The sequence below is a fragment of the Phragmites australis genome, chromosome 17, assembly GCF_958298935.1.
Source record: "Phragmites australis chromosome 17, lpPhrAust1.1, whole genome shotgun sequence".
NCBI classification, from domain to species: domain Eukaryota; kingdom Viridiplantae; phylum Streptophyta; class Magnoliopsida; order Poales; family Poaceae; genus Phragmites; species Phragmites australis.
In genome coordinates, this window is record NC_084937.1 from 10084246 (window position 1) to 10156334 (window position 72089).

The 72089-nt window shown below is 42.7% G+C and overlaps 1 protein-coding gene and 1 long non-coding RNA gene across 8 annotated transcripts; both read right to left on the bottom strand.

The window, feature by feature from the left end:
• Positions 1 to 22951: 22951 nt before the first annotated feature.
• LOC133897671 (BTB/POZ domain-containing protein At5g47800-like) lies at positions 22952 to 30526 on the bottom strand. 5 transcript variants are annotated; one of them, XM_062338467.1, is made up of 7 exons: positions 30121 to 30526; positions 29103 to 29192; positions 27431 to 27513; positions 27232 to 27301; positions 24915 to 25316; positions 23680 to 24444; positions 22952 to 23580 (listed from the first exon to the last, which is right to left on the bottom strand). In XM_062338467.1, exons 3-7 carry the CDS (start codon positions 27487 to 27489, stop codon positions 23173 to 23175), a joined length of 1704 nt encoding a protein of 567 aa, XP_062194451.1. In that variant the 5' UTR covers positions 27490 to 27513; positions 29103 to 29192; positions 30121 to 30526; the 3' UTR covers positions 22952 to 23172. The 5 variants fall into 5 exon arrangements, with proteins under 5 accessions (XP_062194451.1, XP_062194450.1, XP_062194453.1 ...); XM_062338466.1 differs by lacking the exons at positions 29103 to 29192; positions 30121 to 30526 and adding exons at positions 28234 to 28482; positions 28595 to 28680; XM_062338469.1 differs by lacking the exon at positions 29103 to 29192.
• Positions 30527 to 46252: 15726 nt separating this feature from the next.
• On the bottom strand, positions 46253 to 50567 carry LOC133896752 (uncharacterized). 3 transcript variants are annotated; one of them, XR_009905826.1, is made up of 8 exons: positions 49888 to 50567; positions 49554 to 49741; positions 49193 to 49242; positions 48786 to 49116; positions 47841 to 48692; positions 47417 to 47519; positions 46662 to 46845; positions 46253 to 46481 (listed from the first exon to the last, which is right to left on the bottom strand). It is a non-coding gene; the product is annotated as an uncharacterized LOC133896752 (long non-coding RNA). The 3 variants fall into 3 exon arrangements; XR_009905825.1 differs by lacking the exons at positions 46253 to 46481; positions 46662 to 46845 and having other exon boundaries at positions 46877 to 47519; positions 47841 to 47931; XR_009905824.1 differs by lacking the exons at positions 46253 to 46481; positions 46662 to 46845 and having other exon boundaries at positions 46877 to 47519.
• Positions 50568 to 72089: the final 21522 nt, after the last annotated feature.

Genomic DNA, 72089 nt, shown 5'->3' on the forward strand with positions numbered 1-72089 from the left:
CGGGGGCTTGCACTCTCGAATATTCAGTCGAGGATGGTGTGTTGATGCATATGCTCTACTCTCTATCTTGATTGCCACTTCAAATAGAGAGTCAGGGGCTACATCGCATACCTTCAATGCTGGAGCTTTACTCTTTGTTTGACTACATTATCGACCAATGGTACAGCTATGATTTCATGTATCACAGATATACCATTGACCAATCTGGAGAATAACAATAGCACGCTCTGATCGGTTTTGCATCTATTCGTGCTAAACTCTATTTCATAGACAAGGAAACAGTAGTGGTAGCATATTAGACAGGCAAAATATCAGCAGCACCTCTAGTATAATTATCAAACAAGAGGAAGCCTATTACATATTTAAGGGAAAAGCTTAGGAGATATCCACCTACAAGAACACCTCTTAAAATTCCCTTCAAGGGATTTGACCATCCTGGAAACAGTGTCGGGGTGCGAAATCTCGAGCACCAAGTATTCATCTTGGTCGTAAGTTGAACTTGTCCGACAGAAGCCCAGAGTTCGACCAGGGTTGGTAATTCCTGGTGCTGGAGGGACAATATCAGAACTCAAGACCAACAGAATTGTTTTATCCTTCATCCAAGGGATAACTTTCCAGTCGAGAGGCTCCCAAATGTCATCATTAAAAGCATGAATGGAAACTAGCGTCTGAGCGTTGTGTTTAGCAGGATCATCAATTTGGTCAACCCAAGATTTCAAGAAAAATACATGAGTCTTGTCCAAGATAAGTCGAGTGCCCCCCAGACCAGGCTGCCAAAGTTCGAACTCTAGCATCGACTGTTCCAATGCCGCAATGACCCCAGATGGATCCCCTGAAGCAATCCCATCTAGGAAATTAGTAATGCGCAACCAGAATTTGCTACTGGAGACTTGGAACCAATGCAGTGGACCATCAAAAAGAAACACATGCACACCCTTTGTCATCTGAAGATGAAAACATGGCATCCTTGGGACGACAATGACGAATAGTCTCCCATCCTTTCGCACCACACATCCCTCCAGGCTTACCCAAAACGCATCATAAGAGAGTGGTGGAAGGTTAGAGAACCATCTTGTCACTGGGTTGATTACTCTGCCCTTGACCTGGCGCCCTCGCTCGATGACAATCAAGAGCCCGCTTGAGGCCCCGGCTATCTCCCAACTGTCACTGACTAAACCTCGGAAACAAAGATCAAAAATTGCTTCACTCCCTAGATGATGCACCTTGACCAAGCCATCATTGTGCACAAATGGTCCTTTCAAGATCCATGGTGCAAACTATGCCACCCTGTGCACTTCACGCCAAGAAGTGCAGATACAGTGGAAGACAGCAAAATCCTCCGGGTGCAGTAGCTTGTTGGAGATGGTATCTAATACTCCTAATGGCACAACAGCCAAATCAGGATTCTCGGCCATGAGACTCAGGGAGGGCGATCAAAATCCTTGAACAAAAGTAGATGATGCCAAACTTTGGAGACAAGATCGAAGGGCAGGGTTGCAATGGATGTCACGAGAGTAGGACGATAGAGTTCTCTACTCAGATAAATAGGCGCTGCCTCAAGGTATGACACGGAAGTCATTTCTGCTTCGTAAAGGGAAAATTTACCATCTCTTTGACAATCACGATTGTTTTTACCATGCTTCGACTAGCGTGAAAAGCGGTATAATGATGATGTGCGAATCTTTGCACGCCCTTCTACCAGCATTAAATGCGCCTACACCCGTCGTTTCAAATTTTGAAAGGTTTTTTAACCCTACTCAGAGTCAGGTGTTGATCAGTTGAGTTCTTTGGTCTTTTCCTTCAAGTCTCGAGTGCGATTAGCTGCAGGGCACTTGACCCGATTGAGCTTCCACTCGATACTCGAGGAAGGACCCTCCTATGCTCAATTCTTTCGACTATGAGACTGATCCACTTTACTCAACCAAGCTTAAACATAGCGGTACTCGAGTGGGCACTTATGAAGACCTTTCCTCCTAAGTAGAGTTAGGGGGCTACTATTGAATATCTAACTATGGGGTATATGCACATAAGGAATATCTAACATTCTCCACTCCAATCGGATGTCCGAACCTGTATACATAGATTGTCTCGTCTCGTGATTAATCCCTGCACTCGAAGGTACCCAGTCAATTTACGGAGAGATTGTCAGGAATTAATCTTCGACAGTAAGTCATGTTGGAACTTATTCCAATGGATTTCGCTCCGGTGCTAATTTTTGTGAAAATGGAACCAAAAATAGGTCTAGAATGGGTCGATATCACTAAATTTATGACCAGAGCGAAACGTGCCCAAAACGCATCAGATGATCCTCCCAGGCGTTGTAGGTCATGTAGGAGATTGTTCTAGCTGATTTCCCTCCGGTATTAAGTTGGTCCGAAATGGGCTTGGAAACGGGTCCAGAACGGGTGTTTTTCACAAAAGTTATGACCTGAGTGAAACACAACTAGAACACACCAGATGGTCCTCCTATGTGTCGTAGCTCAGGTTGGAGTTTGTACAGTTGATTTTACTCCAATGCTAATTTACCTGAAAACGGACCTGAAAACAGATCATGAACGGGTGGATTTCCTTAAATTTATGACCAGTATGAAATGCACCAAATACACATCGGATGGTCCTTCGAGAAGTCGTAGGTCATGTTAGAGCTTGTTCCATTTTATTTCGCTTTGGTGTTAAGTTGGTCCAAAACAAGCCTAGAAACGAATGGATTCCACTACTATTTTGATCGAAGCGAAATGCGTTCAGAACAGACCAGATTGTCCTCCCTGGTGTCGTAGGTCATGTTGGAACTTGTTTTGCCTGATTTCACTCTGGTGTTAAGTTGGATCAAAATGGACATGAAAATGGATCTTGAACGGGTGGATTTCACTAGATTTATGACCAGAGCGAAACACGCCTAGAATGCACTGGATGGTCCTCCCATGTGTTGTAGGTCATGTTGGAGTTTGTTCCAGTTCATTTCGCTTCGGTGTTAATTTGGTCAAAAACATGCTTGGAAACTGGTCCAAAATGCGTGTATTTCACAAAAGCTATGACCAGATTGTAACGCACATAGAACACTTCGGATGGTCCTTCCAGGTGTCGTAGCTCATGTTGGAGCTTGTTCCAGTTGAGTTCACTCTGGTGCTTAACTTTCATGAAAACAGAACCAAAAACTAGTCTAGATTGGCTCGATTTCACTAAATTTATGACCAGAGCGCAATGCCCCCAGAACGCACCGGATGGTCATCGCAGGTGTCGAAGGTCATGTTGGACCTTATTTTGGTTGATTTTCCTTTAGTGTCAAGGTCGTCCGAAATGGGTCTAGAAGGGTGGATTTCACTAAAGACATGACAGTAGCGAAACACTCCTAGAACACACCAGATGGTCTTCCCAAGTGTCGTAGGTCTTGTTGGAACTTGATCTAGTTGATTTCGCTCCGGTGCTAATTTTCGTGAAAATTGACCCAAAAATAGGACCAAAATGGGTGTATTTCACTAAAGTTAAGTCCATAGCAAAATGACCAAGATCACACCAGATGATCCTCCAAGGTGTCGTAGGTCATGTTGGAGCTTGTTCTAGTTTATTTCACTCTAGTGCCAATTTTCATGAAACCGGACCCAAAAACTGGTCCTGAATGGGTGGATTTCACTAAATTTATGATCAGAGTGAAACACGCCTAGAATGCACTAGATGGTCCTCCCAGGTGCCTTACGTCATATTGGAGCTTGTTTCGGTTGATTTCTCTCCGGTGTTAAGTTGGTCCAAAACAGGGCTTACGTCATGTGGATTCCAGTAATGTTATGACCTTACGTCATGTTGGATTCCAGTACTGGGACACCTGGGATGACCATCCGGTGCGTTCGGGGTGCGTTTTGACCACCCGTTCTAGACCTATTTCCAGGTCCGTTTTGGACAAATTAACACTAGGGCGAAATTAACCTGAACAAGCTTCAAAATGACCTACGACAAATAGGACGACCATGCACTTCATTCTGGGTGCGTTTTGCTGTGGTAATAAATTTAGTGAAATCCACCTGTTCTAAAACTATTTCTAGGCCTATTTTTGGACCAAATTAACACCTTAGCGAAATCAACAGGAACAAGCTCCTACATGACTTACAACACCTGGGAGGACCATCTGGCGCATTCTGGGCAAATTTTGCTCTGGTCATAACTTTCATGAGATCCTGCTCCATTTTCACAAAAGTTGCACCAGAGCAAAATCTACTAGAATAAACTCCAACATGACCTAAAACACATGGGAGGACCATTCGGTGTGTTCTAGGTGCGTTTCGCTCAAGGCATAACATTCGTGAAATCCACCCGTTTCCAAGCCTATTTTGGACCAAATTAACATAGGAGTGAAATCAACCAGAACAAGCTGCAACATGACCTATGACACCTAGTAGGACCATCTGGTGTGTTTTGGGTGCGTTTCGCTCCGAACATAATTTTCATGAAATCCACCTATCCTGGACCTGTTTGCAGGCCCATTTAGGACCAAATTAACACCAAAGCAAAACCAATCAGAAGAAGCTCCAACCTGACCTATGAAAAATGAGAGGACCATCCTGTGTGTTCTGGGCTCGTTTCGCTTTGATCATAAATTTGGTGAAATCCATGCATTCTAGAACCGTTTTCGGGCCCATTTTCACAAAATTTAGCACCGGAATGAAATCAACTAGAACAAGCTCCAACATGAGCTACGACACCTGGAAGGACCATCTGGTGTATTCTGGGTGCATTTCGCTCTGGTCATAACTTTAATGAAATCCTCACGTTCTGGACCTATTTCCAAGCATATTTTGGACCAACTTAACACCACAGTGAAATCAACTAGAATAGGCTCTAACATGATCGACGATACCTAGGAGGACCATCCGTGCGTTCTAGGCGTGTTTCTCTTTGGTCATAAATTTAGTGAAATCCACGTGTTCTGGACCCGTATCCAAGCACCTTTTTGACATCTTAACTCTGGAGCGAAATCAACAAAAACAAGCTTCAACATGACCAATGATACCTAGCAAGACCATCCGTGGGGTCTTGACTTGTTTTGCTCCGGTCATAACCTTCATGAAATTCACCCATTCTGGACCTTTTTTGAGGCCCATTTGATGCAACTTAACACCGGAGCAAAATCAACCGGAACAAGCTCTAAAATGACCTACGACACCTGGTAGGACTATCCGGTGCGTTCTTGTCATAACTTCTATGAAATACACCTGTTCTAGACCCGTTTCAAGGCCCGTGTTAGACCAAATTAACAATGGAGCAAAATCAACTGGCACAAGGTCCAAGATGACCTTATGACACTTGGGAGGACCATCTGGTGTGTTCTAGGTGCGTTTTGCTCTGGTCATAACTTAAGTGAAATCCAACCATTCTAGACTCAGTTGCAAGCACATTTTATACCGTCTGAACACTTGAATGAAATCAATTGAAACAAGCTCCAATAAGACCTACGATACATGGGAAACTATCTGATGCGGTCTTGGTTCATTTCGCTTTGGCCATAACTTCCGTGAAATCCATCCGTTCTGGAGCTATTTACAGGCCCGTTTTGATCCAACTTAACACCAGAGAAAAATTAACTAGCAAGATCCAAAATAACCTACGACACTTGGGAGGAAAATTCAGTTTGTTCTAGGTGCATTTCCCTCTGGTCAAAACTTTCGTGAAATCCACCTGTTGTAGACCCGTTTCCAAGCCCATTTTGGAGGACCACCTTTACACTAGAGTGGAATCAATTGGATGAAACTCCAACATGATCTGAGGGTGTGTTTGGGCACATTTCACTCTTGTCATAAACTTCATGAAATTTACATGTTCTAGACTAGTTTTCTAGTCCGTTTCCTCAAAAATTTGCATTGGTGCAAAATTAACTGGAACAAGCTCCACATGAGTTATAACACATGGGACCACCATTCTGTGTGTTCTGGGTGCATTTCGCTCATGTCATAACTTTCGTGAAATCCAACCGTTCTGGACCCATTTCTAGGCCCATTTTGATCCAACTTAACACTAGACTGAAATTAACTAGAACAAGCTCTAAGATGACCTACAACACCTAGTAGGACTGTTCGGTGCATTCTAGGTGTGTTTCACTCCGGTCATAACTTTTGTGAAATCCACCTGTTCTGGACATGATTCTAGGCCTGTTTTGGACCAAATTAACACCACTACAATATCATCCTGAACAAGCTCCACTATGACCTCTGATACTTGGGAGGACCATTGGGTGTGGTCTAGGCGCATTTCGCTCTGGTCACAAATTAGTGGAATTCAGCCATTCCATACCCATTTTTGGGTCCGTTTTTACGAAAATTAGCACTAGAGCGAAAAAAACCCGGAACAAGTCCCAACATGACCTTCGACACACGGGAGGACCATACGGTTTGTTCTCAGCATGATTCACTTTGGTCATAAATTAGTGAAATCCACCCATTGTAGACCCGTTTAAGTCCATTTTCATGAAAAATAGCACTGGTGCGAAATCAGCCAGAACAAGCTCCAAAGCTACGACACCTAAGACGACAATCCGGTGTGTTCTTGGTGTATTTTGCTTCGGTCATAACATTAGTGGACCAACTCAACACTAAAGTGAAATCAACTAGAACTAGCTACAACATGACCTACGGCACCTGGGAGGACAATCTGTTGTGTTCTAGGTGCATTTCGCTCTGATCATAAATTTAGTGAAATCGACCCATTATGGACCCATTTTCGGTTGTGTTTTCACAAAAATTAACACTGGAGTGAAATCAATCGAAACAAGTTGCAACATGAGCTATGACACCTGGGAAGACCATCCGGAGTGTTCTGTGTGCATTTCGCTCCAGTCATAACTTTAACTAAATCCACCCGTTCTAGACCCGATTCCAAGCACATTTTGAAACAACTTAACATCGGATCGAAATCAATCAAAACATTAGCAACATGAGCTATGACACCTGGGAAGACTATCCGGAGTGTTCTGTGTGCATTTCGCTCCGGTCATAACTTTAACTAAATCCACCCGTTCTAGACCTGATTCCAAGCACATTTCGAAACAACTTAACATCGGATCGAAATCAACCAAAACAAGCTCGGACATGACCTATGACACCTGGGAGGATCATCCGATGTGTTCTGTGCGTGTTTCACTTTGGTCATAAATTTAGTAAAATCCACTCATTCTGAACCCATTTCCAGGTCTGTTTGTACAAAAATTAGCACGCGAAATCAACTAAAAGAAGCTCCAACATGACCTATAGCACCTAGAAGGAAAATCCAGTGTGTTTTGGATGCATTTCACTTCAGTCATAACTTTAGGGAAATGCACCCATTTCTAGGCCCAATTAGGAACAACTTAGCACCAGAGCGAAATCAACCGAAACAAGCTCCAACATGTCCTACGACACTGGGAGGACTTTCTGGTTTATTTTGGGTGCGTTTTGCTCCGTCATAACTTTTGTGAAAAACACCCGTTCTGGACCCGTCTCCAAGCTTGTTTTTGACCAAATTAACACCGAAGAAAAATGAACAACAAAAGACTCTAACACGACCAACGGCACATGGGCAGACCATCCAGTGTGTTCAAGGCGTGTTTCGCTCTGGTCATAAATTTAGTAAAATGCACCCATTCTAGATCCATTTTTAGGTCCGTTTTGATCCAACTTAACAGCTGTACGAAATCAGCCAGAACAAGTCCAAGATGACCTACAACACCTGGGAGGACAATCCGGTGTCTTCTGAATGTGTTTCACTTTGGTCATAACATCACTGGAATCCACATGACGTAAGGCACCATTTATGTTGATTCTAGTAATGTTATAAAGCAGGCCTTACATCAAAACAAGCCTTACGTCATGTTGGAGCTTGTTTTGAGTTTTTATAGCAACTCTACTAGTATCATTTTCATTTGAGAAGTACAAATATTTTTGTGTACATTTGGGTCAACTTCATGTATTCGAAAATGGCATCTATTTGGGAATTGAGGGAGTATTATGTTTATTTATTGTACTTCTGTTGTACTTATAATTGATGTATAATGCGGAAATATTTCATATGTATGAGAATATCTTTCAAAGCATCATGACATGAACATCATAGGTGGTTAGCTGGTGGCTACCCACCTCCCTAACAGAGAGCTTTGGTTCAAACCCTGCCTTCAAGGGTCTGACTATTTTGCAATTATTTTTGTGGCTCAAGTGTATTTCCAAAGTTGACCGGTTCAGTTTCATCGGCCTAGTTTGAGTATACTGAGAAGGGTAATTGTGATAACTAGATCCAACTAACTATTAAACTGAATCCTAATCCAACTAACTATTAAACTGAATCCAATTCTATCTCCTAGATAGTTCTATCTAAAACAAATCAAATCCTAATTTACCAAACTTATCTCCTAATTAAAAAGCTAATATATCTCCTAACTTGATCTCATGCTCTACTGCGCCTATATTCCATAACATTTCCCTCCTTACCATGAAACAGCTTGTCCTCGAGCTATGGTGGTGGCCATGGCTGCAACTCATGGAAGCCTCATGCTGATGAAAGTCTGATGTTCTTGGAAGGTTCCTTGTGAAGGATGGAGGCAATATCATCCTTGTTTCTCAGCATATGCACCATTGTAGCAGCTAAAGACAACTGGTTGAGAGTGAGACATTTGTCACCGGTAATGCAATTGACACCAAAGCAGAAGTAGCAGGTGGTTGTTTGATGACCAGTGATGCCATAGATGGAACCAGTGTTGCCTCCTGCTTTGCCTCTACCTCCTTCATTGGAACTAAATCACTAGGTGCAGATGGCGATGCAACAAGTGATAATGCTCAAGGATCTGGTAGTACCATGCATGTGACGGTAGGAGTTGGTAGGCTCTGGGTGTGTGGCCACGAGAGCAGATGGTAGCACTTCAGCCGACACTAGTAGCAGCAAAGTGACTTGTGCTAATGTGACTGTTGGGGTAGATGGTGGCAGCTTGTCCACTGCATTGGTGCTGAAAATTTTTGCCCATTTATGTTGACGATCCTCAATTGCTTTAACCTTCGTCAAAAGTTTCTCCATTATCTTACCGAGAAACTCTAAGGTGTAGGCGTTGTCACCCATGATGAGGGGTGCAGACTGACTACTGATTTTAGGATCTCCCGGCTAAAAACAGAGTAGCAACAGTAGAACAAGGGAAAACTGCAGAAGTTGTGGAGCCGCGGCGGCGTGGAATAGGGGCGTGGAGGAGTAGAATTTGGCAGCAGTGGCGGTGCATAGACAAGGCGTGGTGCAACAAGAGCAGCGGCGGCTGCTAAAGGTGGAAACCAAATAGCAGCTGCAGTGGCGGTGGCGTGGGGGGGGGGGTGGTAGCGGCAGTGGCACGGCGTGGAGGAGGGTGTGCGGTGGCAGGATCGGTGTCTCTAGATACCAAATATTGAGAAGGGTAAATAGGATAACTAGATCGCCCCGCCTAAAGGGCTCTGATCTTTACTTTTCTTTTTTCTTGCTTGCCTTAATACACAGCTATTGTCAACTATATATAACCAGCCAGCTAAAGAGTCTCAATCCTAATCCAACTAACTATTAAATCGAATATAATTCTATCTCCTAACTGATTCTATTCTAAACAAATCAAATCCTAAATTACCAAACTTATCTCTTAATTAAAAAGGTAACATATCTCTTTGGGGTGTCAAGTTGCATAATATGCGTTTTCCATGTGTCACTAAGCTAATTTTCTCCTTTCTTATTTATCCACTGTTAGACAAATTGAAACACATCATATTTCAACTTTGAACTCATTACATCATGTGTCTCAAATTTTGAAGGCTGACCCACATTGCTCATCTTCTTGTTGCTGTCTTCTCGATCACATTGATTGTTACAACTTAAAAGCAATAGCTCTAATTACACATCAACAGAGTGAATGATAACTCTTACTTGACGTCTCCTGTTATGTGTTGTTGATTTTAGCTTCTCTAGACCCCTTCTAAAGCACCGCTATCATGGATATCAAGATGATACCTTCAGGCGGCCTGGTAAGGGTACTTTAGTGAATGACCGTGCATCGAGAGGCCGTAGGGCACAGGGAGCAAACACTAGCCACTGCCATCACGTCACAGTTATCAGGGCACCCAAGCCAGATGAGGTGCCTTTGCACCGCCAGGTCACCCAGGTGAGACCAGAAGAATCCTAAGAAAGGGGAACAGGAGAGGGGGGCCCTGGGTGCCCTGACAACCATGACGTTTAGTCGTTTATCATGCTTGATTCTTTCTTATGCATTGCAAGCGATTATAGCTTACTGATAATATTCTTGGAGTACAAGCTTTTCAGTAATTTTCTTGGCCCAAGGACTATTGATCCCAGAGCTCAATAGAGCCTTTGTGTCCGTTGGCGCCGCACCGCATTGATTGCTACTGGATGGATGATGTCTATCAGTGTAGGACAATAGTATGATTTAACCTGAAGTTGTAATAAAAATCTTGCCTATAAAAGTTTTGCTATATATAGAATCATTTTGTTAGCTGTTTAATCTGCAGTAATAGGTTTTGTACAACTTCTACATTTCACATGCTTTGGGTTGTGCAGTACACCTCATATACAGAAACCATTAAAACAAACTACTCGGTCTTGATGGCTTCTGGGTTCACGCCCTTGATTTTTGCCAACCTTTAGGTTGTGCATATTTTGTAGTATTAGGAAAATAAGGGTGTTTATGTTTTATATTGCTATGTAATCTGCCCATGTTTTGCACTGGAATCCGAGTGTTTAACAATACCAAATTAAAGATTATCTAATTATTCTCATTTTGTTAACATGTCACAGCATACTTATATGGAACTGCTGGTTACTGTCGAAAGTACATAAGAGATGGACCATGATTTTTTTAATTTAAAACTATAACCTGTTCAAAATTCACGGATACAAAATATGTAAACAGTGTTGGTTCCAAAACCTCATCAGTGTCGGTTTTAGATCTACACTGATTACTTGGCACTGATAGTAACTTTCAGTGCTAATTCCATACTCGGCACTGATAGTCACAGATCGGCACTGAAAATCATTATCAGTACTGGTTTGTGGATCGAACCGGCACTGATAGTATACATATCAGTGCCGGCAATAGTATACGGTATATTTATAGACACGCACATATAAATTTAATTTACGAGACATCGAGTTTTATCGCAGCATATATACACAAGCACATATAAATTTTATTTCTAAAACATCAAGTCTCGTCACAGTATATATACACCGCATACATGTGAGGTTTTATTAAAAAATAAAAAAGAGTTTAAGGTTTCTTACTAATCGAAGGTTCTGAACTTTCCTTTTTCTTGTTGGATAAAGGTAATGAGAGAGAGGAGTCAAATTCATGGAACTCGCCAGTTGGATTGATGACTTGGTCATTGATGAACCCAACAAATTGTTCTTGAAGTGCGATGATTTCAATCGATCTCTAGATAACGCGAGGAGCTGCAATTTCAATAATTGAAGAAATCAATCCTTATGAACACGTGTCGGACCTGAAAATTAGTCATCAAGATGTATGTCACATACCTCAGCATCGACCACGTGTAATGATGCGTCTCCGTTGAATCCGTGCATGAATTCCATTACATAAAAACTACATAAATTATTAGCCGGGCTCTGCTTCCTTCAAGGAAAGTCATGTCGAATAATCCATTCTTCGGTGAATGGCCCGTGTCTGATACTCTTCTGGATGTATCGTAGGTACACTCTTCATGTGTGTGATTATTACCATAAGTAGATTTAGATTCAATCTAATCAAATATTACAAGAGCAATAACGAAATGGTTGGGTTTTACCTTTTGTAGCAAGTCAATGATGGGTTGGTAGGTTTCTTTTGGATTATTCTGTGAGTCGAAAACAACGATCTTACTTATGTCTGACTGGATGACAAGAAGGATCCAGTGATAACTGCACATAGGTCACCATAGTTTAGTTGGTCCTAATTTATAACTATTTATTGCGAAAAAAGAGTAGAACATTCATGGAGGGAAACACATACTCAAAGTGGTAGGGCAAAAGTATGTATTTCTTCAATTGTAGGTCCAGAATACACTTCAATGTATAGTCCTCGGTTCCTTTTGGATCGGATTGCATCATTGTCGGGTTTACATGATGTGGGTCGATGAATCCCACATTGTCGATGCCCTCCATCCTGCATATTTGTAACTCCATTCTGCATAAGGAATAAGTTAAGACATTCAATCCAATAATACATAAATGTATAATGTGAATTATACATATACAACACTTATAGAGTCCAACAACTCAAGATAGACACGTCAAGGGCATCTTGTTGGTACAATCAATACATTTTCTCAAATAATATATAAATAGAGTTGTCCCCGTGGAGGAAATCTTCTTGTATGTGGCCTCGAACATTTCTCTACCATCCCATGACTCCTTTATGTACCACGCATGGAATTTTTGAAATTGAAAGGTCAATTTGTCCCACATGTTTGGCACGACCAAGAGTTCGCTCAACTTAAATTACCATCTTTTGGCTGCTTTTAGTGCCAGGGACTCATCTAGAAATTGCTCTTTTGCTATTTTAGCATCTTCAAGAAATCTTTTTAAATTCTGTTCTTGTTGTATCTATTCGATAGAAAACTCTTTCAAGTATTTCTTGCTTTTGATGCGCGCGTAGTCTGATTTACTCTTATGCTCAACAAGTTTGGCCATCTTCGAGAAAAACTTCTATGTTTCTAACGAATTGGTTTTTTCTTCTTAGGCTTTGACTTTTGAAAGAATTTCTTGACATTGGCATCTACTATCGCTCTGGTTTCCTCTTGTGTTTGTTCATAAGGCAACTTCTCAGGTGCTGCAACCTTATTAGGTGCCATTTGCTTCCAGGATGAAGCCGACTTCTAAGATGAACTCAAATTCTTAGACTGTGCAGCTGTTGTCAACTTCGGATGGGGAGGAGTTGCCTCTCTTGGTGGCACTAGTGCTGACTTCTGAGGGGAGGAGTTCGCTCCCTTGGTGGCAACTTCGAAGTGGGAGGAGTTGCCCCTATTCTGGGTGATGGTGGCGGTGGCGGCGACCGTGGAGGAGTTGGCTCTCTCCTTTGTGTCGGTGGCGGTGGTGGCAACCGTGGAGGAGTCAGAGAAATTATGTGTGGTGGGTCTAACTCCGCATCAGATGACTCGTTGGTCTCATCTTCAAATACTATGTAGCGCTTGGGCCATAGAACGAAGCCACCCATGTTTGATTCGAGCCTCTTAGAACCTGTCTCTCCGGGGTAATCTATGTCAACTTACGGTACGGCCTTCGCACGGAGTCCACGTGGACCTTAGCGTATCCCCGCGGTATCAGAAGATTGTTGAAGAGAGCTCCTTCCACGCATTGGTCGACCTGCCCTATAGCCACCGTGGTGGTAATGTTCAAGGTGAGCATGACAAGCTTGCACACTTTGCATTCTGTGATGTCGTCCACAGGGTAACAGGTTGATTCTTCTTCTGCAAACCCTGTGAACGCACAGCTGCTCTGACGACCACTAGGGCTCATAACATTTTCTTCGCCTTGCTGTTGCCTGTTTACTTGCTGAAGTGCTTCTTTGATTTTGGTGTCTATCATCTGATGCTCCTGTACAAGTTCTTATCGTACTACAGCCAGCAGTTCTTCTAGTTCTTCTCTCCTTCTCTTTCGACTCTTGTAACTTTCAGCGATTTTTGGGAATCCCTCTATCCAAGGCACCACACCCTTGCCTCTGGTGCGTCCTAGGTGCTCATGGTTCCCATAGCCAAGGTTAACTGGTCTTTCTCCCTTTTTTGGCTTGAAAGAGCCTTGCAAAGACTAGGCGTGGGCATCTGCAATTCTTTACGTCACTTCATGTTCTCTGTCACTTTTGAAGTTTAGGCTGTCATCTGCCGACAAATTCACCCCTCTCGCGTACAAGTAGTGCTTCGCTCGTTCAATCCACTCAGTCGTCTGAGGTGTGGCACTACTACGGGTTACTTGTTCTTCCATCTCTGCACACTCATCGTATTTTCTCACATACCCACGTGAGCCAGTTCTGTGGTTGTAACACCCAAAATTCAAATTTTTGCAATAATTTAAAACTTTCTTAGATTTAACTCAGGTGTTGCAACTTAGCTCAATAGGAAATTAATTTCTAAAATTAACATGGCCTAGGATAATTGTTTGATTGCATTCATGCCGTTGTAGATGCAATAAGGTTTTATTGGGTTGAAAAAGTTTGCAAAATTTCGCTAGGTTTCGCCGCTTTAAAACCCCATTGGAAAATTTGATGAAATTCATTTGGAAAAAGAAATTCTAAAAGGAAAAATGCCCTCGGGCCGATTCTTTCTCCCTCGGCCCATTTTTTTTTCCTCCCCTTCTCCTCCTCTCGTGGGCTGTCTTCCCTTCCCCCGCGCCGGCCCATCGGCCGAGCCGGCCTACAGCCGCCCCCACAGCCGGCCTCTTCCGCCGACCCCCTCTGTCGGGTGGACCCCGCGCTGAGCCGCCCGCGCCGAGCCGCTCCGCCCGAGCCGCGGCTCTGCTTCTCCCACCTCCGGCCGTCGGCCGTTTTTCCCAAAATCCACCACCGACCGATGCAAATTTGAGCCCCCGTGCACTACCTCGCCAATTAATCACCGCTGCCGGGTTCCACGCCCCCTATTCCCTCTTCCCCGACGGTTTCCCCTCTCCATAGCTCGATTGAATGCAAGGGAACCGACGCCATTCACAGCCATGGCCGCCGGCCATTTTCTTCAAATTCCGGCCGATCCCCTCCCCCTCTCCCGTATTTAAGCCGACCATCGTCTTCCTGGTGACTTTCCGTGCTTTTGCAACCGTTTCCCCCTCTTCTTCTGCTCGGATTCGAACCCGGCGCCGTCTCCTCCATTGCCACCGGTGAGAAGCTCGCCGCCGCCTTGCTTCACCGTGCTGAACCTTTTTTTTTACTTTAGCCTTCGCTTCTTTGGTGTCGCAGGACACCGGGCGACGCTTCCCGACGCTCCTCGGTGTCTCTCCCGTCGCCGAACGCCTTCGCACCGAGCTCCAAGGCCGCCGCCCGATCTTCCCTGTCGCCAGCCATCACCCGGACTATCTCCGCCTCTGTGAAGCCTCGGTATGCACTCCTCGTGAGCTTCTCCTCCGTTTGAAAGTCTTTCCGTCGCATTTCGTGGCCGTTTGCGTGATTCCGGTGCGGTTCCGGCCATTCCGCCGCCATCGGCCGGCCGCCGCCGTGTCTGCGCCACCGGTCCGAGCTCCCTCTGTTTCCCACCTTCGGATCCGTGATGGATGGCCCAGATTAGATGCTCCAATACCCCTTCGCCTAGCCAATTCCGTTGCGACACGTGGGCTATGTAATCCCAGTTGGCAAAGAACCGCCACCTCATCCCCCCTGTAAGCCGGCCACCTCAGCCATTTTGCCCGCGTAGCGATGCCACATCATCACCCATATACCCAGTCAGATTTATATTTGTTTTAATTCGGGAAAAGTGGTATTTTTGCACTTAAGCCCCTAGACTTCTCTGTAACCTCATAAAAGCTATGTACTTTTATAGAAACCCCTGGATTTGTTTTATAAATAGGATTTTCAGTATAAAATCAATTCGGTAATTCTCTGAAATTCAAGTAATTTGCAGAATAGCCCCTGGAACTTCAAAAGCTCATAACTTTTTGCTCGTAGCTCCGATTTAGGCGATCTTTGCGCTCATATTCTCGTAGCGACGTGTAGAATCTGTTTATAGGGTTTTTCTCTAGTTTTAGGAATGTTTGGTGTACTGTTCTCATGTTAGATTGTGTGCTCGTGTAGACGATTCAGTCCAGGAGTTTGGCAATTTTCAAGAAGAAGATTTTGAAGGACCTGTGCAACACTTCGACGAAGGCAAGTGTCTTGACCATGTTGCAAACCCAGCTTTTACATCAAGTAGTCTTTCTCAAAATATGCATGATGCTTCACAAAAATGGGTAGTATAGCAAATACTAGTGTTGGATATAGATGCTTTATCCATACAAGATCATCATGTTTTTGCTTAGCCATGCTTTAGATGAACATGTAGCGTGTAGGATGATGAATCTTGAGTTATGAACTAAAAATTGATATAGGAAGAATATCATGGAAAATTAATGTTGTTAAGGGAGTTAACAACGGAGATAATTGGGGTTCTGGGCAAGAAAGGGGTACTTTTCCCGACATGGTTGGTTGTTTGGTTGTTGGGTAGTATACCCTTATGGGGTTATTGGAGGTCTTGCCCAGACCATTTTAAGGACCGGTTCGTGGAGCGAACACCCATGGCAAACAAGGCAACCACGAGACCAATATGGTACGGTTTGGCCTAGTAATTAGATGTTCTCCCAGGGTTGTATGAGCCAATCGGATGTGTAGATAAGGAAGGGTTACTTCCCGATTCTACCCGGCACAAGAGGGGGCCTCTGGGGTGGAGGGTTACTCCACTTATGTACGGCGGTGAAACCTCAGTGGGCAAGTGCATTCTGGGAGACTCTCTGGAAAAGCCTCGTAGTGATCTCTTAGCGCACACCCCGGAAGTGTGTAAGGTACCATCAGGTGTCGGCAACAGAGAAGATCACGACTCGTGGGTAAAGTGCACAAACTCTGCAGAGTGTCAAACTGAATATTCAGCCGTGCTCACGGTTATGACCAGCCTGGACCCTCGCATGATTAGTCGGGGTGGGTGTTTTTCTTGGTCTGGGAATTGGGTTGAATTCCTGGAGGTTAAAGAAAACCTTTGGTACATCTTTTCTCGGTTAAAATAAAAATTTGTTTCCGTAGTTCAGGGCTAAAAACCAGCTTTTATGCAAATGAAACCCTAGATTAGGAAAACCTTGTCTCAAGCCACCATAGTAGATTCATTTGTTTTCCCCCACTTGTTGAGTATTGGAAATGCTCATGCTTGCTGTTTCAGAAGGTGACGCATTTGAAGATTTTCCTGAGGATGACTTCCGCGAGGATGATGCCGAGTTCTAGGCTTGTGGAACCTCTCGGTCGGCTGCCTGTTGGTTTGGAGCTGTGCCGCTCCCTTTTTCCGCTGTGGTGTTCTTTTCTTTAGACCCGTGGGTGGTCTTTTTGTAATATTCTAGCGTTGTAATAAGAAACACTGTGTCTGTTACACTAATGAAGTCGCTATATGTATGAATAACTGATCTTGGCATACATATAGTTTACATCTGGTTTTGAACACATCCATTGTACCCTTTTATAGTCTGCCCTGATAGGTTACCAAGAGCGGGCCAATCTAAGATTGTTATGAACAGCATTGCGCGCAAGGTGAAATTCTCACATATGTACTCATCCTATACAGGTACGATATCTTTCCACAATACAAGAAGGTCTTCAACCAATGGTTTAAGGTACACATCGATATTGTTGCCTGGTTGATTCGGCCCACTAAACAGCAAAGGAATCATAATGTACTTATGCTTCATGCATATCTAAGGTGGAAGGTTGTAGATACAGAGAGTCACGGGCAAGTGCTATGAGTACTTCTCGCGTTGCCGAAAGGATTCATCCCATCCGTATTCAACCCGAACCTTATATTCCTCACTTAATCTCTGAATTCCTTGTATTTTGAATCGAATCTCCTCCATTGCATGCCATCAGCAGGGTATCTAAGTATTCCATCTCTTTTGCGCTGTTCGATGTGCCATCACATCAACTCGGCATTCGCTCTGTTAGCAAAAAATTGCTTCAAACGGGAGATTATAGAGAAATACCAAACCACCTTAACGGGAGGTCTTTTCTTCTTTCTCTTCACCCCCACACCATCGCTCTCGATGTCAGCAATGTTGTGCTTGTACCGTGGTGCATTGCAAACGCGACATGCTTCCAAGTCTACATCCTCGCCGCGAAATGACATGCAGTCGTTTCCACAAGTGTGTATGTTCTCTACTTCCAATCCCAACTGGTAGACAGCCTGTTTCGCATGGTACGTATTTTTGGCAACACGTCCCCCCTTGGAAGCAATTTCCTCAAAAATTCTAACAATTCATTAAAGCCATTATCGGCCCAACCATTGCTAGCCTTCATTTGCATCAGTGTCAGCACCACATGCAACTTGTTGTGCTCATCTTTACAGTTCAAGTAAACTGGTGTTTTAGAGTCCTCTATCATGTGCTGGAACTTTTGATGTTGTCTTTCACTGGTGAAGTCCTCCTCCCCATCGTGCAACATTTGCTCTAAGCCATCTTCATTGTTGCCAACAAAAGTGTCCCATTCATCGTTCTCGACAAACGTATCTTCAAATGCCAACATATCAAATTCTTCGTTAGTTGTCATATTGTTACTTATGTCTTCTTTGACTGTTGGTTCCCCTTCACTTCCAACATCGTCAAGTTCACCGTGCTCAGTCCAATAGGTATAGCCAGCCTTGAAACTCCTGTGAATCAAGTGTGCACGGATCTGCTCTATATTTGAAAACTGCTTCTCGTTCTTGTAGTTGATACACGGACAATATATATAATGATCGACACACTTCCTTTTTGACTTCTTGTACAATGTTGCAGCCCTTAGAAAATCCTCAACGCCAACAAAGAACTCTGGCCCTCGATCCTTATATATCTATGATCGGTCTAAATCCGGAAGTAATCTGAAAAAGAAATTTCAAATGGTCTATGGTGTGAAGTCTATTAAGTACATATCAGGGCCAGGCCCATATTGGCCGAAACTTAAAAATAGTCACTATACTTCAACCATAGTTATGTAGCCCATTTCCACTATTTTTTATATTTTTTCTAAAAAAGTAATTTAGCTGAAAATAGTTTGCCAATTTTTTTAGAAAAGAAACGAAAATTTCCCGAAAATTCTAGCTAGCAAAAGATGTGGCCAGATCATTACATTTTAGTTAAATAATTTTGGCAGAATTGTAGACAAAAAAGCAAATCATTATAATTAAACACATTCAACTTATAATCATTAAACATTTAAAAATCTAGAACAAATTCATTGAATTACCTCGTATTTTGATTGGTCCCTATTTGAAGGCCTATCTTCTTCCGGTACTTGGGCCGGGTCGGGGGACCTGCCTTCCAAAGGCTGCCGCGTCCTATTGTAACCCGTGGGTGGACGTGCCATCCCTACAACATAGTATTCTATAAATTATGTTAAATTGACTATGTTAATTAATGAACAGAGAAAATCCACTGTATTATTATTTAAATTCAAGACTTTGAAAATATACGCAAATCACATACTAAAAAATTAGAGCTAGATTTTAGGGGCATTTGCAAATACATCCATGATTTTTTATTCTTTGCAAAGATACAACTCGAATGACATTTCTAGTGGTTTTTTTGTAATTTTTTAATGGCAATAACGGTTCTAGTAGTGACAAATTTGCAATTGTCCATAGATTTTAATATACGCACCCACATCTATTTACATGTGACTATTAATCTACTCCTTAAATCATCTACAATGACAAAATATCGATCTTTCTCTAATTTATATCATAATGAAGCTTTTGCTAATTCCAAAATTCAACACCAAAGAACAACCATCTAAATTCAAATCTAGAGCAATATAGCAACTAAATTCAACTAAGAATTAAATGTAGATCATCTCTATACATCTAACAATGACAAAGTTGCAAACTTTTTCTAAATTAGATCTCAATTGCATCTCTAAATTCAAAACCGTAGAACAAGCACCAAGCATCAACCCCAGAGCAATCTACCAAGTAAATCTATCTAAAAAAGAAATATAGAACATCATATTAACCTTAGAGCACTTGACTCCTCTAAATCTTAATTCCTTCAACCATAAAGATGGTAAAAATGGCAAACGACACTGTTCTGGTGGGCTTGTGGCGACTCTGGTCGTGCTTGGGGGAGAAGGTGGGCTTTATACTGTAGGGTCACATCAGTGTTGGTTGGTATATGGAATAAGCACCGATAGATACTATCAGTGCCGGTTCGTGGTTGGAACCAGCACTGATGTATCAGTACCAATTCCAGCCACGAACTGGCACTGATAGTGTCTATCAGTGCCGGTTCTTAACTCCTCAGTGGCTGTTCACATACGAAAATTTAAAAACCGGCACTGATACGTCAACAATACCGATTACTGTTGAACCAACACTGATGGATCGGCATATATGTGGTGTATTGTAGTAGTGATTGATTCTTTATTCGGCTGCCATTCTACATGTCTTCATCAAGAGACGGTCAGTACATATTGAATATATCTTTTTTTCTTATTAGTAATACCTTTTATGTCTCCCTTTTTTTTCTTCATAAAGACACAATGACTTCAGATTTGTCTGGTACTGTTGAAAGAGCTGTTAGTCCTAAAATTACTACCTGTACGTATTTGGGATGGATATGTTCCATTTGATTGGAGCACCTTGCTTCTGTAGTATTAACTTTTATTGGGGATCATTGATCATTGTTGATTAATAATGTTATTGGCACAGTATTTTTCTGATCTATCAAATTTGAAAATATCGTTGAAAAAGATGACCAGTTTGATTTCAGAACTGCCCCGTCTTAATTCTATTCCAAATGAGTAGCTATTATCTTCTTTCTAGTAGAATTTATATAGACCGTTTTATGGTTATCGCTTGTGTAAAACCATTGTAGAATTTAACCTACAGGTTGTTTTATTTGCTGTATCGTTTACATTATGAAATCTCCACTGAGCATACAATCCTACATCATTTTTCTTCTCCTAATCTCGCAACAATGATCTCCAGCTGGCAATCACGGGAGGGTACTGTTCAATCTACATTTCTTCACCAGTTCCTCACTTTCTCACTCTCATTTCAGCCACTGAAGGTACCAACCCTTCTAGAAGTAGAGTATATGCAAGCCTGCATGTTTTTGCATTCTTTTTCTTGCAGGCTCTTATATTCAGGTACTATCTGATTTACTTTTGAAAAAGATTGTGCAGATCATTAAGAACAATCCAAATATAATTGTAGCAATTGCTACAATACCACTTGTCAGCTTGGTTCATCCAGCAATCGGCCTTGGTCTGCTACTTCTCTCACATGGTTTCCATGCTCATTCAACCATATGCAGGTGCATATTAACTTTTTTTAATTGCTGAAATATATTTATCACACACACATTTTACTTACTAATTTCACTATGTAAGAAACAGTATTTTATGAGCTGTATGTTCTTAATTTGTGTTTTATCTTCAACAAGATTTGCTTTATGGACGAATGTGCGAACATATGTTCCATGCTTGTTTCAGTAGTAGCAAGGATATTGATCCTGAATGCATGAACATATGCTCCTACCATGCATATGTGATTTCATTGCAGATTGTAATTGCAAATTGTCAATTACTAAAGTGGATACTCTGGTCTTGTAACAGTTTTTTAGCAGCTTCTTTTCGAAGCATTACTCAGAAAAAGGACTGGTATAAATCCAAGATCGGTGATAATCCTGTTCTGCCATCCAGAAGTAAACCAGATGGGCTCCAACAACTTCTGCCAATGGAAGATAGCCCTACAGCTGCTAAAAGCTTTACCGACCGTCAACTAGAATTGTTTGACTGTCGGCATGGGATCATGATCTTGCATCCTCTAACTACACTCATGTTTGCACCTTCACTTGTTGCCTGGCTACAGGTTTGTCATTCTTTTGTACCTAATATCATTAGGGAAATTTCCTTGAAGTTGCCAGTTTTCTGTACTTGTTTTCTTATCGCTAATGGCTGATAAATTTTCTCAGCATGTTACTGATTTTGACAGCTGCACTGGCATTAGGTATTAGGAATTAACCAATTAGCCAGTGTGTTTGTCAAATCATTACCCTAAAGAAAGGATGAAACTTGGTTTTCGTTATCAATCTTTCTTACCCTTCCATTGATCAATAAGTAATCTTGGTTGGTGAATGGTTCTCTTATTTAGAAACTGATATATTTTCTGTTTTGTAGGTCAGATATTCTGACCAAACATATAACAAAACATTGATGAGATGCTAATTACCACCGTGCCAGCAATTTATGTATATCCTATGCTGCTTAATCATTGATGATTTTAATCGGTTCTTTTTTCCTACAGAGAATTGGAATGGGGCAGAATTTTCCCTGGTTCATAGATTCTGCCATTTGTGTTGGCGTCATTCTACATGGACATTTCGGATCGCAACCAAATGTCAGCTGTATATCGTTCAAGCTACCTGGAAGGAGAGGGGGCGAAGTTGGGCTGAGCTTCCTCTACCTCGTGGGTGGCTATTATTCCTTTGTTAGCCCCATGGCATTGGCACCTTATAGAGCCTTGTATGCCCTGGCGATCATCGGTTTCATCTGTTTTGCTTCCAGAATCACCGAGAGAAGAAAGATGGTGAGAGGTGACATTAGCTCTCGAAAAAGTCGGAAGCACTCACATAGACATTGACTGATACACACCTTGGTAAGTGTAATTTTGCTGTAGTGTGGAACAAATTAGTGTATCATAGCAGCTCTTGGTTTTCGGTTTGTAGTTCGAAACTGCAAAGCATTGCTTGGGTATATTCTTGTTTGTGCAGTTGAGGCAGAGCTATGATGAGAATAAGATTGAGATTGTCTGGAGATTACTTGTAACTTGTAACTGAAAGGTGTGGTCATCGATCGGCTTTTTTTAAGCCAGTCGTTTGGCTTGACCTTTCGTTTGTCAGGAAAGATGAATTAGTTATTGTACATTGTTCATTGCAAGCGGGTGGCATATGAAATAACTTTCTGCGATGACTTACTTGATCATTTTCTTTAAGAAAGCAATCAGCTTTGAAGATTGTATTTCTAAGAAAGCGTCGAAGATTTTCTTTTGTTTATAATATGTATTACTCATGTTAAAACTAACAGGATGCGTTTGACTGACTGTGCATATTTTTTCTAAGTCGGTGTTAAAACTGGCCGATATTTGACAGGCCACGGATCAGAGGAGCTCAGGATGGTTCATCAGCGAAGACCATTTTTGTTGTACAAGATGTCAAATGTTCTAAGTTGTTGACGCTACTTGATGTGCGATTTTTTAAAATTCAAAGGGGTTTTACAGCAATTACAAAGGGAGGAAGAATATGATGAACATGAACCTTTTCTTCATCCTAAATTGTATTACTGTAGCAACTTATTGATCTAAAATCCATTTTAATTACAAAATCTACCTCTCATTTTCTTTGAAGTTCGAACAAGGATGCCTCTTACATCTCCCACCAAAAATGGGATCACTGAAATCAAAAGAAAAGAAACAAGAATCACAAGTATGAACAAATTGGAAGCACAATTCACTTCTTCGTTCACTGCTAGTTCCTCATCCTGCTCCCCCTCTCCTCCGATGTCCTCTCCTTCCTCGCCGCTGCCGCCGTCTTAGCCGACGCCGATAGCGACCTCGTCATAGTCGCTCCGTCCGCCACCCGGGCACGGTCACCGTGCGGCCGGTGCACGTCTGACTTGTGGTCGGCGTACGACAGCGCCGGTTCGTCCTCCTTGGTTCTTGCAGCGAGCCGAGAGAAGGCGTCGACGGAGGCCCGGTCCGGTGCGACGCCGCCGCCGATGGACCTCTCCTGCTCGACGAAGAGCAGCTGTACGATGGTGCGCAGTGGCATCCGGTCGTTGGATATCGCCTGCGCCCGCACGTCCGGCGACAGCTTCCGGCAGTCGATCAGCCGGCACAGCCGCTTCTTTTCCACCTTGCTCAGCTCCGGGTGCTCCTGCGCGCCATTGATGACCAACTCAAATCAATCAAATGGTAATAAAGGTTTACAGATTTCCAAGCATCTAATCGAGCATGGTGATTTGTGATTCCTGACCTTGAGATAGGTGTCGATGGCATAGTAGAGGCCGTCGTGGTTACTGCGGGCGATGTCCGGCAAGCATTCGGCGAGATCGACGAACTTGCCAACGGGGAAATCGCGGTCAAGCGCGATGGTTCGCAGGTACTCGTCGAAGATCCTGGCCACCTTCTCCATGGCGGCGCTCATGCGCCGACGCTCGTCCGGCGCCGCTGGCCGCTGGAACTGCGCCAAGAAGTGCTTCAGCACGGCCTCCGCCGCGCCGACGTCGTACACCTGCGGGTCCGACGGCAGCGGGACGAGCAAGTCGGTCGGCCTCGCCTCGTCGAGCTGGGACCCAGCCTGCCGGATCAGCTGCGCGCGCGTCGACGACGACGCGCCCACGTAGTTCGCCACGCGCAGCAGACGGAGCAGAAACCGGCCGGTGACCGACCCCGCCTCGCTGGGGATCATCGTGACGATGGAATCCAGCACGCGCCTCTGCTTCGTCAGTGTCTCCTCGCCCGCCGCCGAGCTCTGCGCCTGGAGGAGGACGCCGTTGGCGGTGGCGCCAGCGCCGCCGCCGGCATGCAGTGGGTCGACGAGGTGCTTGCACGCGTAGACGTGCAGCGCCTCGCCGATGAGCGGCGGTGGGAGCAGCCCCGACGCGCGCACGGTGGAGATGACCGACCGGAACACCTCGATGTCCAGCTCCGAGACGTCCTCCGTCCACCAGTCCTTGGGGACTGACTGGTGGGGCCTCCTTGTGTACCCCGGCCTGGTGTATGTGTAGGACCAGTTGACCTGTAAAAAAGACGACATGGCGACAAATGTCCCCTGAGTGCTTAAGATGAAGCTACAAGCTAAATTAAGGACCTTTTTTGATAGGAGGATTTTCAACGAAATTTGAAATGATATGTACGAATTCCTACAATTTATGTAAAACCATGAGAAATCCATCCTTTCCAATAATAATTTAATTCTTGAGGATTCTAACTGGTTTTGTGCACCACAAGACCCAAGCCAAAACAATCCAAAGGTTCAGTGGTAGGGAAGCTATTGAATGGAAATGTACATCTAATATATAGTTCATTGAACAACACAAGAAAAATTAAAATAAATGTAACTGGGCCGGGCAGTTCTTTCTTAAAAAAAAAAAACTGGGCCGAGCTCATTCTAGAAAGCCATTGCAATGATGTCATCCTTTGAAACGTTGGCGCCAAATCAGCGACAAATAGCACAAAGCAAGAACACAGCAATGTGAAGCGACTGACCTTTGATAGCGGCATGAAGATCTTCTCAACAATGGAGTCGATGCAGGGCTGGACGATGCGGCTCTCGCTCCACCCGGACATCCGCCACGCAGCCTGCAGCGCGGCGACGGAGTCCTTCCACCCCTGCAGGACGCAGGAGTCGAAGAAGGTCTCGAGCTTGGCGACCAGGTTCCCCTTGGCGACGGCCTCCGTCATCCGGAGGAACCGCGCCGCCAGCATCGCCGGCACCAGGTTCCCTGCGCTGATGCTGATGGACATGCCGTAGCAGAACTTGGCGCAGAGCTCGAAGGCCTCCTCGCCGTCCGGGATGCCGTGGAGCGCCACGGGCACGGGCTCCTCCTCGCCGTCGTCGGTGTCCGAGCAGAGGAGCTGCAGGAGGCCGCACTTGAGGAGCAGGGGGAACTACAGGTAAACAACACCTGAAATCAAGAGGCTGGACATCGGAAAGGGGCAAAGGCACAAAATTGCTGCCCTGCTTCTATTCAACATTTTTCTCTCTTTTTGAATCTGTGTACTACTCATTTTTCAACAAGTTTGGTGTAATTGTGAGCTCTCGTCCTGAAAAGATGCTCTTATCTACCTGGAGGCATTGGCATGAAGTTTCCCTTCCAAGTTATCTGATATTTTCATTATAAGGTACTGGGAAATTGTGCGAAACGTGTCATTATGTCGATCGAATAATTCACTGAAGCCAACAATATGGGTCTGTACTTTGTAGTTTACCAATATTGTTCTATGGCTATTGCTGCACAAAAGAAAAAGAGAAACTAGCGAGAGCATCGTCGGTTCTTTTCGCCACTGCTCTAGATATTTGTTTGCATACTTTGTCAGGCAGATTGCAATCGATGTAGTCAGACGCAGCATTTTCATAGTGCTGACGAATTTCAGCTGCAAATACCGTGGAAGCAAGAAACTGCGTAAGTTCAGCATTTGGAGTCCTTTGTCACAAGTTACCCACCAGTTCAGATGTAAAAGTGATATGCAAATATTGTAAAATAGTTCGAGAGGAAATTCTCATCATGAAAGCATAAGCCGCTAAGCTCTATAACGTTTTACTTGCCATCACTTCTACTCCCATCTCTGATTCTTCTGTTTTCAGTTCACGCAAAATGCAAAATCCCAAATGCATATCACTTAATTCAACCTGAATGATATTCTTTAATTGCATATGTTCTCCAAGGATACTAGTACAAGTTAAGTCATCATCTTAGAGACTTAGATAAAAATAGGGTTCCATGGAAAAGACCAGAAGCAGTGTGCTGCAAAACCGCCACGGCCCGTCGGTACCGACCCTTGGAAACTACAGGCAAATAATAGCTTTCACCACTTGACCACTTTACAAATTGCCTGTAAACTACTCCCATTAGTGGCCTTCACGAGACAAGACTTCAAGAAGAACTGGACATTCTATTCTTCCAACATGCTTTACTAGGTTTGCGTGTTATTCAGAAGAAGCTTTTGAAGCGTGTATTTGAAAAAGCGCGAGACGAGCATTCTTTATCCGGTTATGTGTTCCGTTTGGCATGTGAACTATGACAATCTTGGTAAAGCAGATCCTCAGGCCTATGAACCAACCGAGATTCGTTCATTGATTAAGCATTTTAGAAAACAAAGATAGAGTTGGTTTCATGCCATCATTAGGCGTTGATGTACGCTGATCATTGCAAGCGGCGACTTAGTAAAGGCGCCTTAGCTCATAGCATCATTAGTTCCCTGACGATGCCTACGGAAAGAAAGTGGTAAAGGGGAACATGTGACGCGATAAATTATAGGAGAAAGATGTATCTCGTTCAGCACCCTCATCCTAATCTATGTTCGTCAAGTGTCTTAATTATTCAGATTTGCGAGCCTTTAGAAGTGGTTGCAACTGGACTTGATTGCTAAAATTACATTTTCTCAATGAACTTTGCAATTTCAGTATTGAGCATAATCTTTCCAGAGGAGATGTTCCTCGCATTGGATGAGGCGATAAGGGTATTTCAGTTGACTAAAGAGTTCCTAAAATTACTTTTTGTTAGCGATATATATATTGAGCCTGTGTAATATCCCCGTGTTATAAGCGATTCCCTGCATATTGCTCACCTATAAATGTATATATATTGGTCTATGTCCTCCATGGAATACAAGTGCTATTCATAATATGGTATTAGAGCCAAAACTAGGGTTAGTGCTTTTGACTCCATAAATCCAAGAAAAAAATATATCTGTCTCAAATCTTCTAGATTTTTTTTATTTAATTAGCACTCCATGATGAATGTATACGATGTTTTAAAATAGAGAATGATAATTACTTGGAATCAGTGAAAAACATTAGTACCTTGTGTAACTGATACTTGGTGTTGTTGACATGGATGATGAGATCGGCAGGTATGTCTGACACAACTGACCTACAATGCCATAACAGCTAAAATTGTTAGGTAACTCGTCTATTGGTCTCCTTTCTCTCCAAACTATGTTATATGGCAGAGATGCAAATATTTCCTAAAGAAAAACGTAAGATACTACATGACAGTTACCTGACTGCTTCTTCGGTGTAGAATGTATTGGGTTTTGTCCCAAGCTTCATGTACTTCATTGCGATGGTCTTCTTGATCAACTCCTGCTAATGACACAAGATTGTTTAAATCCCTGGAAGCTTTAGCTGAATTACTTGAGCACATAAATATGATTGAAAATACGAGGAGCGGAGTGCAAGTTGTGATCAGCGCATTGACAATTTATTGAACTACAAACTGTCAGTTTTGTCCTGTTTCCGTCAAAAACAAAAAGAATTACCTTGTTGAGTGTTTCTTTGATTATCGAAATAATACTAGTTTAGAAAAAGATTAGAAATTCATGTGAGGATCGCTAAAACTATCCAAAATCTACCACAACCTTGTCAAACATTATCTTCTGAGTGGTTATAAAAAACAACAAAAAACAGAGCTAGATAGTAATTTTGTCTTTGTAGCCAGTATTTCCGGTAAGAGATTGTTACCAGTCAGTTACAGTTTATTTTCAGAACCTTGGCTAAAATTGTACAGAAGTTTCTGAAGGAGAAATGATTATAGGATCCAAGTGAAGCTTTGTCGCAATAATCAGCAGGAGTCTGATCAGATCAATAAATGCTAAAATCATGTAAAACTTTACAAATAAATCATTTCAATGGCAAGTGTTTATGAAAATTGCAGAACATGGCAGAAAAAGAAGATGAAAAGGTGATGAAAGCACAACTACAAATAAGCCAGTAATTTGGTAAAAAAAAAACTTCTAAAATTCGAGAAAAGCCCACCCTTCAAGCAAAACCGATGCATTGTATCATGCTACAGTTGATCCATACCTTGATGAATTAAAAAGGAAAACTCTGAAACCTTAAGATCTGCCAGCTAGAAAGCTGAACCTCGAGCTCATGGAAAATATGAGGTGACTGAGATGTGGTTGTGACCCTTCTCATGTGGAGAAAAAGCACAATCAGCCCCTGCCAATATATATCCTCTAGGAGGAGAGGAGCTTTCGGGACCACACTTTCCATTGTGTGTGTGCTCCATCGCCCATCCTAGCCCTCTCCGGCCTTTCGACTTCAGAATATCTTTGAGAAAAAAGTGCTTATTATTCATGTGTTTTTTGTGTGCATTTCCTTCGGTTTTATGCAAGCATGACCTCAGAACCATAGTCACGCACGTATATTAGGCTTGACTCACCTTTTGTTGATGGTGTAGTGTCGATGTGACCTGTGCCCAGACCACACAACACACATACACTCATAATCCAATACAGAGACAGGGTGCTGGCCACATTAGTGAAAAAAGTGTGAGTGGTAGATCAGGCCTCATTAGAGGCAGCGTTTTAAGAAAGCAAGAATCCAAGATAAGGTAATTTATATTTTCTGGTGAAACTAAATAAATGAAGTAATGCTAATTGTTTTTTTCTGGGCAGGAAAAATCCAAAAGGACAAGATTTCGAGGAGCTGGGAATCCCTGAAATCTGGTGAATCAGTTCTGTGCTTGTGCACCTAGCATTTCCCCAGTGCCCAGAGCATCAAGGCATTAGGGACGACATATGGGGCCTCCCTGCAACTCATGTCCCTTGAAGCCTCATCATGCACCAAACTCCAGCTTGTAGCAATAGACATGTATAGAGAGAGAGAGAGAACAAACAGTGGTGATGACACTAATACTCTGTGCTGCTTTCAGATGGAATAGTGCTCACCTCAAGCAGGCCTCACCCCACAAGGCTCTACCAGCGAGACATGCATGATCGGTTACTTGCTATTCCTCTCCTTTTGCTGCTCACTCTTTTCTGCACAAGATTTTAGCAACTTGGCATCATCCCGGTGTCCATTTATGTATGCAGGCTTCATCAGGGTGCAAAATGCAAGCTTGCCATGAGTAGCTGAGCAGCAGTATGGACTTTGGGCACATGCAAATAATGGATAAATTCTTTGGTTTGCTTTCAAACATATCAAAAGTCGTCGGAAGTTCGCCGATTGTGACGCTTTTTAGTTTTTTGTAATACTGAATGAACTCCTTAACTAGTGGGATGTGGACTGAAGGTCTGACACGTCCAGCTCAGCTAGCATGAAATGCATGTACAGCAGCAGATGCCAGGTTCATTGCAAGCGAGAGGGGGTTGGTGTGTGGGAGAGAATTGCTTGCATGATGTAAATATTGGATCATGCAACACATGGATTTAATGTATGTAGCTGGTGCCATGGCAAAATTGGTACAAGTAGTATTCAATGAATTAACAGCTAATTCTTTGGGAAATAAAAAATATTTTTCTTGAATTGACAGAAAATGCAAAAAAAATTATAAGAGGCACTTATTAGAGGCATGCGTGTGGCAGGTAAACACCATTACTTTTCCAGTATGGGAGAAGTGAACTCCATGGTCTTTTTTTATCTCAAAATTGGAAAATAAAAATTGTATATATCTTTGGATTGTATTGTACCCATGCATACTAAATGGCTGCCACAAAAAAAAAAACACCAAGGTCCAAATATTTGTTTTCCAGAAATTGGGATGAAAGAAGTGAGAAACTGAACTTCAACTTGTCGGCTAAGATAACTTTTGTTGCAATTAAAAGAAAGAACTGCAGTGATTTGGATGTAGTTGCAGTTGAATTCCTGCATACTCACCATGGATCTAAAGCTCTGTAAATGGATGGAGTGGCTCAAGCAGACGTGCATGCCTAGAGACTAAAGAGTGACAGGAGAGAGAAAGCTTGCCTTAACCAGGATTCGTGCATCTAGCTATCGGAGAGAGATATCCTCTCCGGTCACTGATCCAGAAATTTTGCTTGAGATCGTTGTTGCAGGAGTCTTGGAGGCTCTTCCTTTGAGAGAGAGAGAGAGAGAGAGAGAGAGAGAGAGAGAGAGAGAGAGAGAGAGAGAGAGAGAGAGAGAGAGAGAGATTCTTGCAGTATGAGGAGTGCAGATGGTGGATTTAGGCCTCCATGAGTTGAGGAGTTATATGAAGGGGAGAAAGGGAGGATGCTGACAATCAAGAGATACCCCCCTCCCTCAAATGCCTCTTCTCACATGTTCTACACATAAGATTCTCTCCTTATTGGGTGAAATCATGAGAGAGAGAGGAGAGAGTTGTGTGGTGAAGGAATGAGAGCAATGTGGCAACGAGAGAACGAGAGGTATGACCAGGATCTTCTGGACCCCACAAGTCGGCGGAGGATAGTGTATTACTGCCATCACTAGCTCGATTAACCTCTCAATAGGCCAAAAAAGCAGCATGATTAGTTTATGGGGAAAAAAAATGTTGATTAGTTTTTGGCCTCAATCAGCCTTTTTGTTTTATTGCCCGTCGGATATTCAATTTCTAATTAATATAATAGGCAACTGTCCTGTCACTTCGTTTCAAATAAGTTATGCGGTACATCTTTTTTATCAGAAAAGAGCTTTGAAAAGTACACATGCGAAAGAAACTTGATTGCCCTTACGTCTATATGTTTTGTATTGATATGGATGAATTCAGTTCTTTTTTCTTGCTAAAGTAATAGAAATTGTAGAGATGGCTACATGTATGCATTTTTATGTGCATCAACCCAGCAAAGCATGGGACATTAATGCGGGACTCCACGAGTCAAATGTTTAAGTACAAGTAAAATCTCTGTCTTTTCTTAAATTTCTATCTCTCCTTAGTCATAAATACTATGTTTCAGACAAGTTTTTGATCACACTATTGAAACTTTAACTATAAATAAATTTTTAAATATTCAGTTTGGAAATATGAAAATCATATGTATAGATTTATCATAAAAAATACTTTTATAATATCATAAATTGCATATTAAGAAACAATGTCATTATCCTAAATATTAAGTACTTATGACCAGAGAGGATAACACTTAGAGGAACTACTGATTCAATTGGTGCATTCTGATGGAAAGTTGCAATAGTTGACGCGCTCCAACGATGGGACCAAGGGTGGCGTTGCAAGGTGAACCGATACTACTCCCCTGTTCCAAATTACTCATTATTTAGGCTCAATACACAGGGATTTATTGATTAGTTTTCAACAATATTTATCTGTACTTGTATATTAATCACTATAAAGAAACAATTAGCAGTGGTATTAAGTGGGAAACGTTGCTTTGCAAAATAAATTGGAAATACATGTAAATATAATTCTTAGAATTGCAAGCAAAATCATTTTGAGCCAAAAAAATTGTATGGTCCTTTCTTGGGGGGCATTTGGTACGCAGAGCTTATTCCATGACTAAAAAAAGAACATGACAAGTTAGAATAGTAAGATCCAAACATCACAACAAATACTTGATGGCATTATGCACGTAGGAGCCAGGTTATTCTCTTTTAATGTCCAGGAGCAAAATTAATATTGATAGCCCGGACTAACTAAAAACTACCTAGAGTATATAGCATACTCTTTTCCTGTGCTAGCTTACTGCATCCACAAAACTCTCAAGAGGTCGCAACCGCATTATTTGGCAGCTTTCTAAGCATTAGCGACGACAGATAGGGATGCACTACCTCCTAACCTCGTCAAATCATCCATGCCCTCTTTCTCCTTGGCAAGTCCCTAGAACAATCTGCTGCCATTGTACATGAAAACCGACGGCACTAGTTTTCCCATTAACTTCGTTCTATCATTCCCAAAAAGGTTTATGCACTTTCTTGACGATTAAGCTTCGCAACAAAAGCATCCAAACAACATTAGATATCCTCAATCTTCTGTGGGGTATTGCTGATCTATGATTAAAATGTAGCTGGTATTGCTTTATGGGGCACCCAGGGTTGTATCAGCCTTAGCTGGTGGAAAGACATAGCCTGGCACACGACGACGAAACAAGTCAGCTGCATCTTCAGGGCCAATTTGGATTAGATGGTTAGTGAATTTTTTAAAGTGTATTTGGATTTATTTCCACAAAGCTTATTCCATGAAATCCATGCGTTTCCAAATGGGGGAGTTGGTAACTTAGTACTCCCTCTGATTGCAAATGTAGATCATTTTAGCCTCCTCAATTATTCTCTAAATATAAGTCATTTTCAAACTACTATGCACTTTTTTCTGTTTTATTCCCTTTTTATCCTTGTTTAATAAATGATATCACTCTCACAAATGAATGAATTATCTTTTTCAATACAGAATAAACAAAGAGCAATAAGATTATTTGATCTACTTTCTTAATCCTTATGCATAAATCTAAAATAATCTATATTTACAATCGGAGGAAGTATACGGTTACGAGCTAGGAATGAAACTACAACAATAATTATAGTGAGGGCCGTGCCGGCAATTACATTCTTAATGTCACAGATAACATGATGGGTTCTCAGGAAAAAAAAAGGCATCATGGCCATTGGGTCATTGCAGAGAAAAGGACTGATGGACTCTGTCTTGTCGACAATTACAGACCGATGTAAAAAGGCACTTTTTCATGTGCTGTAAGATGTTGCAGGCCAATGAGATCTCACCGCTTCCTCGAGTGACTCTCATATGGGTCCATTGGTTGCCAGAGCTGTAGATCACTTAGACCAGTTTCCACAGGTTGTTTGTTCTATTCCCGGCTCAATTTTCGGTGATAATGTAGATATGATGTATTATGCCTTTTTTTATCAATACTAAGTGAAAAATAGATAGATCAGACATAATTTTAATGACAGGTTATTATATAATCCGTCAGTTATATTATCTCAAGTCGGGACCGGACATTGATCCGTTACTGATAACATCAATGACGGGTCATAATATTACCCGTCACTTCTCACATTTGCGACAGACCATAAACTACACCTGCCACTTATGACCTGATTATAAGTGTTAGATCTACTTAGCACTAGTCATAAGTGATGGGTCATATTATGTACTGGTTATAAGTGATGGGTCTCTCTGCAGCAGTCATAAGTGACGAATTATGTTATGTCTCGTCACTTATGACCTAGCATACGTGACAAGTCTTTCTGATCAGTCATAAGTGACGGGTCATGTTCATTTATGATTGTAACAAGTGACGGGTTATAAGACCTAGCCAGCTATTGTGCGTGTCCAACAGTTACAAGACCCAACAGTACTGGACGTGTAGTAGATCTGGCGATTTTCTTCGGTTCCGCTAGATAGACTCTGGTATCTTGTTGATTTGAAGTTTGAATTGTTGCTATGTCTTTAAAGGTTTGCATCTCCTCCTTTTTATCCTCCTCTGACCTCTATTTTGGTAGATTTTTTTCTGCTTTGAGTTGTAATCTATTATTTTGCATCTTTATCTAAAATCTTAGTACAAGTGAGTTGTATTTATATTAGATTTGATACTAGATTTTCCCGATATACCGCGAGATGCCACAGATCTAGTATAATTGTACTGAATTTTTAATCACATGCTTAATCACACAATTAAAGTAATAATTGTTAATGAAGAATGAATATTTTTACATTGTAGATGACGAACAAAAGTTGGATGTACCTTGAGACCTGAACTGATAGAGGACCTGAGCGGAGTGAAGTATTTCATGAGTGCCGCGTTGGCGAATATGAAAGATCATGGTAAAATGACAATGTATTGTCTATGTCGCGATTGCAAGAATGATAAGAAGTTCCTTAAATCAGACAATATTCATACACACTTGGTCATACGTGGATTTAAAGAGAATTATACATGTTGGAATAAATATGGCAAGCAATGCCTTAACGAAGGAGAGATGGATCAGGGCCTCTATGCTGACAGCATGGATCAAGGACTTATACCCGGTGATATAGGTCATAATCTCAAAGATGAGGACATATTAGATTTCAATGATAATAATCTTGAGGATTTTGTGTAGAATGTGGACCAGATGGTGCGGGATGTCGAGTGGCACGACGAGTATAATAGTGGTGAGTTTGCTAAATTCCAAGAAATTATGCGAAATTCCAAGGCACCCTTTCATCCTAACTATAAGGAGAAGTGCATGCGGCTATTTGGGGACCTAAGCTTCTACAGCTCAAGACAACGTATGGTTGGATTGATAAGAGTTTTGATGCATTGCTGGATCTGCTAAGGGATATGCTACTGGAGGGGAACTTGGTGCCCGAGAGTATCTACGACGCAAAGAAGATTTATCATTTAGGACTAGAAATAGATAAATACATGCATGTAAGCAGGATTTTATCACTAGCGTTGATCTCAAACATATCGGATACAAGTCTAGAACCTTCGTATTCGCTAAAGATGTTCGCCAAGTCTTTTATGTGACTGACACGTGTAGCATCTAGGCCCCTAGGTAAAATGTTAAGTGTTTCAGTGATTAATGACAACCATATCATTGTGACTAATGCATATGTTTTGAAGGAATTCGAATTCATTAATCTACAATGATTGAATGGTTTTCTTGGTCCCTCATGGAATTCTATTTATCGATCAAAGGACTTTTACGTCAAGATTAAGGACTTTCTAGTTTTAAGTGTCACAAGGTGATGAAGGACACTTGGATTAGTTATATGTCATTTCTTTTGTCTTTTGACCGTACTATAAAGGGGGGCTAAGTGTTGTAGCTTGACCTAATTGAGTTTAAGAAATAGTTGGGTACACACTTATAAAAATCTAGCACTAGGTAGCTCAAATAAATACATGGGTGAGAAGTCGAGAATTTAGAACTCAAAGTCGATTGAATTAGACGAGTTCCAGGAAGATTGCTCTCATCAGATTGTCCGGCCTCAGAGGGATTTTTACTCACCGGACTATCTTTCGTTTCTGAGAAAACGTCAACTTGAACTCATTGGATTGTCTGGTGATGGAAGGAAATACGCCAGAGTATTTAACAAAAGAATTATTTTTCAAAGAAAAGTGAAGTTATATGCGTCGGATTGTCCGGTGACCTAAAGGGTTCAAACATCGGACTATTTAACACAAGCTCGGTACTTTTGGAGGAAATACAAGTTGAACTGACCGGATTATCCGGTGTCTTAAAGGAATCATCACTGGACCATTTAATAGAAACTTCGTATTTTCAATGAAATAGAATATATCTCACCGGACTATCTGGTGATGCTATATGGTAGAACACCGGAGCATTTTGCAATGGCTACTGACAACTGTCAAATCAGCGGTCTCAAAAAGTTAGCTTAGTAGATTGTTCGGTGTTAACAGAGACGTGTGCACCGGATCATCCGGTGTTCACAGAAAAAGTGATTGGTTGGCAACGGCTAGATTTGGACCTCTAGCCTATATATACATCCTCACTTGGTTTCATTCGTCTCTCTTGCAACCCAGAAGCATTCATACACATTGTCTGTCATCTAAAGGAAAGGGAGAGCACTTGAAGTGATTTGCAAGTTCTTAATTAAAGATTAAGGACTCCATTAGTGCTCCAAGAGTAGTGAGTGTGCATCTAGCTGTTGTTTTAGGCTTGATTGGGATCAAGTGAACCAATTAGTTTGTTACTCTTGGTGATTGGCAACACCTATTCGGTCGTGGAGATTGGAGGTGTTCTCGGTGAGCTCTTAGAAGTCCTATGGGAGCCCCGGGAAGCTCATGTACTTGGTTTGATGCCCGCCAATCCAGAGATGGAGAAGTGGCAATCACTAGTGAGCACTTGAGTCTCGGTGGCTCAAGGGGGAGCGACATCCTTGTGTGGATGCTCCAACGAGGATTAGTGGAGAGTGCCAACTCTTCGATACCTTGGGAAAACATTTTGGTGTCATCTTCCCTACTCTTATTACTTTCCGCATTTAGCTTCTAGCATTTCCTTCATGCAAGTTTTAATTCCACACTTTACTTATGTTTTATATGCTTGCATGTGTGTTCTTTTAGCTTGCTATATCGTCTAGTTGTTTTCTAGACTAAGGTTACTTATTGTTCTAGAAATCGATAGTTTGTTTAGTTTTTAAATCAGTGCCCTATTAACCCCCCCTCCTTTAGGGCCATTAGATCCTTTCGACATGACAAAGAAGAAATGCCATGTGGTTCCCGCTGGGAAAAGATGCATCATTGGAGTTGCAAACGTCGTTGATGAGGAGGAGTTCAATCAATTCAATAAAATTCCCCCTTTTGCTACTGCAATCATGCCACGCCTTTCGCCGACCGAGAAAACTCCACACATGCGCTCCGACCATAACAAAGGGATCCAAGTCAAGAAAGCACGAAAACAACGAATTTGAATTTAAGTGTGAATTTTTTATTATTAATTTCAATTTTTGGATTTATATATTTTCAATTTGTAATATTAATGTCAAATTTTAATTTGAATTAAGTGTGAAATTACATATAAAAAGTAATAAATTTGAATTTGAGAATATTTAGGTTTCATGTTATTTGAATTTGTAATAATATTACGAGTGATAAGTGACGTGCAAAAATGGCAACGGGCAAAATGCCCATGGGAATAGGCTCACGAGCTAAATTCTAAACCTGCACCCGTGCCCATCACCCGTCACGGGCGAAACCCCATCTGTGCCCGCCGCTCGCGGGCAACACGTACCCGCGGGTCTGCCCACATGCCCGCCAACAAGTAAACATACAGGGAGCAAATAAACATGCAGGGATTTAGGGAACATAATAGCAACAAGTATACAACAATAATGTCATCAATTTAAGCATACAGGAAACAACAATCTCATCAATTGAAACATACATGCAACAACCATCTCAAGTTCGAAATATATATTACAGTTAACAAACATCTCATGGATAAATAGCATACCATGTAGTTCATACTCCTCAAGTCCTCATAATAGAGAATAGTGCAACAAATGGACATTATTAAACAAGACAACAAATTCTAACCATGCAAACAAACATAGCTGGGAGCTAGTTTATTAATCGGAGTCAACGGTAGTGATGCAAGATTCTTCCTTCATTTCTTCTTCAATGTCTTCAAGGCATGACCAGAAGCTATTAAACCTTCCATCACCTTCATCTACAATAAAGTTTTATGTACATTAGTAGCTGCAGCCTACAGGTCATATAGAAATGGAATACATTGCAAATGCACACTACCTTTGAGAGTGTGACGAAGCCAACTTTGGCTGCACATCAAAGCTTCCAAGACGACTGCGATGCTCACTTAGAAGCCTCCCACTAGTGCTAAAAGCTGATTCAGAAGCTACCGTTGTTATTGGAATAGCGAAAATGTTATGAGCAATCAACCTCAAACTAGGATAATGAGTTCGAGCCACCTTCAACAAACCAAAGACATCAAAATACTCATTATCATCATGCGGAAGAGTTTCTTTCTCCAAATAGCGATTAGCTCATTCTTACTTTTAACGAAGCTAGAAGTCTTCTTACTTGCAGCAAGGGTTCTAAAGATTGACAACACAGCAGCGGCACTAACTGAAGAAGAAACACCACTAGGTGATGTACCCACAACCTCTTGGTCTTTCATTGGTAATCTTTCATCAAAGAAGTTAGCAATTCATAGGCCTCTGCAACATATTTTCCAGCTGCTTCTTCACCCAAAAGGGCAATTTAGCAAGCATGTAACATTGTCATCTTAAGACATGGATCAAGAATAACAGCAACAACCATGAGACCGTGGATGTCAGCCTAATACTTATCATACTTTGCTATCATGGCAGTAAACATTTCTCTAATTATTTCATCTTCATCATAACCCCAAAAATTGATTTCATGTTTATCTCACATACTTTAGGGAAGAAAATGTTAGCTACCACATACTTTGATCCAAAAAATAGCCCAATACATAGATGCAATAGAAGTAGAGACTGTGTTCTTTTGCATTTCGATGGTGTTCTTTTGCATTTCTCGTTCTTTAGTATGCCATTTACCTCTTGTGGTTGCTACTCTAAAAATATCTAAAATTTTTTAAGCAGTTGTGCTCATCTCAATCGTCATTGTTACCGATCCAAAAATATCAAAGTAGTGTTATTCTTTTGGCTAATCTAAAACCAAGATACTTTTTCATGAACCAAACTTATATTCGTAGCTCGCAACTGGAATTCGTTATGCTTAACTGGGAGTCTGACACAACCTCTTAGATATTATTAGTACAAATATCTAAACCACCAAACAGAAGCTAATTCCAGGAATAGACACGCCTCCTGAAAATTTGCTTCTGTCTATATATCTAGACTTCAAAATTTTCCTCAAATTACTAAATTACCTTGCTAGAGTATGGCAAGACTGTGAAGGTCGAGGGAGGGCGCCGCTGCACACCTTACTGGAGGACATGCGAGGGAGGGCAGCATCGTCGAGCTGTTGTGGGCAAGGGAGGGCACCAGCACCGCCGAGCTGATGTAATGTTACCTAGACACGGTGCCGCAGGGAGGACAGTTGGATCTGGGCAAGCTTCGAAGCTCCGGTGGGCAGCCGTGGGAACCCGTCGAGGGAGGGCCATGGGCAGTCAACTTCGACCGTTGGTGGTGTGGTGCCATTCGGGAGAAGGGGCAAGATTTGGGTGACTGGGTGTGTGACTGGCTGGCGATAGGTGAGGGGTTCAGGACTTCATGAGGGTGGGAGACTGGGAGTGGAAGGATAGGACAGAGGAGAGAACCCTAGAGTTTGCTTATATACTAAGTGTTTAGGGCCCACATGTCAGTAGCAGTGGAGCGGGTATGCGAGCGAAGCGGGAACGGGCAAGGTTGTTTCAGGCCCAGATCCTTCTGTCCGTTGGGTTTAGACTCAAACCCACACCCATCCCCATGGGCAACGATTTAAACATGGACACGTGCCTATCGGGGTTTTTACCTGTGGGTACGCGGGTAATTTCTACCCGTTGCCATCTTTAGTGACGGGTTATACTATTCACCCATCACCTATGGGATTAGTCATAGGTGACGGGTGATATATGACTTTCTTCACCGGTCACTGATTAGTCATAGATGACAGGTGATACTCTTAGCCCGTAACTTATTAAAATGAATAGGTGATAGGTGAATAATCATAGGTGACAGTTGATATTATTCACCCCTCACCTATGCCTAATCTGTGATCACTGATTAGTCATAGGTGACGGGTGATACTCTTCACCTGTCACCTATGACTAAATTGTATATATTCATCCATCCCTTCCTGTGTCATTTTTCCTAAGTCCTAGCCCTAGCTGGTGCCCTCCAACCTCCTCTTCCCTGAGCCACCTCCGAGCATGCACCGCCGCCGTCGATGTCCTTTCCTTCGTGCACCGCCGCTATCAACACCCTCTCCTCCATGCATCATCACTGTCGACACCCTCTCCTTCATGTACCGCTGTCGTCGACACCCTCTCCTCCATGCACCACTGCCGTTGACGCCCTCTCCTCTGCGTGCTCGAGCAGAGCAACATCAGCCATGCCACAAAGCCAGGCCGCCATCTCCCTCACCGACTGCTGCCAGAATCCATCGAAGATCTACACCAGGAGCTCCCCAACCTCTCCCTCAAGCTAAAGTGATGCGCCCATGGCTCCCTTGGATACACATGGTGAATTCATTCCTTATTGTTCATATTTTCTTCATAGAGAATAAAATACTACTAAGTTTCGTGTTGTTTTATTGCTTAGAAATATGGGTGAAGCACCACAACCTTACCCAGATATCACCCCTTGAAGGCTAAGTTTACTAGGACTCAAGGCTGAGCTCTAGTCGTGGTCGTGGTCGAGTCGCAGGATAGCACGTCAGTAAAACGGGCATAACTCTCTCATACGAAGTTCATTCTAGGAAAACTTGGACATTCTGGAAATCTTATGATGAGCCCTTTCCAATGGACATAAGCTCGACCAAATATTCCTTATAATGTAGTTAGAGTGAAAGGAATAAGGTGTTGCGCCACCATTTTGGACCCTGTTGGGTTTTGTAATTGTGTCGGGGTTGGAGTTCAGGTTGTGCACACCTCTTTCCATGGTTGCACAAACCTAGGTTGACCTCCTCATGTCAAAGTTTAGCTTGAATTTTGCTTAGATTATTTTGTTTTATATAGTTTCACCGCTTGTTCGGTTTGTGGAACTCCAACTCGAGCACTTCATTGGTAATTAGCAATATTCAGATTGCATCTATATGTTCTTGTTTGTGTTCTTGATTCACTTGCAGGAAAAACCTTTTTGGTGAGGTCAACTGCGTCTTGGCATGATTGATAACCACAAAGTAGTGGTGTAGTGGTTGCAAGGGTCCTCGATCTATCTTGCTCAGAGCCTTTGGATAATCAACGTCGAAACTCCACCAATCAACTTATCATATTACCTTCGGAAGATCAGGCAAACGGGCATCATAAAGCCTGATGAGCTCCCCCAACCGTTCATCTCCTTCCTCCTCTTTAGCAGTCACCCGACCTCCTCCACGGACCCCTTCTGTCAACCACCACCTTTGGCCACCCTCCAACCGAGCCGACTACATCATGATCTCCCCCACAACAAGGTGAAGCTCACCGGCCCCTTCCCCCTCCCTATCTAGATTGTTTGGCTTCCAAAAGACATGTAATATTTTGGAAGATCACATACAAATAGAAATTGAGTTCAATGCACTAGCTAGATTGTTTGGCTTGTTGTCAACTTTGAGCCTGCTGGAGTACTCCTAGTTTGCCTTATAGTATCTGCTGATAATAAGATTGCATAAAAATTGGATGATCAACATTGCAACTGAACTCATACATACACATATTTTCCACATACATAGTTTCATAGATGCATACACATATTTGCCAAATATATACATTTCCATGGATGGAAACATGAAGCTCTACTCAAATTAGTGGCAAAACTAAAATACTGAATAACATACATTGGCATTTGGTAAGCAGTAGTGTAGTACTCAAATGATAATCTAGCCTATCCCAAATTTTTAATATTAATTTTGATGGATTAAAATAACCCATGACATAAAACTATATATATATATCCTTGAGCTAACTATTCGTGCCCACAAGAAGCTGATCATATTAGTTAATTCATCATGGTCAGTAGTGCATCCCAGTGTGGACGAGCTTAAAGTGCACCACCATCTCACCTCTCACTTCCAAAGAAGGCAGGTTCACTGCATTCTCCTCCTTTAGAGAAACTGGCTTCACTGCCTTCTCCTCCGCATCCAGTAGTCTCACTTCCAACTCCAATTTCATCTCCCCCAAAGAGCCCAAAGAAGAAGGAAAAGGGATCCAGGAAGAAAGGTTCTAAGAAGCACCTACCGAAGAGGTCAAAGGCCATTGTATCGGTGATGAAGTCTACGGACATTGGAGCAGCATGGACTAGTGCCAACATGAAATTCCAATATAACAAGCCGATAATGACGGTAGATGACATAATAAGGGTGGGAGAAGTATGTGTCGACCTGCATAATTACTACATGCAGACTTCTAGAGACACCAAGGCTGAATCCATAATCGTACAATACAAACGACGACACTTCTTAACTGAAGATGGTTACTTCCTCGTGGGTTTTAATGACTTATATGACATATTCAATCTTAATGCCTTGGACGTATCGTTATTACGGATTTGCACATTGTAAGTCCCTTGAAACTAGATATTCATTAATTAATACCACTAAGTCTTAAATCTAACTATATTCTTATCTGTAGACACTTGATCAAAGAAAAAAAAAGAACAAGGAGCCCATCGGATTTCTTGACCGTGAGGCCATTATAATCTCGGCCATCCAACTTCATAGCGACTATGCAGTGGACTTTGTGGCTAGGGTAATGCAACACTATTCTAAAATAGACCACCTGCTGGGCGCCCATACACTGGTGGTTATTGGGTCTTATTGGTCATTTGCCTCAAGTGGAACTTAGTGTGGTACCTTGACTCATCAAAACTAGTAGGACCAAAAGGAAAACCTGGAGAGCGTGATTACAACATTGTAAAAGGACTATTTCATGCTTAAGTTATGTCTAACTTAGTTTACATATTTAACTTTCTAACATTCAAATGTTCCCTAATCAATCCCACTTTATGTATGGCTTTTGACAAGTACCTTCGAGCTGATCTTGACTACAACATGATAGGCAGCCGCAGACTGACACACAAGACCATATTCGTGGTAAATGGTACCAAACAGATTACCAAATGCTCTCTGTTGCTATTTTTTTCCTTTTGATCTAATAGTAATTTTTTTGTCACCAGTGCTACCAACAACCTCCAGACAACGCATACGGATTCTATGTTGTGTGGAGCATGCTCCTTATGATCCGAGCAAAGGATATGAAATCCCCCAATGTAAGTTCAATACAAGATTATTCATAACTAATTTTAGTAATTAGTTTAATTCCACGATAACATGACATTGGTTACGCATCAAATTATGCAGGATTTCTCAGCTTATTTTTTCGATGACGGTGCACTCCCGGGGATTCAATAACGGATTGTCGAGTTCTTGATGTCTAAAGTCATCAACCCACACGGCGAGTTTATTAGGTTGTTAGGTTTTATGTAATATGAATTGATTGGAACTTTGTAACCTTTGTGATTCTGTCATGAATTGATTGGAATTTTGTAACCTTTGTGATCCTATAATGAAGTGAGTTTTTATATACGTGTGTTTATCGATATGGATTTTGATACATTGTTGTTGTTTGCAAGGAGAAGATGCTTACCAAATCCTGACTATGCTGCAGGATGCAGCCAAGAAAAAAGGACAATCCTATAGGGTAACCTACACATAAGTGACGGGTAACCTTTTCACCGTCACTTATCATAAGTCATAAGTGACGGGTAACCTTTTCACCGTCACTTATCATAAGTCATAAGTGACGGGTGAAGAGGTTACTCGTCTCTTGTGTCTTAATATAAGTGACGGGTAAACTATTAACCTATCACTTATATCTAAACATAAGTAACATGTAACTTATGTATTAACATAGGTTACCCGTCACTTATGTCTTTCTCTCCAGCACATAGGAGACGCACGTCAGTGACGTGTCATAGATATGATCCGTTACTTATGACCTCATTGATGACCCGTCACTTATGATTAGTCATCAATGGCACATTTGGAGTGATGGGTGCGCCCATGTCCTTTTTTCACATGGTGGAATAATATCTTTTACATAATTTTGTCATTTTTATATTAATTACTGTATATATATATTCCTTAATTATATCTTTTTTCTAAAAGCAAAAGTGCATAAGTTTCAAAAAGTATAGTTACATATATATATATATATATATATATATATTACTTTCAGATGGTAGCATTACACTCTTGCTATCTAAAATTGCCTATCATATTTTGATACAGCTTGAATATCGAAATGGTTTTCCAATCGTAAAACTTAAGATGGTTGACTTTACAGTACTATGGCAATGTAGCACATTTTCAAAAATTATACTTCAATTCCTGAACTCATGATAATGCAAAACTTATTATCTACGAATATATCATATTATATTTACATGTAAATACTAATCATAATAATACCAAGGTTAATTAGGGTTAACATCGCTCGTAAGAAGCTGCACTGAATTTTGTAGGGTCAGTTGATCCCCACAACATTTCTTGAAACATCAAATATAAAAATTTGAAAACAAAAAGAAGGAAGGAAAATGCAAAAGACAATCAAAAGAATAACATATTTAGGAGCTCCAGCAAAGTTCAGGCAATGATTTAGGTTGTTGGGCATTCACCTTGCTTGCTTTTTGGGGACCAAGCCCAAGCGCAGCCCGGTCAAGCCGACCCAGCATCTAAGTGGACCTAATGCTTCGTATATAAGACTATAGGCTATGTGCTTGATCACTCTCCAAAAAGGGAAGATATTTCACAGAAGGCCAAAGGCCACCAGCCACTAGTTCCTGTCATCAGCAAGACATAATCGTCCACTACACTGCAGTAGACTGCTGGTAGGCAAGCCCTCTGCTGCCTGCCTGCCAAAGATATTAACATTGTCAAAGAAGTTCCCTTCTCATGGGAAAGTGATTCTACAGCCAGCACAGCCTCTGATAAAAAAGTTTGCAATGTGCAACCAGCATGCATGCAGTTCCAAGGATCAGGCGCTGCATAATGTCACCTTGGAAACATGGGCAAAAGGGTCAGGCTTATGATGGATTGCCTATACAAGGAACTGCCCCATACATGGGCCGGGAAAGGGAAGGGGAGGGAAGCTGCAGTCCATCAATGGCAAAGCTGAATTCATTAGCAGCCTCGCTTTCCACACAGTGGTAGTGGGAGACACTGCTAGCCTAGTACTGCCCCCACCATCAGCTCCACCAGCACTACTTCTGAGGCACCAAACGGGAGGAGGGGATATTCCATGTCACCGGCCACACACTCCAGCCTGGCTCGGCTACCTCACCGATCCTGTTGTCAGTGATCGACACTGGTGAGGGCACGGCACACAGGCCGAACATCGACAGTGATAGGGCATTGCGGATTCCTTCTGTTTGATGTTGTCCCCCTCTACTAGCTAGATGGCAAGTTGCCCTTTCCCCTCCCTCCACTTCTGCATATGCACTTGATGTGTAGTTGGAAAAGGAGGTTTTGATGGTTGCCGACATCTTGTCACAGGTTAAAAGGTGCTCACAAAAGGAAGGCTTGTAGGTTTAGACTTAGACCAGCGTAGGCTATGTTGCACTGATGATGGGTAAGTTGGTGATCAGATTACTTCTGACCTCGAGAAAACAACTTAGGGCCTGTTTGGAAGTCTTGTAATTCTTTTCACCTATAATTATGTTACACCTGTATTTTCTTGTACACAAGAATACGAAACATTACTTCTCCCCTTAAAAATATTGTTTGTGTAATGCATAAAACAACAGTGTAAATTAGTGAATCCAAAGATCCAAAAATAACAGCGTAAATTAATGAGCCCCACGTAAATTAGTAGCATCAGCAAGCATGTAGCAATTCTCTACGGATCAATTCCCAACCAAAATCAAATGAATCAAACACAGATGGGACCATAAGATCCAAATTTGAACCGAAATCACAGCAGAACCATGATTTCAGAACCAAGGAGTGAGAGAGATCCAAATCCCAACTAAAATCACATGAATCATAATCCAGGAAGGCAATAGATCAAGAATTATGAACCAAAATCACAGAGATTAGCTCACCATTTACAACAAGCAGGAGGAAAGATGTCCATATCCTGGAGCCTATTGCTCTTGCCTGGAGCCTATTGCTCTTGCCTGGAGCTGGAATGCGGAGTTCAAGCCCATCGTTGTTGTCAAACGACAGCAACAACGCAGATGCATGAGATCAGAGACATAGGCGGCTACGGATCAAGGCCTGAACGACAACAGACAGGGACGACGCTGATGGTGATGGTGCAGGTTGAGGACCGAATGGCAGCGGCGGCCGTGGAGGCCGGGAAAATAGCTGCAGTGCAGATGGAGGCCAGGGCAGTGAAGATGAAGGCCAGGATGATGGCAGCTCCGTAGACTCCTCGTCTCGGCCGCCTCTTCCCAGTTATCGGTGCGCTCGGCAGCCGCTCCCCAGCCATCTCCGATGCACTCGCCCGCCGGTCCACAGCAGTCGCTGGCCGGATTGCTACCGTTGCCAGGCCAAGTGGAGTCCATGGGGGAGGGACGACGAGACGAGGAGTTGCACCCGATAGTTATCGTTTTCTTTTCTAGACGTCCCAAGATCTGTTTTTCAATCCGACAGAATGGGTCAAAACGGACCAAAAATTTAGTATGCTACCGGTCATCCAAACAAATTTTTTGGTCCACTTTGGAAAAAAATATAGGGCCTGTGTTTTACATCGGTTTTGGACCCAAAACCGAGCTTCCAAACAGCGCCTTAACTGTCAGCCGAAACTCAGGTGAATGTTGTTGCACTCAACGAACACTTGGACTCGGTTGATTTTGTTACTATGTACAACTTGCAGTTTTTCTGTTTCTTCTTCCTTTTATTCATTACTAGTTAATGCCCGTGCGTTGCAACGGGACAACAATCAAGCATGCAGGGGTGATTTAGTCAAATGCCATACGTTGCGATTGGAGAAAAAAAACATGGTTTCTTCGTAATGGAATTGGGCCTGTACACATACATCCTTCTATTATTTATTGAACTGAGTAATGTAGCATACCCATATGTGGAAAAGAAGTGCAAATATGTTAGCCGCAAACGACTGGCTCCAGAGTTGCACTATCAACTCAAGTATACGCCTCCCACTTTCAGGAACTCTAACAAAATGATTAGCAAGAATCTCGTAGAAGCACAGCCAACCATCTTCTCGTTCATCTACTGGATCAATGTCATCATCGTTCTTGCTCATAATTGCATCTGTTCAGATTATAATGCAGTTATTTCTCATAAGATTGAATAAGCTGCACAGAAGTTGTGCTCTAAGATCTAAAACAACAAATTCAGCAGTGAATGTGGCCCGGGTGATCTTAAAGAATTTATCATAAGAGGAAGTAGCAACCCAAAAGAAAGGAATCATACAGTAACAAAACATTGTACCTTATTGATCCAACGAAATCCCAAATGCAACAAATGCGTTACTTTTTCCCAAATGAAAGATCCATTAAATTTCTTCCAAATGTTCTGCTCATCCAATGAGATAACCATATTTATTTACTGATTAATATGTTTATAGAAACCATGGTGCACACCGTCTGAGTTCAATCCTAGTAATTAGCATCACCTAAACATAGATAATGATACAGGGTGTCACTTTCTGAAGGAGGAGGAAATAGTGCATGCTGTACCAATATAAGAACATCAGAGAAGTGCAAAGGACTTACTAAAAAAGCTACATTTTGTCGTGCAATGAATCAATAATCTAGTGTGGTTATCTCAGTATAACAATATGGAAATCAGGAATTCACAATGAACTGGTACCATAACTTCTTGATAAATCAATTTGAAAATCAAAATGCAAGGGACTACAACTCAAGAAAGATCCAAAGAGGTAGTTCAAGCACCATCAACAAGCTGTTGGCTTTCATAATATTTTGGCAAAATGAAATCTAATACGGAACAGGAACAAGATAACCTATTTTGCCTGAATGAAATATATGAGACGCATAGAAAGATCATAGATAATTGACATTAGGTCAAAACATCTGTTCTATTAGTCCCTCTTAACTCCCATGTGACCATACTTGCAAGCACATAGAACTTGTGCTCTAGCTAAAAATTTAACTAACTTTGGTGCACTGCATGGCAAAGTCCCATCAAGTAGCTAGACCAAATGCACTTGCATGCGGCCTTACAAATCCAATTTGAATGTTTGGATCCGAGTCGCCATGGATCCGGTCGCCGTGGTAGAGCAACTCGCCGTAGTGGAGGAGCACACAAATTAGATGGAAGGATAACCTTGAAATCACCAATCACAAAGTTAAAAAAATCAACAAATTGATATTATGTAAATTTATGTCCACATAATAGAAGGAAAGAGTGAAGAATTTCACATGCACTAATGAAGCCATGTAAGGAAAGAGCACTAATCAAGTCGTGTAACGAACTGTGAAATCTCCAATCACCTAGGATTGTTGCCATATTTTTTGGGGGGATTATAACAAAAAAGAGCACTAATCAAGCCATGTAAGGCTCGATCAACAACAACAATAATCCTCGATACTTCCAGAATGACATGAAGCATATGCAAAAGCTATGAACTTCGCAGTCAGGAATTACCTTGAAGATGCCAAAAAACAACGCAATGTCTGGATTATGAGCCTCAACAGGAAATCTTGTAAGCATCCAATTTTAAGAATAAAAAATGTTCCTGATAAAAGCAAAAATGTACACTACATGAGATTCTAGACCTGGTACAGACCACTCAGTACGCTTGTGTCTAGTATTTTGGGATAGCATAGAAGACCTCTGTTCAATTAATTCAAAGCTAGCTAAAGCGAGATGTGGTAAATTTGCACTCAAACTATACGAATAGAGACCAACATAGTTGCTAAGCCCAACTGCTGCTGCCAAGCTAATTTTGCATTTGATTGATACATTTCATTTCCCTGCAACAGCCTTGCTCCATCTCTAAGTTAATTTTTGCAGGATAAGTCAATCTTGATGAAGCTAAGCACATAAGGACATGAAAAAATTACAACAAATTCAGCTCAAATTAACATCTTTTATCAGTTAACTGAAGGACTATCTAAACAAGAGTGAACCCACCTGGCTGGGATCCGAGCACGGAGGAACACAAGCAAAAATGTGTTATATTAGCTAGAACGATTGTTTACGAAAAGTGTTAGTCAAAAGACCACGGATCTCCACTGATTATGGTACATTTGTTGCATTTCACAACAACTACCAAGGCTGCAATTGATATCAAGGAAGCTAGGTAAGACCAGAATGACCTCATGAATTAATGATGTTTGGATGGATGTGAAATAAGTATAAATCGGTAAACAAATAGAAAACATGAATATCCAACATGCATTTCAGAACGTTAGAGAGGGAGAGTGGAATAGAGAGCACGACAACGATTTTGGTGTGGGTTGAACAGACTGCAGCACAGGGGGGATCAATGCAATCCTGCAACAGGACAAGAGGAAATGGATAATAACTGACCACCAAAACACACAAGATTACATATCGGGGGTGGTTGGGTGGAGGTTTGGGGCAAACCTGATCTTGATTTCTTCTTAAGGAGGCGGCCGGCCAACGGTGGACAAAGCAGTCGTATGGTTGCTCAATGTGTCAGTGTCCAACGGAGCACCCCCGGACGGGCACTCCTCTCTGAGTCGTCATCTGATGGGTGCTCACTGAGTGTTTGAGAGGCAGCAATCCAGTGAGAGGGCGAAGCGATTTACCTGAATACAGATGAAATGAATACGATCGAAACGAAGATGAAATGAATCCAAGGAACCATAGAAACCCATGCCGTGTCATATGAAGATGGCAGTAGTTCAGGTCCCTGGAGCTGCTTCCTTATTCTAGCCTCCAGTTCCTTCCTATGCTGCATTTGATTATGTTATTTAACTGAACCCCACAGCAAGTTGCACCAATATGATAATAAAAAATGAGGCTCATACCATGTTTTGCGAGCTTGCATTTTCTGCTACCAACCTCTTCTCAGCATATGCTATTTGAAATAAAGAAACAGGTGTCAGGCATCAATCATGACATCACCCGTGGAAAATTACTTGGCATACACAAATCAAGTAAAAACTTGCATTCTATAAGTACGTGCCAGAGAGTGTGCAAGGGGGAAAATCCTCCTTTGAATAAAATGCAGTCATGAAGGGAGACAAGACAGAAACTACGACAAATTTCTCCCTTTTTTCCTACTGATGTTATGCAGTAGTATCGCCATTTCTCCACTCAGCAGGATGCCATTTGCATTGTGTTTATACACTGACAGCAAACATAACCAAGAAGAAGACGCCGGCATACCTCTATTGAACCCAAGACGAGACGCTCTGCTCGATCACGACGGAATCACCCTGCGAGGTGAGCAGCAGCTGGTAGGGGTTGTCTTAACATAGGGCATCGGGTTCAGTTAAACCCCCTGATGAAAAAATTTGGGTACCAATTCCTGTGGTGTCAGCTGAGATTGATTTTGCACTCCGAAGAAGAAGAACCTAACCGAGCCATGGATGAATGGATCGCAGGATTGCATTAGTAAGGTACCACGCGCAATCTCAGGGAGAACCGGAGAAAAAGGTTCCCGCTGAACAAAAACGAACTTTTAGAACAATCTATCATAACAAGCTAGGGTTTTACTTACCAGCAAAAGATGAAATCACCACTCGAGGAGAGAAGGATTCGGTGGGAGGAGGCCTGGCTTGCTGCGTCCGGTCGCCGACGGTGAGGCGCAACAAACTTATTGAGAGGAAGGATGGAACAAGTCAGGGACTGTGATAGGAAGAATTTGGGGAGAAATCAGCGAAGAAAGAGGGAAAAAAGAAGAATGTGCGAGTTCTTGAAATCTTGGGGGAGAAATCAGAGAAGCGATCTGCAGTAGGGAAAGATGAAGGGATCTGGTGCTGGGTTGCCCTCGCCAGGGAAGGACGCACGTGGATGGGCTAGTGACAAGAGGCGCGTCGCCGTCCACCGGATCGGATGGTAGGGTCGTGCTCGCCGATGCACGAGGAAGGGCCAGCGATGGGAGGCGCGTCGTCGTCCGCTGGATTGTGCGCATCACCGCTGGACTCCTAGCGGATTTGCGCTGCCGGCATGCTCGATGCGGGATCTAGGGTTTGGGGCGTCGTCGCGGAAGGTCGACGGCTCCCATTCCTCGTTGTTGGCGGAGGCTTGGCTCCACTCGTCACCTCCTCGGTGGGGGCCTAACCCGCTGTAGGCGCGCAAGGGTTGGGTTCGGGGGGCGCTTGATCCGGTGGCGCGGCAGGCGGGGGCGGCGAATCAGCGGCGATAGCGCGAGAGCGAGGAAGAGGCGAGGAGGAGAAGGAGAACGTGGCTGCGGCGGGCGGCCGGGGGGGGGGGGGTGTGGAGATGCGGGGGGCAGAGGAATCACAGGAGGCAGAGGAATATTCGGCGGACGGAACACGCCTTACTCCTTTTTTAAGTAGGAGAGATGAAAGAGAAAACTAATTGATGAACGTGCCATGCTATATGCCACGATCCGGAAGACCCATACCATCCCGACTCGGAATGGGCAGCAAGGCCACGTCGCACTGACATGCATGGCGTGCACAATCCATGAACTCATGAGCTATGTGCAGATAGAAACGAACCGAGCAAAGCTAGGCTAAACTAGAGACTAAAGGAAATAACAACATAATTATTCAACAAACTCCCCTAATCTAGTTGTTACTAGTGTCAACAGTGCCAATTCTTACTCGCAGTTCTTGGAACTTCATACGCCCAAGTAGTTTTGTCAGTATGTTCGCGAGCTAATCATCAGTACCGATGTTCTTGATGGCAACCTTGCTGCCTTCAATACTCTCTGGTATCTAATAGTAGTGCATCTCAATATGTTTGCTCCGGTCATGAAGGACTGGATTCTTGCATAGTATGATCGCAGATTTGTTGCCCACATGAATGGTGGTGACTCAGCCTCCTTGTCAAGCAGATCACCAAGCAGCCGACCAAGCCAGACGCCCTGGCATGCCACGGTTGTCAGGACAATGTACTCTGCTTTGCACGATAAAAGGGCCACCACCTTCTTCTTCTATGACTGCCACATCATGGGGCCACACTTGAGCGAGAACAACAACCCTATGGTGCTCTTCCAGTCATCAACGTCACCAGCCATGTCGGAGTTGCTGTAGCCAATCAATTCCATGCCGCTGTCATGCTTGGAGTAGCAGAAACCATGGTTGTGCATACCAGAAATGTACTGCAATATGTATTTGATGGCATTGAGATGCTTGGTTGTTGGTTCCTCCATGTACCGGCTGAGATAGCCCATGGTGAAGGGGATGTCCAGCTGGGTGTGAACATGGTAGTGGAGGCTACCCTCAATTCTTCGATAGAACACGACATTAGTGGGCGGATTTGGGCTCACCTTGTTCAGCTTGAGATGTGCCTCCATCGGGACCTGGGTCAGGTTGCAGTAGCCCATGCCCACCTTGTCCAATAGCTCACTGGCGTACCTTGCTTGGTACAAATTGATGCGCCCGGTAGCTTATCGTATTTTGATGCTGAGGTAGTAGCTGAGCAGTCCCAAGTTGCTCATCTTGAACATGTTTTGCATCTCGACCTTGAACTTTGCAATCTCCTACGTGTGTGCTCTGGTGATGATTAAATCATTGACATACACACTCAAGAGAAGGCGTGTCTCAACGGTGCCACATGTAGATGGCGTGTGCTAAAGAACTCCTCTGAAACCCAAGTGATAGTAGCGTATTGTCCACCTTGGCATTCCAGGCCCTGGACGCCTAACAGAGCCAGTACAACACCTTGTGCAGCCATAACACCTCTTTCTCTTGCTCGTCATGGACGAAGCTAGGGGGTTGTGTTCCCTGTACACCTCCTCCTCGAGGTCGCCATTGAGGAACACTGATTTTACGTCTATGTGGTGCACTTCCTAGCTCTCGCGTGCGGCGATGGCGATCAACTCCCTCTCAGAGTTGAGGCGTGCCATAGGCAAGGGACACCTCGTCAAAGTCAACTCCAGCGCGCTGCACATAGCCCATCGTCACCAAGTGTACCTAGCACTTCACCATGGTGCCACCCGCATCTGTTTTGAGCTTATAAACCCATTTGACTCCGATCGGGTGGTGACCTTCATGTAAGTTAGTGAGTGTCCACGTGCCATTATCCTTGATTGCCTTCATCTCGTCCAATGCCACATGGCACCATCATTTATGCTACTCTACTTTGTTGAATGAGTCTGGCTCATTAGCTATGGTGAAGAGCAGCTCAGAGTCCAGAACACACAGTGTGATCCTGCATGGCGAGTCTGGCCTCAGGATGTTGTTGATTGCGTAGAAACAGAGTGGAGCATCATCGTGGTTGATGTCGAGGTTCTCTGCTAAGTTTGTTGTTGGCACTACCACAGAACAGGCAATATGTGGCAGCTAATTAGTGCCGGTTGAACAGGAACCAGGATTGAAAATGTGTCAGTGTTGGTTCTTAATCTCCCGCACATGAACAATGATTGAGCAGCTAAGAACTGGCACTGAAATTGACTATCAGTGTCAGATAGTGGATGGAACTGGCACTCATATGTCAGTGTTGGTTCTAGCAACGAACTGGCACTAATGGTTGCTACATAGTGCCAGTTCCAGCCACCAACCGATACTGATGGTTGCTATAGTATAAAACTCACCTTTTACCCCAAGCCCGATCAAAACAGAGTCACCCCAAGCCCATTTAGAATAGTGTCGGTCGCCATTTTTGCCGTCCTTGCTATTAGAGCATTAAAAATTTGGAGGAGTCAAGGTGCTCTAATGTTAGTAAGATGATCTATATTTTATTTTTAGTTAGATTTACTTGGTAGATTGCTCTAGGCTTGATGGTTGGTGCTTGTTCCATGGTGAGGAATTTTGAGATCCAATTGAGATCTAATTTAGAAAAGGTTTGCAATTTTGTCATTGTTAGATGTATAGAGATATCTAGTTGCTAGATTCTCTAGGTTTGAATGTAGGTGGTTGTTCCTTAGTGTTGAATTTTGGAAGGAGCAAGAGCTCCAATTGAGATTTAATTTAGAGAGAGATCATAATTTTGTCATTGTAGATGATTTAAGAAGTAGATTAAAATCATATGTAAATAGATGTGGGTGCGTACATTAAAAACTAGCTCTAATTTTCCAGTATGTGGATTGCCTATATTTTAATACCTTTAATTTAAGTACTAATCCAATGGATTTCCTCTGTTCAATAATCAACATAGTGAATTTAACAGAATTGATAGAATATTGTGTTGTAGGGATGGCACGGGTCGCAATCGGACATGAAAGCCTTTGGAAGGCTTGTCCCTCGACTCAGCCCAAATACCGGAAGGAGATGGGCCCTCAAATAGGGACCAATCAAGATGCAAGGTAATTCAATAAATTTGGTCTAAATTCCTAAATGTTTAATGATTATAAGTTATGTGGGTTTAATTATAATGATTTTCATATGGATCGGTCATGGATATATAGGGATCGATGGCCAGAGTTCTTTAATGGTATTGCGGCTTTTTTGAGGGCTGCCGCGGCATACAAGAAGCCAAAATGAAGCGTGCCGATCACTATATATGCTGCCCATGTGTCAATTGCAAGAACAACAAGCAGTTTTCAAACATCGAGCAGATTTGAGCATACTTGTTTCACAGGGGTTTCAAGGCTGGCTATACTTGTTGGACCGAGGACAGTGAACCTAAAGATGTTGTGCATGAAGGGCAACTAACAGTCGAAGAAGACGAAGGCAATGATATGATGTCTAATGAAGACTTTGATATGTCATCATTTGAAGATAATTTTTCAAGAACAATGGAGGTGATGCTTTTGTTGGCAACAATGAAGACAACATAGAAGAAATGTTGTGTGATGGGGAGGGGGACTTCACCAGTGAAAGATATCATCAAAAGTTCTAGCACATTGTAGAGGACTCTAAAACACCAGTTTACCCAAACTGTAATGATGAGCACAACAAGTTGCATGTGGTGCTAACATTGATACAAATAAAGGCTAGCAATGGTTGGGTTGATAAGAGCTTCAATGAATTGTTCGAATTCTTAAGGGAATTGCTTCGAAAGGGAAACATGTATGCGAGAGAGGTGACTTTGTCGGCAAAGGGCAACCTAAAATCTTCAAAAGTGATAGAGAACAAGAAGTGACTCAAACAATTGTAGATGCCCACGTCCAGTCTTCCCAAGACTCTTTCTAGCCAGAAAGGGAGAAAGACCAGCTAACATTGGCACTACGAATCAAGGAGCACCTAGGTCGCACCAGCAAAAAGGGTGTGGTTCCTTTGAAAGAGGGATTTCTAGAAGATGCTGAAAGTTACAGGAGTCGAAAGAGAAGTAGAGAAGAAGTGGATAGTTGTTGGCTTTAGTATGACAATAACTTGTACAAGGGAGACAGATGACATATGCCAAAATCAAAGACGCACTTCAGCAAGGAATCATGCAGCAACAAGCCAAAGATAATGTTTTGAGCCTTAGTGGTCATCGAAACAGCTGCGTGTCCACGGGGTTTCAAGAAGAAGACTTGACCCGTTACCCTGTGGATGACATCACAGAAAGAAAAGTGTGCAAGCTTGTCCAATGTTGACCAATGTTTGGAAGGGGCTCTCTTCAATGATCTCCTGATACTGCGAGGATAGGCCAAGGTCCACGTGGACTCTGTACGAAGGCCATACCATAAGATTGACATGGATTACCTCGGAGAGACGGGTTCCAAGAGGCTCGGATCAAATGTAGGTGGTTTTGTTCTGTGGCATAAGCACTATATAGTGTTTCAAGAAGAGACATACAAGTCATTTGATGTGGAGTCGGACTCACTAAGAGCTTTCCACAACCCAGAAGGTCTCCAACTCCTCCCCCATGGAAGACGCCACAACTGCCACCAGGAGAGCCAACTCCTCTCCCTCAGAAGTGAACAACACGTGCACAATCTAAGAATTTGAGTTTATCTCAGAAACTTCATCCAGGAAGCAAAGGCCATATAAGAAGGTGGCTACACATGAGAAGTTGTCTTATGAACAAACTAAAGAGAAAATCAGAGCGATAGTGGATGCCAATGTTAAGAAATTCTTGCAAAAGCCAGAGCCTGAGTAGAAAATATCAATCCGTACAAAAACAAAGAAGTTTTTCTTGAACATGGCCACACCTGTTGAGCCTAAGCGTAAATCAAACTATGAGCGTATCAATAGAAAGAAATACTTGGAGTCTACAATCGAACATATACTACAGGTACAAGAACAAGATTTAAAAAGATTCTTGAAGAATCCAGAATGGCAAGAGACCAACATCTAGATGAGTCCTTGGCACCAAAAGCAACTAAGAGATGGAAATTTAAATTGGGCAAAGTGTTGCTCAAGCCAGACGTGTTGAACAACCTAACATTTCAACTTCGGAGATTCCATGCATGGTACATGAAGGAATTGAGGGAGGGTAGACAAATGTTCGAGACTAGATACAAGCATCAAGATTTCCCCAACATGGATGACACTATTTCTATATTATTCGAGGAAATGTATCAAGTGTGCCAGCAAGGTGCTCTCAACGTGTCTATCATGAGTTGCTAGACTTTGTAAGTGTCATATAGGTATAATTCATAGTATACATTTTTTTACCATTAGATTGAATGTCTTAACTTATTTCTTGTGTAGAATGAAGGTACACAAATGTAGGACGAATGACATCCACCATCTGTGATTCATCGACCCACATAAAGTAATCCCGACAACGATCCAAACCAAACCAAAAGAAACTGAGGACTATGCATTGAAGTGTATTCAAGAGTGAATTAGGACCAACTAACCAATGGTGATATATATGCAATTATCATTGGATCCTCCTTATCATCCAACCAGACATTAGCAAGATCGTTATCTTGGACTCACAAAATAATCCTAAAGAAAGCTAACAACCTGTCAATGACTTGCTACAAAGGTAAACTCGACCATTTCGTTATTGCTATTGTAATCTTTGATTTGATTGAATATAAGTCTTGCGGTAATAATCACACACATACAGAGTGTACACATAATACATCAAGAAAAGTGTTAGACACCAGTCATATGCGAAAGAATGTATAGTCCAACATGACTTTCCTGGTAGGAAGAAGGGCCCAAGCAACTATTTATGTGGTTTTTATGTAATGAAATTCATGCATGGATTCATCGGAGACGCGTCGCTCCAGGATACCGACGCTAAAGTAGGCGACATACATATTGGTGACTAATTTTTTGGTCTGATACATTTTCATAAGGATTAATATCTTTAATTCTTGAAACTGCAGCTCCTCAAGCTGGCCACATATTGACTATTGAAATTAACGCACTTCAAGAACAACTTGTCAGGTTCATCAATGACCATGTCATTAGTCTAACCGGTGAGTACCATGAAATTGGCTGGTCAATCTTGCTACCTTCATATAACAAGAAAAGGCAGAGTTCAGACCCTTCGCTTAGCAAGAAATCTTAAACTGCTTATCCTTGTTGTAATGAAACTTGACATGTATGCGGTGTATATATGCTGTGATGAGGCTTGATGTTTTATGACTTAAATTTATATGTGCTTGTGTATATATGTTGTAATGAAACTTGACGTCTTGTGAATTAAATTTATATGTGCATCTCTAGAAATATGCCATACACTATTAGCGACAACAGCCAAAATTTGATAATGGGCACGCTATTGGCAGCATCTACCAAAATTTGAAAAGGTAGGAAACAAATATCACTGCCAGTTGGATCCACGAACCAGCGGTGATTGCTAGTTTCTGTTCTAGTTCCATAACCAACACTTATAGTCAGACTATAAGTGCCGAGTAATCAGTGGCGGTTCAAAACCCATAACTGATGATGATTTAGAACCACCACTGATGGCATGTTCTGTAGTAGTGTGGCAATTCAAACTCCACTGCACTCAGTGTCATGGGTGTTGTCGTGTCCGCCACACTTAGTGTTGCCAGGCGCGCATTGCCGAGTGTCTGTGGTGACTCCTGGTGGTTTTCCATGTCATCGATCTCCACCGCCTTAGGTGCATACACCGTAGTGTACTCTACAGTGAATGGCTCCCTTGTGCTCACTGCTTCGACCTTGTTGTGACTGCTCCAGTACCACTACACTGCCTCATCAAAGACGACATCGTGCATCATGTGCATGTGCTTGCTGAGGGGGTCTTACACTCGATATGCCTTGGACCCGCTCTGATAGCCGATGAAGACCATTGGATTTCTCTAATCATCAAGCTTCTTGGGGTTCGGCTTGATGTTCTCAACATGCACGATGCAACTGAAGGTGCCGAAGAAGTGGACATTCAGCTTGCGCCTATGCCATGCCTCGTAGGGCATCATGACACATCTCAAATCTGTAATCACATAATTAAGTATAACCATGCATTATTAGTGTTATGATTAATTTTAAGGTAATTTATTTAGGCACACTAGAGCACTTTGTTTCGAGTTAATCAGATGAGAGAAGCAAATTTGGGAGAGAAATGAATAGAATTCGCAGTAAAATGGGCTTCGCTCTCTAGCACGCGGGCCCATCTAGCTAGCCCCACCACCTCTCCCTTCACTTGGGCAGCACCCACTTCTCCCTCTCTCTCTCCCTCACTCCACTCCGTGCTCCCTCTCTCCTTAACCGGCCAAGCCAAGGAGAGCAAGAGCTCTCCCTCCCTCTCAAGCTCCCTCTCTCCTTCTCCCCCAACATCCCACCTCAAGAGAAGAAATCGTGGTATGCATGTGCTACTCACGCATTCACTAGCTCCTAAGCTTCCAATCCAATTCATTTTCGTTTTCCTTGAAGATTCGATCCGGTTTTGACTCATTTTGGTGTTCTTTGCTGAAGACCGAGGAGCACCAGTGTTCTTCCTTTTCCCAAGCGTTTCCTCCATCTCCTAATGGTCACCCACCTCCACGAGCACAATGGCTACGTCCCTTATGCTTCCTCTGGCATAAATGCATGATTTGGTTGGTCGATTTTTAGTTGGAGCGGAGTTCTTGAGCTTTGGAGCTAAAATGAGGATTTATGTGAGATTTGAGTTAGGAATCATGTTGCTAGGTTGGTGAGTGAGTTCTAAACTCTATGAACTATCTCAAACATGTCCCCTTTTGGTTTGGAGAGGCTCACAAATCAAATCGGTTGAGATTTCCCTCTCAAAGCAGCCTCTCTAGACAAACCCAGATAATCCAGATTGACCCGGATAGTTCGGGTAAACCTGGAGAAACCCCATTGAATTTTCTTTAGAAATTGTTAGGGTTTAGTGTGCAATTTAAGTCTAGGACCCTTTGGATAGGGCATATACATGTTGATGTTGCATAGATTTAGCATGCGAGTTGAATTGGCCGGGAAAAATACTTTAGAACTCAACTCGACTAGAACCTGGACAGTCCAGATTAACCCAGAGGGTCTGGGTAAATTCAATTTAGATTTCGCCGAGAGCCCCACTCAGAGCCTCGCCCTGAGTGTTCGGCCCAATCTAGAATATCCGGACTCGATCGAAAGGTTCCAAGTTATTTCAAAAATGGCTAACCAAGAGCCCTTACCCGAAGGTTCACCCAAAGGTTCCGAAACCCGGATACTCTGAGTTCAACCCGGAGTCTCCGACCTCCTGTTACTTTTCTAGCGTTGTTTAGATCTCAAGTTTTTTTATTCCTTCTTATGTCTTATACCTTTAGCTTATTGTTATTCATATTGTAGCATACATTATACACTTTATTCATGCTCATCATTGCACACATTCTTCTTTAGTGAATGAAGAGCTGAAGCGTGTCACGACCATGGTTGAAGGCGACGCTAATCTATCCGAGTTTTGCTAGTGTTGCGTGGGTAGCATAAGGCAAACCCCAATGCAGTAAGGCAAGCATCTAAGCATACTTCTCCCATTAATTTGGATCATATCTGTCTAATGTGATAAATATGCTTTATGTACGTTATGCATGCGTTCGAGTCGATGTCAGGTTGATGATGGGTAGAACCTATGTTGATGCACTAATTCTCCTGTCATGAATAATTATTGATCTGTATCCTTGTAGCCTAGGTTTAATATGATGTTGTCAAACTCAAAATGCTGCTCGTGATGCTTAGCAAGTGCTTAGGTCCTTGGTAGAAGTCAATCAGTGAAATGCTTCATCGTTCGCAAGAATAGGCTTTAATTACTTGTACAATGATCAAAATGATGGGTTGATGGTGTTAGGGTTGTTTCTCCTATCCGAATGTGGAGCTCCCCTGGGTAGGTCAGGAGAGGAACCCGAACATCATAGACTGCTTGCGTCTCTTAAGCACCGATCATTTTTGCAGTTGGCTCTAGCACTTACTGTACTTACCACATATAGATCTAATGTTAAGACAAGCCAAATACCTCTGTAGCTGTGATCATTTGAGCTTGAACATCGACGGTGTGAGTGGACGGGCTTGTAGAGACACTTGTGGTTGCTCTAGAAGTTAACCAAAGTGGGTTCCACGCCGAGAGATGCACGATTCAAATGGTTGGGGCTTATTGGGAAATGTTGATATGTGTATCCTCTTGTATGGACCTGTGTAGTCGTGAAAGTCGTAAGGTCCTCAAGTCTTGTGTGTAAAGTTGTACCCCCTGTAAGGTGTAAAAATATTTTAAAATAATGCACTCTTGGTCATTAGCATGCTTCTATTTAGTTGATGTTTATGGGCTAGTTTGTTACTTTGGTTAGTTTAGATACTCACACATGTTTATATCAAATTTTCTTTTGCATATGAATTTACTTAACCATGTGGCTATATTCTTGCTAACATCTCAATGTATAATCCTTGGAGTCAGGCTATTTATAAGTGTCCATTATGCATTAAGTCTTGCGAGTACTTTCGTACTCACGCTGCTATTTCAGGTGCTACCGGCGAGGAGGAGTTGATCTTTGGCTACTTCACGCCCACCAAGGGTGATGGTGGGCACGAGTAGGCAACTACTCGGAGGTCAGTGCTTTTGTGATGGAGTGTAAGGGCATATGGCTCCATCCTTCTTTTGTTGTATAGTCTTTAGTCTTCCACTGCGTAGTTTCATTTGTTGATTAGGAGTTGAGTCGATTTTTATCTCCTCCTCGCTGTCTTTTGTTATAAATTATAATAACTTGGTAAATACTTAAGAATCTATAATATAAATTTAATTATTTGCTCTTTCTTAAACTGCGTTGTAATGTTATATGTTGGAGAGGCATGTGTTCCGATCTTAGACACAAAACACATGCTGAGACTACCGAGATGATATTCTAGTTAATCATTATAGTTGTGATTATACTAATAATTAACTTAGTGATTAATTAAAATACTATCTCAACAGTCCCTTACAATGTGGCGTCGTCCAAGCTTTTGGTCGGAGAGCAGTTGTGGATTAACACGGTCGTCTTCACCGCGTCCCCTAGAACGCACCTGGCATGCGATTGGTAATGAAGAGACACCATGCCATGGACACTGTGGTTTAGTTCTCCCGTTCCACAATGTCATTCTGCTATAGAGAGTGTTGGGGAACGGGTAGGCTACGCTAGCACAAAATAAATTTTCTCTACCGCATTCAACCAGGAAGCCATGCGAGTAGGGGATCATGAATCATTACCACTTGACGAGCAGTGCAATCCAACGTTGTGCGCGTCAAGTAGTCGATCGTCAACCTAGTCCCGAGCACCTTTTGAGTACTCGCGAGTACATCCCGAGTACTCCCGAGCGCAACCCGATTACCTCCGAGCACGTCTCGAGCACCCCCGAGCACGTCCCGAGCACCCCCGAGCACGTCCTGAGTACCCCGAGCACGTCCCGAGTACCCCCGAGCACGTCCCGAGTACCCCGAGCACGTCCCGAGTATCCCCGAGCAGATCAGCACCGCAATAGTAGCAGTGCCTCTACGGTATCCACACGTACAAGGATGGAATCGCCGTGTGCCGGTGTGCTAGCACCGCGCGCCCGGCTAGGGTTTCGAAGGGAGTTCGGGAATAGGAGGTGGCCAGGGTTTTTGGTGGCAAGATCTGTTTTTCGGAAAAAACACAATGTGCCTTGGCCCCTGCCTATTCTTATATAGAGCATGCTAATGGGCCTTTAATCAACATTAAAGCCCATTATGACTCTAAACCCTAATGGTCCTTTAATCAACATTAAAGCCCATTAGCAGATCCAATCCGCAAACTCGATCGCCTCTAGGGCATATCATCAACAATCTCCCACTTGCACTAGAGTCAGTACAAGTTTTATATTCCATCCCCTTAAGTGTGTGACCCGTTAGGTTCATGTGTAAACGGCCGCTATCCGGAAACCCTTTTCCGAATTACAAGTCAATAGCGGTACCTATCAGGACATATTGACTCCCGAATGCACACAAAGATCATATCAGCTGAACCTTGATATACTCATGCACCAATCCCTTTACCACACGATACCAGTCAAGCTCAAGGCGAGATTCGTGCCACCCTTGTGATACCTGGACGATTCACTCGATCAAGTAGTGGATTCACCATGATTAACTCTTTAATCACATTGGCATGGCCATGCACTTTCCAATCCAACTACCTTGAGGGGCCCAGAGATATCTCTTCCGTTATTTAGGTGGGGTAAATTCCATCTTGATCACTCACATCCCACGACATGTTTCATAACATACCCGAAAGCAACCTTTATAACTACCCAGTTACGGAATAGCGTTTGGAAGCCCCTAAGTGTGTTACTACACATTCTGGAATCAATGATGATCTCAGGTCAAAGGATTCTGTAGGTAGACCATTTGAGATAACAACTGATGGCACATTAAAAATAACAATCCCAGCAGTATCTCAGGGTGGGTCTATCCAACATCATGTTCTCTAACATGTATCCACATTACTGATTTGATATCTCCATATCTATGATCCGTGAAACATGATCATCATTCAGTCAAATGTGCTAATCTATAAATCATTATTGTCCCACACAATGATATGAGATTAGGGACTATTTAGAATAACATCATAAAAACAAAGAGTTTCACAAACAAGTCACATACTTGCTGATCAATGTAAATGATAATTATTCATGGAACCAGATAACAATTATCCAAAAGTACGTTAGCATAGACAGAACACATTCTCTCACATGCACTAGAGTCTATCCCGCAAGTATCTAATACCCATAGAGCTCAAGTGTGCCTCATGCTTGGGCTGTGAGAGAGGCTTCGTCAACGGATCAGCAATATTCGAATCCGTGTGCACCTTGCATATTTTTACATCACCTCTATCAATAATCTCTCGAATGAGGTGATAACGCCGAAGTATGTGCTTGGACTTCTGGTGCGACCTAGGCTCCTTGGCTTGTGCAATGGCACCACTATTGTCACACAAGAGGTCCATTGGACTGGACGCACTAGGGACCACACCCAACTCAGAAATAAATTTTCTGATCCAAACAGCCTCTTTTGCAGCTTCTGAAGCTGCGATATACTCGGCCTCCGTCGTGGAATCAACAACCGTTTCTTGCTTGGAACTCTTCCAACTCACCGCACCTCCATTAAGGCAAAACACAAAACCAGACTGCGATCTCGAGTCGTCCTTGTTGGTTTGGAAGCTAGCTTCGGTGTAACCATTTACAACGAGCTCCTCCTCACCTCCATAGACTAGGAACATATCCTTAGTTCTTCTCATGTACTTGAGGATACTCTTTACTATAGCCCAGTGACATTCACCTGGGTTCGATTGATATCTGCTCGTAATACTTAGAGCATAGGAGATATCTGGGCGTGTACAAAACATAGCATACATGATGGACCCGATAGCAGAAGCATACGGGATCGCACTCATCCTCTCGAGCTCATCAGATGTCAAAGGACATTGATTTTTGCTGAGAGTGATGCCATGTGACATTGGCAAGAAACCTTTCTTGGAATCCTGCATATTGAACCGATTCAATATCTTGTCAATGTACGTGCTCTGGCTTAATCCGATTAGCCTTCTCGACCTATCTCTATAGATCTTTATGCCCAATATGTATGCTGCCTCTCCTAAATCTTTCATTGAAAAACTCTTTTGCAATGAAGATTTGACAGCATCGAGCATTGGAATATTATTTCCGATCAATAATATGTCATCCACATATAAGACCAGAAACACAAGTGCGCTCCCACTAGTCCTTTTGTAAACACAAGGCTCTTCTTCATTCTTGATGAAACCAAACCCTTTGATCACTTCATCAAAACGAACATTCCAACTCCGAGAAGCTTGCTTTAGTCCATAGATGGACTTTTGCAGCTTGCAAATCTTCCCAGCATTTTTCGGATTGACAAAACCTTCAGGCTGTGTCATGTACACATCCTCACTTAGGTTTCCATTAAGGAAAGCCATTTTGACATCCATTTGCCATATCTCATAGTCGAAATATGCAGCAATTGCTAGGAGAATCCGAATAGACTTTAGCATTGCGACGGGCGAAAACGTTTCATCATAATCAACACCTTGAATTTGCCTGAAACCTTTCACCACCAATCGTGCCTTATAGATGTGAACATTTCCATCAACGTCTATCTTTTTCTTAAAAACCCATTTACACTCGATAGTTTTCACACCATCAAGTGGATCGACCAAGTTCCAAACTTGGTTTTCTCGCATGGATTCTAACTCGGATCTCATGGCTCCAAGCCATTTTTCAGAGTCTGGTCCCACCATTGCTTCTGAGTAAGTCTTAGGTTTATCATTGTCCAACAATAATATGTCACGCTGCTCCGTGGTTAGGAACATAAACCGCTCGGGTGCACGACTGAACCTTTCGGACCGACGTGGGGCTGGTGCAGGTTCTGCAACATCTTGCATACCGAGTTGTGGTTCAATAGGAGCTGAAACACTTTCCAGTGGTTCCCGAATTTCTTCGAGTTGCACCGTGCTCCCACTAACTCTCTTCGCGAGAAACTCTTTCTCAAAAAAGACACCATTCCGGGCGACAAACACTTTGCCTTCTTCCCGGTTATAGAAATAATATCCTTTGGTTTCCCTAGGATACCCCACAAGGAAGCATTTATCAGATTTGGGAGTGAGCTTATCAGACGACAAACATTTTACATAAGCCTCACAACCCCATATCTTAAGGAAAGACAATCCGGGACGCTTCCCGGTCCATATCTCATATGGTGTCCTCTCTACAGCCTTAGATAGAACCCTGTTTAACATGAAAGCAGCAGTTTCTAGAGCGTATCCCCAGAAGGACAATGGAAGATCAGATTGGCTCATCATCGACCGGACCATGTCTAACAAAGTTCGGTTCCTCCGCTCGGACACCCCATTCCATTGTGGTGTACCCGATGGAGTCAATTGTGGAACGATTCCACATTGCCTTAGATGATCACCAAATTCATGGCTCAAATATTCACCTCCACGATCTGATCGCAGAAATTTAATTGTCTTGCCTATATGATTTTGTACTTCATTCTGGAATTCCTTGAACTTTTCAAAGGATTCAGACTTGTGCCTCATTAGGTAGATGTAACCATATCTACTAAAGTCATCGGTGAAAGTAATGAAATACTAAAAACCACCTCTAGCTGTAGAACTCATCGGTCCACATACATCTATATGTACTAGGGCCAATAATTCATTTGTCCTCTCACTTCGACCAGTGAAAGGCGTCTTAGTCATCTTGCCAAGTAAACAAGACTCGTATGTATCAAATGATTCGAAATCAAATGAATGTAGAAAATCATCTTTATGGAGCTTCTGCATACGCTTCTCATTTATATGACCTAATCGACAATGCCAAACAAAAGTGGGATTCAAATCATCAAGCCGAGGCTTCTTTGTATCAATGTTATAAATAGTTATATCCTCAAGATCCAATATATAAATCCATTTACTAATGGACAATTACCATAGAGCATACCATTCAAAAATATCGAACAACACTTGTTCTTTATTATGAATTCATAACCATCTTCTTCCAAACATGAAGAAGAGATAATGTTTTTGCCCAAGGCAGGAATAAGATAACAATTATTTAATTCCAAAACTAATCCTGAGGGTAGCGATAAGGAGTAAACGCCAACGGCCAACGTAGCAACTTTTGCACCATTGCCGACACGAGCATCCAATTCGCCTCTTGCACACTTCCTAGTCCTTTTCAGTCCCTGCAACGATTTGCAAGTATGAATCATTGATCCGGTATCAAATACCCATGAATCATCAGGACGAGTAGCAAGATTAATTTCAATAACATTTATACCTGAAGAGGAAGTCTTACATCGCTTCTTCTTTTTGAGTTCTTCCAAATACAATTTGCAGTTCCTCCACCAATGACCAGTCTTATGGCAGTGGTGGCAAGTGTCAGAAGTGGTAGGGCTAGCCTTGGGCTTTCCAACAGGTTTAGGCTTAGAACTCGAGATCTCATCCGAAGTTTTAGCCTTGCCCTTGCGCTCTCTTCTTGCTATCCTTTTGAACCATCATCACATGACTAGAGCTCTTCTTAATGCTTTCCTCAGCAGTTTTTAGCATCCCATGCAATTCAGCCATGCTTTTCTCCATGCTGTTCATATGAAAGTTCAAAATGAACGGCTCGAAGCTCGCAGGGAGCGACTAGAGAATTACATCCGTAGCCAACTTAGGGCTAAGGGGAAAACCAAGTTTTTCCAGGCTCTCAATGTAACCAATCATTTTGATCACATGAGGACTGACTGGACTGCCTTCTGTTAACCTGCACGCAAACAAGGACTTTGAGGTGTTGTACCTCTCGGCCCGAGCTTGGTTCTCAAACATGCCTCGGAGTCCCACAATCATATCATGGGCATCCCTGTTCTCATATTGCTTCTGAAGCTCAGAGGACATACAGGCAAGCATGAGGCAGCTAACATCCAGTGAATCGTTGGTGTGCTTCTCATAAGCCCTCCGATCCGTGGCAGGAGCATTATCAGCTGGTTCATCAGGATAGAGGACCTCTAGAACATATTCCTTTTTCTCTTATTTGAGAACAATTCTCAGATTTCTATACCAATCAATAAAGTTTGTTCCAGAAAGCTTCTCTTTTTCAAGAATCGATCGCAAATTAAAACTGGAAGTGTTACTAGCGGCCGGTGCCATAATCTACAACAGAAAATGCAGGTTCAGCACTATGCCTATGTGAATCTTCTATTAAACAATTTAACAAAAGATACTCCACTATATGTGTTTTCCCTCTAACAACATATAGAGGATCAAGATCCATATTCAACTAAGTTCTAGTGAGCTTTGGCATCACTGCTAGAAACTTAGTGACATAGGTAAGCAATGCCTTGCTAATCACATCTCTATGTGACTCTTGTTTGTTGGGTGGCATCGAATGCCCCGGCGCCCAACACCATGCCCTAAAGCCCAAAACCGTTTTGATAGCTTTATCAAGTAAACCAATACTATGCGTGTGGATGTCCGACATCCACTCTAACTGGTTAAGATAAATGATGGCACCCTGCTTTGGCAGACCTACCACACAATGATCAAAACCTTTGTAGGTGCAGCTATTGGAAGGGCATCAATTACTCTTGATTTTTCTGAGGGAAACTACTCTATCATGAAAATCATATCCACCACATATAAAACATGAAAGAATAGTATGACAGGAACATAAAAACATCACAGGCAATCATATTAACTGTGACATAGTATGGCCCCTTCACATGGTGATCTTCATCACCACAGTTCCTGTCTTCCGGGTCATCATGCTTCAAATCTCCATGATCTTGTTCTAGTCTATTACACCTAATAGCACTAGATAAATTACATGAGAAGAAGCATCACAAGTCGACACGCAGGCTGTTATACAATAACATGACAGCCTTGGGCTGCAATTAACCATGACACGCAGGCCATGAAAAATTACACACATGCATCACATATCACAAGGCCATACCAGTCACAACATTCTCTGCAAAAATGAGTTAAGCGTAGAATCAAATTCTAATGTCGCGATGGGATCATGTTATTACAACAATCTATGCGTGTACGTGACGGCGCTCCCGAGTCATTCACAATCTATGAAATCGCTATGAAAATCTCATCGGATCGATCGTATCGAGCCAATTCCGAGTCATTCATAATGCTCAATTTCCATTAGATCAATCCCATTGATCATCGCATGAGGTTTTTCCAGAAACGATGACAGCACACACAACCTCGATCTGCTGTTCTCCCAACCATGTCGCGATGCACGCAGTTAGTCCCGATGGTGATTCCAGCCGGTAGGGGCAAGTCGCACGTAAAACCAGGTGGGAGATCGAACTAATCTTTTTGGCTATGTGGTTTCATCGACTGGCATCTCATCTGATCTCTAATTCACCTAACCAACCGTGTATTGATCAATCCATCATATGAACTGATCAAAAACAATAGATCTAATCTATTTCTATCACATATCTTCTATATGTGACTGATCCAGATCGAAAACTACGCAGGATGGCTCTGATACCACTGTAGGGGAACGGGTAGGCTACGCTAGCACAAAATAAATTTTCTCTACCGCATTCAACCAGGAAGCCATTCGAGTAGGGGATCATGAATCATTACCACTTGATGAGCAGTGCAGCGGAAGAAGAGTTGGAGCAGACCAATCCAACGTCGTGCGCGTCAAGTAGTCGATCGTCAACCTCGTCCCGAGCACCTTCCGAGTACTCGCGAGTACGTCCCGAGTACTCCTGAGCGCAACCCGAGTACCTCCGAGCACGTCCCGAGCACCCCCGAGCACGTCCCGAGTACCCCGAGCACGTCCCGAGCACCCCCGAGCACGTCCCGAGTACCCCCGAGCACGTCCCGAGTACCCCGAGCACGTCCCGAGTACCCCTGAGCAGATCAGCATCACAATAGTAGCAGCACCTCTACGGTATCCACACGTACAAGGATGGAATCGCCGTGCGCCGGTGTGCTAGCACCGCGCGCCCGGCTAGGGTTTCGAAGGGAGTTCGGGAATAGGAGGCGGCCAGGGTTTTTGGTGGCAAGATCTATTTTTCGGAAAAACTCAATGCGCCTTGGCCCCTACCTATTCTTATATAGAGCACGCTAATGGGCCTTTAATCAACATTAAAGCCCATTATGACTCTAAACCCTAATAGTCCTTTAATCAACATTAAAGCCCATTAGCAGATCCAATCCGCAAACTCGATCGCCTCTAGGGCATATCATCAACAGAGAGTACAATGCTGTTAGGTGGTGCTTGACACCACGTTCAGCACAGTATTCGCTTAACTCCTCAGTTGTTAATTCTCTCCCATGACCAGTGAGAAGGACTCGTAGCTTGCTCCCAAACTTAACCTCAACATCGGCCTGGAATTTTCTGATCGCAGCCGATGCCTCATGTTTGGTTCATAGCAGGGTTAGCCACATGTAGCAACTGAGATCATCGATGAGCAGGAGGAAATAGCACTTGCCTCCGTGTGTCACTAGCATGATGGGGCCGGATAGGTCACTGTGCATGAGGTCGAGCTGATGATCGGCATGGTACTTAATCTCTTACAGAAATGGCACGTGTCGCTGCTTCCCTGCAAGATATATATATAGCTGGTGAAAACTTGATCGATGTGGTCGATCACTAGGAAGTCAAAGTTGAGGTGCCCCAACCAGGCATGCCAGAGCTAGCCATCATCGTCGCACCGCGAGGACATGAAGACGGGCTGTGTGAGTTAGACTGACACGACATACAAATGGTTTCACATAATCACGTATGCATCACCTTCGCGAGTAGCTTCCGCTGGCAATCCCTAATTCACATCACGCGGTCTTCAATCACCACCTGACACCTAGTTTTGTCAAGTGGTCCCACTACTATACAACCCCACAAAATAACCGCCACTTTCAGTGCCGGTTCAAAGAAACCGGTACTAAAAGTGGTATTAGTACCGGTTCTAAAACTCCCACCCGCGATCGAGGGTCTAGAGCCAGTACCGGTTCTAGCCACAAACCGACATTGATAGTGATGTTTCAGTGCCGTTCCTCTTTAAACCGGCGCTGATAGCATCCTACAGTATATATAGCCCATCTTCTTCCCCGCCTCGACCCAGAACAGAGCCGCCGCCGCCGCAGCCCAGTGTTACAGCTCCTCCTTGCCATTTTTTTTGCGATTTAAGGTTTTTTTTTTTGCGTGGGAGCCTTCAAAAATTAGAGGAGTCAATTGTTTTAAGGTTAGTGAGATGATTTATATTTCATTTTTGGATAGATTACTTGGTAGATTGCTCTAGGGTTGATGATGGATGGTGCTTGTTCCATGGTTATGGATTTAGAGATGTAGTTGAGATCTAATTTAGGGGAAGTTTGCAACTTTGTCGTTGTTGGATGTATAGAGATGATCTACATTTGATTCTTAGTTGGATTTTAGTTGCTAGATTGCTCTAGGTTTGAATTTAGGTGGTTGTGAGTTGGTGTTGAAATTTGGAATGAGCAAGAGGTCAAATATCCATATAAATTAGACAAAGATTGCAATTTTATCATTGTAGATGATTTAACGAGTAGATTAAAAGTCACATGTAAATAGAGTTGGGTGCCTACATTAAAATCTAGGGACAATTGCAAATTTGCCACTTGTTGAACCATTATTGCCATTCAAAAATTGCAAAAATACCGCTAGAACTGTCATTCGAGTGGCATCCAAAGAATAAAAAATTAGGGAGGTATTTGCAAAATGTCCCTAAAATCTAGCTCTAATTTTCTATTATGTGGATTGCGTATATTTTTAAAGTCATGAATTTTAGTAATAATCCAATGGATTTCCTTTGTTAATTAATCAACGTAGTGAATTTAACATGTACAGTTGAAAAAATACTGTGTTGTAGGGATGGCACGTCCATCCACGGGTCACGATCGTACTCGACAGCCTTTGGAAGGTGGGTCCCCCGACCCGGCCCAAGTACCGGAAGGAGATGGGCCCTCAAATAGGGACCAATCAGGATGCGAGGTAATTCGATGAATATGTTCTAGATTTTGAAATGTTTAATGATTATAAGTCCAATGTGTTTAATTATAATGATTTGCATATAGACCGGTCATGGATATACAAGGAACGAGGGCCAGAGTTCATTGTTGGCATCGAGGCTTTTTTGAGGGTTGCCGCGGCGTACAAGAAGCCAAAAAGGAAGTGTGACGAGCACTATATATGTTGTCCGTGTGTCGACTGCAAGAATGAGAAGCAGTTTTGAAACATAAAGTAGATCCATGCATACTTGATTCGCAGGGGTTTCAAGGCTGGCTACACCCGTTGGACTGAGCACGGTGAACTTGCAGATGTTGGGCGTGAAGGGCAACCAACAGTCGGAGGAGACGGAGGCAACGATCCGACGGCTAACGAAGACTTCGATATGTCGGCATTTAAAGATACTTTTGTCGAGAATGATGATTGGGACACTTTTGTTGGCAACAATGAAGAAGGCATAGAACAAATGTTGCACAATGGGGAGGGGGACTTCACCATTGAAAGATAACATCAAAAGTACCAGCGCATGATAGAGGACTCTAAAACACCAGTTTACCCGAACTGTAAAGATGAGCACAGCAAGTTGCATGTGGTGCTGACACTGATGCAAATGAAGCTAGCAATAGTTGGGCCGATAAGGGTTTCAATGAATTGTTAGAATTCTTAAGGGAATTGCTTCCAAAGGGGAACATGTTGCCCAAAAACACGTACCATGCCAAGCAAGTTGTCTGCCCGTTGGGATTGGAAGTACAGAAAATACATGCATGTGGAAACGACTGCATGTTGTTCCGCGGTGAGGATGCAGACTTGGAAGCGTATCGCGTTTGCAAATGCACCACGGTACAAGAGCAACGTTGATGATATCGAGAGCGATGGCGTGGGGGTGAAGAGAAAGAAGAAAAGACCCCCCGTTAAGGTGGCTTGGTATTTCCCTATAATCCCCTGTTTGAAGCGATTGTTTGCTAACAGAGTGAATGCCGAGCTGATGCGATGGCACGCCGAACAGCGCAAGAAAGATGGAATGCTTAGACACCCTGCTGATGGCATGCAATGGAGGAGATTCGATTCGAAATACAAGGAATTCAGAGATGAAGTGAGGAATATAAGGTTCGGGTCTAGAAGTATTCATAGCACTTGGCATGTGACTCTCTGTATCTACAACCTTCCACCTTGGATGTGCATGAAGCGAAAGTACCTTGTGATGCCTCTGCTGATTAGTGGGCCGAATCAACCAGGCAACGATATCGATGTGTACCTCAAACCATTGGTGGAAGATCTTCTTGTACTGTGGACAGATGGCGTACGGATATGGGATGAGTACAGACGCGAGAATTTCACCCTGCGCGCAATGCTGTTCGTGACAATTTCAGATTGGCCTGCTCTTGGTAACCTAATAGGGCAGACTGTAAAAGGGTACAATGGATGTGTTCAGTGCTTGGAGGAAATGGAGGGGCGGTGGCTAAAAAATAGCCGGAAAATGATCTTCATGGGTCACTGTAGGTTCCTCTGTCCGGATCACCCATACCATAAGAATAAAAGAGCTTTTAACGGGACAATGGGGCTTCGTCAAGCTCCAAAGATTCGCAGTGGAGAACAGGTATTTAAGTTGGTTAAGACACTTAGAGTTGTACTTGGAATGGGGCTAGGCAGTACAAAAATGCAAGCTGGGCAAAATGCTCCCATGTGGAAAAAGATGTCAGTATTTTGGTTGCTGCCTTATTGGCAGTATCTTATGGTCCGACATGCAATCAACGTCATGCACGTGGAGAAGAATGTGTTTGATAGCTTGATTGGTACCTTACTAGACATACCCGGCAAAACAAAAGATACACTAAATGCACGGCTGAACCTGAAAGAAATGAACCTCAGGAAGGACCTACACTACATACAATTAGACAACGGCAAAAAGAAACTTCCCACAGCTTGCTACACTATGAGCAAGGAGGAGAAGATCCACCTGTGTGGTTTCTTGCGTGAT

Coding starts and splice junctions, on each gene's coding strand:
- LOC133897671 (XM_062338469.1), bottom strand. CDS start 27,489: ATGAAGTACATGAAGCTTGGGACAAAACCCAATACATTCTACACCGAA. Junction 27,302..27,430: donor TACACCGAAGAAGCAGTCAG/GTAACTGTCATG, acceptor ATGGCATTGTAG/GTCAGTTGTGTCAGACATAC. Junction 24,445..24,914: donor TCTTCATGCCGCTATCAAAG/GTCAGTCGCTTC, acceptor TCTTTTTTACAG/GTCAACTGGTCCTACACATA.